At 37.6% G+C, this 59,165-nt stretch overlaps 5 protein-coding genes and 3 pseudogenes across 8 annotated transcripts; 3 read left to right on the top strand and 5 right to left on the bottom strand.

The window, feature by feature from the left end:
- Positions 1–7,732: 7,732 nt before the first annotated feature.
- On the top strand, positions 7,733–8,281 carry LOC137724398 (uncharacterized). Its single transcript, XM_068463145.1, has one exon. The coding sequence runs from the start codon at positions 7,733–7,735 to the stop codon at positions 8,279–8,281; it is 549 nt and encodes a 182-aa protein (XP_068319246.1).
- A 2,202-nt stretch (positions 8,282–10,483) lies between these two features.
- Positions 10,484–12,530, bottom strand: LOC137711585 (B3 domain-containing protein At4g01580-like). Of its 4 annotated transcripts, none has more exons than XM_068450854.1 (4): positions 12,304–12,530; positions 11,691–12,162; positions 11,407–11,453; positions 10,484–11,210 (listed from the first exon to the last, which is right to left on the bottom strand). In XM_068450854.1, the coding sequence occupies exons 1-4, from the start codon at positions 12,409–12,411 to the stop codon at positions 10,965–10,967; spliced, it is 873 nt and encodes a 290-aa protein (XP_068306955.1). In that variant the 5' UTR covers positions 12,412–12,530; the 3' UTR covers positions 10,484–10,964. The 4 variants fall into 4 exon arrangements, with proteins under 4 accessions (XP_068306955.1, XP_068306963.1, XP_068306949.1 ...); XM_068450862.1 differs by having other exon boundaries at positions 11,694–12,162; XM_068450848.1 differs by having other exon boundaries at positions 11,332–11,453; positions 11,694–12,162; positions 12,304–12,528.
- A 3,392-nt stretch (positions 12,531–15,922) lies between these two features.
- Positions 15,923–17,739, top strand: LOC137738926 (pentatricopeptide repeat-containing protein At3g49710-like; annotated as a pseudogene).
- Positions 17,740–17,854: 115 nt separating this feature from the next.
- LOC137738936 (probable pectin methylesterase CGR2) lies at positions 17,855–20,542 on the bottom strand. Its single transcript, XM_068478405.1, has 7 exons — positions 20,361–20,542; positions 20,032–20,184; positions 19,802–19,841; positions 19,563–19,601; positions 19,031–19,405; positions 18,630–18,685; positions 17,855–18,280 (listed from the first exon to the last, which is right to left on the bottom strand). The coding sequence occupies exons 2-7, from the start codon at positions 20,143–20,145 to the stop codon at positions 18,128–18,130; spliced, it is 777 nt and encodes a 258-aa protein (XP_068334506.1). The 5' UTR covers positions 20,146–20,184; positions 20,361–20,542; the 3' UTR covers positions 17,855–18,127.
- Positions 20,543–23,118: 2,576 nt separating this feature from the next.
- Positions 23,119–27,268, bottom strand: LOC137724388 (GTP-binding protein At3g49725, chloroplastic-like; annotated as a pseudogene).
- A 1,100-nt stretch (positions 27,269–28,368) lies between these two features.
- On the top strand, positions 28,369–38,631 carry LOC137724378 (probable pectinesterase 29; annotated as a pseudogene).
- Positions 38,632–38,824: 193 nt separating this feature from the next.
- LOC137724368 (uncharacterized mitochondrial protein AtMg00810-like) lies at positions 38,825–39,781 on the bottom strand. Its single transcript, XM_068463118.1, has one exon. It carries the CDS (start codon positions 39,779–39,781, stop codon positions 38,825–38,827), a length of 957 nt encoding a protein of 318 aa, XP_068319219.1.
- Positions 39,782–44,248: 4,467 nt separating this feature from the next.
- LOC137711479 (squalene epoxidase 3-like) lies at positions 44,249–50,693 on the bottom strand. The gene is made up of 8 exons (XM_068450728.1): positions 50,203–50,693; positions 48,947–49,058; positions 48,639–48,813; positions 48,322–48,490; positions 45,992–46,210; positions 45,567–45,842; positions 45,020–45,298; positions 44,249–44,644 (listed from the first exon to the last, which is right to left on the bottom strand). Exons 1-8 carry the CDS (start codon positions 50,470–50,472, stop codon positions 44,540–44,542), a joined length of 1,605 nt encoding a protein of 534 aa, XP_068306829.1. The 5' UTR covers positions 50,473–50,693; the 3' UTR covers positions 44,249–44,539.
- Between the last annotated feature and the right edge of the window lie 8,472 nt (positions 50,694–59,165).

Raw genomic sequence — 59,165 nt, 5'->3', positions numbered from 1 at the left:
AGGGTGGGAGGAGTTTTGATAGTTGATGAAGATAAATAATAAAAGTGATTTGTGGTGTATTTAGAACTTTTTATTTTTTAAAACCTAATAAGATCAAAATGGTCATTGCATAGTAGGATACATAAATCATTTAGTATTAAAATTTAATGTGGAGTTCATTCAACATTTTGTGGAGTGCTAATATAAAAAACCCATAATAAATTTTTGAAAACAAATTGGAATGTGAAATATGGATGCGCTAACATAAATACATGGTCAAAGAATTATATTCAATTTTTAATCTTGCACAAGGAATTTATCTTAACATTTCAAGGATTATAATCTAGTTTGTTGGAATTAAATTTGCACATCGCCGTGAATGGTGGAGACACAAATTTGAGTAACATGTAAAACAGAGAACAACCGTGAACAAGCCTAAGACCAGGGGTGTGTCGGCCAACGGTTCTCTGATGGTCAAGTTAGTAAGCAATTTTAGACTCAAGCAGTGGACAAGAGAATTATAGTATTGATATTGCGTAAGTAGAGGCAAATCCTAGATGAGTGTATTTATATTGTGGGGACATAGACCTTTTTAGTATATAATCCTCATTCTAAGTCAGGAGAATACTAGAGGATATCTAGAAGTAAATATTGCACCCTCTTAGGCGTTGTGATTACTTAGGTGCACGCCAATTCCTAGATTGTAGGAACTCCAAGACTTATGAGGATCTGATTGTCCTTATCCGGGTCAGATCTCGTGTCTTGCAGAACAAGTATGGTCATTCAGTGGAGTCACTCAGGCGTCGCCAATTGTCCTAGAACAAGGTGATAGTGGCGCCGCTACCCTGTCTAATCTAGCCCTGCTCGAAGCTAGTGAATCTATGACCGGATTTTTGAGGTATCGATATTCGGATCAGCCTTACTTGGACCCTAGAAGATCGTGGTCCCATATAGTTTTCTTAATATTTTTTTCATCTTAAATTTTATCTTGACATTGCATTTTTTTGGATATAGAAAAATTCATTGAAAAGTGATGCGGACTCTTCATCATATACCCCTTCATTCTATAACCTCACATTCACAATTTGACAATTTTATGGACAAAGTTCCATATACAATGAAAACTTTAACACATAAATCAGTTACCAAACAACCTTCAAATGATTTTTCAGTTTTCAATGAAAACTAAATTAGTTACCAAATAAGTCTATTTTATTTTCATTTTATTTTAAATGAAAATTCAAAACTAGAAATTGAAATAATTATCTCATAAATATTCTAGGCCCATTTCATGACTATTTCAATTTCTAATGGATAAGATGTTGGGTTTTCACATATGTATCCAATATCCTAATAAATAGGATGTTAAGTTTTCACCATTCGTCCCTTCCCCTAAATTATTTTAGTAGTTTCGAATCTCCCTCTCCTTTAATAATAATATTTTTTTATGTAAAAAGATGGGTACTTAATTAGAAGAGTAAATTGTAATAATGGTCCCTCAACTTTAATTAAATTAGAGCAATGGTCCCCTAATTAAAAATTCATTACCATTGGTCCCTACTTATCAAAACATGTAACTATGGTCATTTTCTTCAACTCTGCCAAAATGAGTTATGTTGGAAGGACCATTGCTATAATTGGGTTAAAGTTGAGGAACCAATGCTTCAATGGGTTAGTTGAGGGACCATTTCTCGAGTTGGACTAAAGTTGAGGGACTATTGATACAATTTTTCTTATTTGATTTTTCATATTTGCCCCTTGATTTACCCTCATGTGCATGGCATGTGACTCATTTTGACAGAAGTTCTAACGAAGTTGACGAAAATAATCGTAGCTGTCCGTTTTGATGAGTTGAGGGACCAATTGTAATGAATTTTTAGTTGAGGAACCATTGCTCCAATTGAGTTTAAGTTGATGGACTATTACTACAATTTATTCTAATTAAAATCATTGATGTGATGGCTGAGAGCCTTCAAGATATCCGACTTGCCTATTAGTTTCCTTTATAGCTTACCAATTTTTAAAAAGAAAAATTACAAAATAAAATGACACTCACCAACTCATCATAGTCTTAGATTCGTTTCTCAAGTGAAACTTAGGCGTAACGTATGCACTCTATCTTCCTCTTTACGTGAAAAAGTCTGTACACTCATAATACATGCGTGTTTCTTGACGGAAAGCCCTAAGTTCTAGCACATACGTGGAAGGCATGCAATCGTTCCAGTGTTACTAGAGTGACACAGAAAGCATGTGTTATCCTTGGGGAGATACAAATAGCAAATATTGACGTGGAAACTGGAAGGCATGGAAACCATGTGATTCTAGGTTGTTTCTTCGAACTTGTGTATGCTTGAGGCTTCCCTATAAATTAAGGGACCTAGTCCTGTGACCATAACCTATGCTCAAAGAATTGGCTGAGCCGAAATGGAAGATAGGCCTCCCATAGGCCAATGCAAATGGGGTGGCTGGAAGCGGCCTCATAATTTTCCTTTCATCTTCTTCATGAAAATTATGGAGGTGACATGATAGGGCTTCCCTCCCATGCCACCCATTTCTATTGTTTATGGGAGTCTCTCCCTTTTCCCTTCATGCCATCCACTCCAGATGTTGATGATCTCTCTTTCTATATGTTTGTTTTTTATTTCTTCTTCCTAAGATTGAATCACTAACTATTTTAGAAAATTTTCCTTTTCAATTTTCCTTTCTTGAGATCTTCATCAAGACTAATACAATTTTGGCAAATGCTTGTAACCTTTTCTAATTTTTTTTACAGGTGATGAGTAAGCAGCCAATTGGAGATGTTCTATGAGCTGCGCCCCAAACTGGCCCTTCGACTAGTACTGCAAAAAATTATTGTTCTATGAAAGGGATATAAGTTTTACATTCCTGAGAAAAAGTAAAAATTTGAAAGAATACAGCAGAAAACAATTAGTTTTGAGCACCTAATACCAGTTAAGCTCGACACTCCTTGCATATGCTTTGAAATTTAATTTTGGTAACTGTATACACAGCATAAATGTTTGTCCGGTGTATATTCTGGGATTTCAGTCAAGCTAAAGCACACCAGAGAACTCCTCCTTAAGCCAAATCAAAAGAATAGATAGAATTTACGGGTAAAGGACACAAAATGACTCAATATCTCTAGCTCTATCTCTGAACCGTGTTTGCAAGACCCCAATCCAAGTACGTTTATTAGAAGGGTAATGTTAGGAAGACCAATTTTTTAAACTAAATTTGCAAATCAAATGACATAGTTGTTAATAATTAAATTATTACTTAAGTTTTAATTAACGTACTTATTTTCTATTAGTGACGCATTATTTTGTTTGTAAATTTAGTTTAAAATTTTGGTCTCCCTACCATTATCCTTATTAGAAATACTTGGGAGTTTTAACCATAGATAAAAGAGTAATGCTAGAGAGAGCAAATTTTTTAAACTAAATGATATGGTTGTAGATGATTGGATTATTAATTAAGTGTCGATTAACATGTTTGTTTCTTATTGATGACACATCATTTGGTTTAAAAAATTTGGTCTTCCTAACGTTACTCTATATAAAAACATAACTTACGAACTTCATTAGTTTTAGATCATTCATGGGGAGACTAAAGCCCAAACTCCAACAAACCTAACACAAAAACAAGCAAACCAAACTTTAAATTTTAGTCCATGTCCTGAACAGACCTATTACTTAACATAGCCCATCCAACATAACTTTAACGAATTTACACCCTGCCATCAACCCAACCCTTTTATGACCATTTCAACAAGAGCACTATCAAAACTATATTTAGAATCATTTTGTATAATTTATTGTTAAAGTCCCACATCGGTGTGTTCAAAGAAACCCAATGGGTTTAAATAGGATTACCCTACTCTAACTAATATTGAGGCATTTTGTGGTAAAACCCCACATCTGACGGATTAGGCAGGTGGTAAAGTTGGGGACAATATCAGTATCGTTAGAGTGGGGTGGGCTCAGCGATCCAAAAATCCAACATGGTATCAGAGCCCACGGTTCGAGCCCCTACGAGCCAACGAGCTTGTCACCCATAAGGAAACAAGTATGAACTCTTAATATAGAGACGACTGCTGAGTTCCATTGAAAACAAATGGGCCCAACGGGAGTCGACCTTTGAGTTTCAATTACCGATGTGTATCTCCATGTGTGAACCACTAAAAATGAGGTTACACGTGAGGGGGAGTGTTAAAGTCCCACATCGGTGGGTTCAAAGAAACCCAATGGGTTTAAATAAAATTACCTTACTCTAACTAATACCGAGACCTTTTGTGTTAAAACCCCACACCTAATGGATTGGGCAAGTGATTAAGTTGGGGACAGTATCGGTGTCATTAGAGTGGGGCGGGCCCGACGATCCAAAAATCAAGCATCATATCAAAGCCAAGGTTCGTGCCCAAGGAAACAAGTCTGAACTCTTAATATAGAGACGACTATTGAGTTCCATTGAAAACAAGTGGACCCAACGTGAGCCGACCTCTGAGTTTCAATTACCAATGTGGATCTCCACGTGTGAACCACTAAATAGGGTTACACGTGAGGGGGAGTGTTAAAGTCCCACATCGATGGGTTCAAAGAAACCCAATGGGTTTAAATAGAATTACCCTACTCTAACTAATACTGAGGCCTTTTGTGGTAAAACCCCACACCTGACAAATTGGGCAGGTGGTTAAGTTAGGGACAATATCGGTGTTGTTAGAGTGGGACGGGTCTGGTGATCCAAAAATCCAACATGATATCAGAGCCAAGGTTTGGGCCTGAGGAAACAAGTTTGAACTCTTAGAGATAATTGCTGAGTTCCATTGAAAACAAGTGGGCTCAACGTGAGCCAACCTCTGAGTTTCAATTACCGATGTGGATCTCCACATGTGAACCACTAAATGGGGTTACACGTGAGGAGAAGTGTTAAAGTCTCACATCAGTGGGTTCAAGGAAACTCAATGGATTTAAATAGGATTACCCTACTCTAATTAATATCAGAGCCTTTTGTGGCAAAACTTCACACCAGATGAATTGGGTAGGTGGTAAAGTTAGGGACAGTATCGGTATCGTTAGAGTGGGACGGACCCGACGATCCAAAAATCCAACATTTATTACTATAATTAGTTTAGCTATCTGTAGAAGTAGTTTCTATACTTTCAAAGAATATACATATGTATATATGTATGTATATATATATATATATGTATATATATATATTTTTTTGGAAAATACTTTCAGAGAATTAATTTAACTTTATGTATACTTTAAAAAATAAAAAATAATCCTGTGAAAAACCGTTGAACATTGTAGCTGTTATGTAATTAGGACACTTGATATGCTGGCTTATGCTCCATGTACATGAAAAAATCTCTCCCCAACATGGATAGTCCTCCATAGTCTATCAAATGAAAATGCTTGAAATTTATTTGACCAACCCAATGGAAATTCTTCTAGCCGGAAAAATGGATAGTTGAGATTCTTAATTTTATATATCACTTGGAAAATATTCCAAAAACAAAAGATATATAGTTGGAATCTCTCTCTGACCCCGATGTCGTCGCACCATCAGTCGCCGCTTCTACATTTTCAAAAACATAATTGAAGCCCAGATTCACACTGCACCGCACTCCAACCCAATCGACCCACCATATGCACCCACATGTACTGTCTTCCCTGATCTCGTCACACTAGATTTGAACGATCCTGCACTGACTCCCACGAGTCGAATCTGTCACAACCTATCCAGATTCCACAGGTACTTCATCTTCGCCTTGAACCTGCAACATGAACCCATATCGTCACGCACCTTTACTTGAACGGTTGAACCTGTGCAATAACTACCGTTGAACTTGCTTGAACCTCTCCCTTCATCCCACTAGATAATTTAATGAAGAGTAATGATAGGTAGACCAAAATTTTAAATCAAATTTGCAAATTAAGTGATGTGGCACTAATAACAAAAAGCACAATGATCGACACTTAAATGATAATCCAATCATTAATAATCGCATCATATAGTTTACAAAATATGATTTAAATAGATGATATCTCTAGCATTACCCATGAATGAATGGTTTGGCAAGAAGTTGCGATTGACATGAAACGATGAGAATGGAGTAAATAGTGACCTAAGAGCATCCTAAGTAAGGAGCTCTATATGAGACTGAAAAAGTGGTGGATATAGCCCATTTTAGAGTTTCGAGAAATCATTGGAGCTTTATTAAAGAATCTTTCCCAATGGGGGTTATATCATTTAGGCTCTATATGGGGCTATATATAGTAATTTGATTAAGTGATGATTTTTTTTGTGTGTTAGCTTTTCTTAAGTTGATTTTTGAACATGTTATCTTAAATTTTTTTAATGAACCCTTTAACCTAAAAAGTTCAAATTGTGATAAAGTTAGATTTCATCACTTATGAATCGTTTGTTGGATTAGATTCCCTTATCACAATCTCATTCGTTAAAAGAAACAAACCTCCACTTCGCCCTCTAAAATAATTTGATTTTCACGTATAACACAACAATTTACCTAGCACCAATTGATAATTTAGTATCATACAATTTTGAAAAAAAAAAATATTTTAAAATTTCACCCATCAATGCCTATGAACGTCAAATCAATTTGAAATTTTCATTCTTATGGAATTTAAAACAATCATTAATTAGCGAAATTATAAGAAAATTTTTTAAAATTTCACCCATCAATGCCTATGAACGTCAAATCAATTTGAAATTTTCATTCTTATGGAATTTAAAACAATCATTAATTAGCGAAATTGTAAGAAAAATAAGTAAGAAAAAAGAATTAAAAAAATAATAAAAGGAGAGTATAAGTGCATTCGCAAGTGCATGGAGAGTGATAAAATTTTGCTTACATGAGTTGCTACTTTTTGTGTGGGACCCACTATTTTTTGGGGCTAAATGTAGGCCGATTTTATGCTACCGAAGAAAGGAAGTTGCTAGCCCCAATGGTGGATCCAGCCCCATTTTCGGCTCATTGGAGATGAAATTTCTTGCTAAGACTAGAAATGTGGCAGCCTCATGGAGGATAAAGCCCCCATTGGGGATGGTCTAATATTGGCTTAAATTGAGAAATTAAGGTCATATCCAACCGAAGGAGGGCTAGAGGGCTCGTTTTAGTCCTCTGGCCATCCAATAAATTAGTTTTTTAATGAACGGTGTAGGGGCATATTTCTTATTATCTCCAACCGAGAGTTAAAGGGCCATATGACTCGTTTTAGCCCTGTCACAAAAATAATCTCAAACTGAGGGCCAAATGGCCAAACATAATTTATTATTTAAATTTAACAACTACAACCACTTAAATTAAAAACTACAACAACTTAAATTTAAAAACTACAAGTTAAATTTAAAAACTATAACAACTTAAATTTATAGGAAAAAATGAGAATTTTTTTAAAAAAAATTTGGCCGAAAAAAAGAATTCAAATCCAACGGTAACTGACGTCAACTAGCCATTGGATTGAAATTTTTTGGGCTATAAATAAGGTGGATATTGGGTTATAATTCACACACCTTTGAATTCAATCTCTTTTAATTCAAACTCTTTCAATTTAATCTTTTTCAATTCAAGTTTTCAATGAATTCTAACTTTGGATCCTCTTCGAATTCCAACTGGGGGTCTGAATCCAATTCCGAATTAGAAGAAAAATGGACGCAGATGAGATGAGAAGATGAGGAGTATGATGAAGAACATGAAGCATGGTGCAATAGAAAATATGTGGCAGCCATGGCTGCGTCTATGGTATGTCAGCCAACTGAGGAACAACCTCAATGGGGTGGCTCTGTTGCTTGTCACTCTTACAAATCACGAAACACAGAGATGGCTCATGACAATCTGATGAACAACTACTTCAACCCCAACTCGATGTACACAGAAGAGGATTTCAGACGTCGCTTTCGGATGAGGCGTTATGTGTTCGAGCGTTTACTTCATGATGTCCAACATGTCAATCCATACTTTCAACAGAAGCAGGACAGAGCAGGCCGTCCTAGTTTCTCACCTCATCAGAAGGTTACTATTGCACTTCGACTGATGGCTTATGCCTACCCAGCTGATGCGATGGATGATACATACAGTATGTTTGAGTCTACATGCCTTGATACTTTTGCTGAATTCTGTGACATAATTGCTTATCTTTACAAAGAGAAGTACCTCCGTGAGCCAAATCAAGAAGATATGGATTGGCTCATTCGCAAAGCTGAAGATTGTGGCTTTATGGGCATGATAGGGTCATTAGACTGCATCCATTGGAATTGGAAGAACTGTCCCACCTAATGGCAATGAGGCTTTAGCGAAGGCTGAGAAAGCCAATTATTGTGTTAGAGGCGGTTGTCTCGTATGACACATGGATCTGGCATGATTTCTTTGGAGTCCTTGGATCCCAAAATGACATTGCAGCTCTTGGGCGTTCACCCTTCTTCAATAACCTAACGGAAGGTAAATCACCTCTTCAATAACCTAACGGAAGGTAAATCACCTCAACTTGACTACTACATTAACGGTCGTTGGTACAATATGGGGTATTACTTGGTAGACGACATCTACCCAAAGTGGGCGACACTTGTCTAAGCAATTCCAAACCCTGCAAATGATGCCGAAAAGTGTTTTACCTTACACTAAGAGGCATACTGGAAAGATGTTTAGAGAGCTTTCAGTATTATACAAACATGGTGGAAGATCATCAAGGAACCGGCAAGAAGGTGGAGTTAAGAAAATTTGGACTCCCATCATGTTGTCTTTAATCATATTACACAACATGATTGTGGAGGATGAGTGAGATGGGTATATTGATGGAGAGTTTGATGACGACCAAGAGGATCCAAATAGGTCAAGAAGGGCTCGTGCAAAAATATATGATTGGCCTAATTTGCCTTTCAATCCAAGAACTGGTAGTATCTCTTTAAATAAGTACATGAGGCGCTATGATACGTTCCCGTACTACAAACAAATACCTACAACAAGATCTTGTTGCACATCTTTAGGCCAAAAGAAGTATGGAGTAGACGTTTAAGTTTTATGTTGTTAAATGTTCTTAAAAATGTTGTTTAAGTTTCATGTTGTTAAATGTTTTTTTTTATGTTGTATAATTTTTATGTTATTTAGTGTTGTTTAATATTGTTTAATGTTGTTTCATGTTACTTCATGTTATTTAATGTTGTTTAATGGCTTAGGAAGTTATAGGAAAAAAAAAAAAGATTTTTTTTTAAATTTTGTAAAAAAAAAAAAAAAATTACAAAAAAAGGGCAAATTTTGCCAGGGTCGGCCGGTTGGTCCTTTAGCCTGGTCCTCGGTTGGAGATGATTTTCGGGCTATTTTCGACCTTCTGGCTCTCTAGACCTTTCGGTTGGAGATGGCCTAACTACTTAGACAGTTAGACTGAGAAATTATTGACATAAATCCTAGAATTTTACAGGAAAATGTCAAACCCGGCTAGAATTGTACTGGCTACTGAAATGGCTTACACTTTTTGGGGATAACTAGCAAATATGCCCGCGCTCTACTACGGGTTTTCAAATCGTAACCCACAATTTAACACACCCGTTTCTAAATTATTTAGAAATCAATCAAAGCAATTAAATTCACATGGTGAAATAAGTTTTTTAGTTTCATATATATTCTATTAGATTTACATTAAGAGTCTATATATATGTACCATACAAATCGAAATTTCTATGTCCTAACTATTACAATTTACATGATTTTTTTTTTTGTATGGATTTGAGAATACGATTGTTTAATTGTCCCTCAGGTGTAGTAGTAGTAGTAGTTGGTGATGTGACAAAAATGTACCTGCACAAAGATTCAAACTTGAATCCGGATTTCTTGTACCATAAGTAGAAAAGGAAATGGTGCAAGACAATATATAAAATAACTCTGAGAATTGCGTATTTGAGGCACAATTGAACCTGATTTAGAAGATTGACTGTGCACAAACTTGGGATTTGCTATCCTCCTGTGAACTCCACCATTGGTCATCTTAGTAATAACATCAAATTTATAAGTTAGAAAGCTGTAAAACTTGATTATCTATTTTGATATATACGACGACATCCACTAAGAACGCCATAATTTTTCATCTTCTGTATGGGTTTGTCATTGTCCTTCAGATTGACAAAATAACTGACTCCAAATCTCCGAGCCAAAACCAGAGAAATATTGTTGTTAGTATAAATGTTTTCCATTTTATCCCAGTAAACTACCTGTTAAGTCATGGTAAATCAAAATGGACAAAAATTATCAATACCTTTCTCAAACCTCTTGGGATTCAAGTCAACCCGAATCATCAGTGAAGAAGAAGAATTATCGCCAACCTTGTGCTGTATATTATTGCAAAGTACTAAAAGGATTCCAATAAATATGTAAGTTACAGTTAGGATAATCAAACATTTTCAGGCAACATATGTGCACCATCAGCATGGCAAACATTTTCATTAAACATTTCCATTCCATTTGCAGTGTTAGAAGTATATGATGTTTTTATTGTATCCCCTGAGTTTTGTTGAAAACCTTGGATTTGTTTAAAGCTGAAAGGATTTCCAGTCAAATTTCACAACCGATATCGTTCCACAACTTGCCGAGTACATCAAACAAAGGCTCGAACATGATAAATAATATTAAAAACTGGCTCAATCTGCTTCAATGGAGAACCAAGAACATGATGGATTAATAAAGGAAAGTAAACATGCACAGATTAACTAATATTTGAATAAACAGAATGATCAATCATAAAGTAGACTAGAAATTTAGGGAATGCCCAAGACAGTAGGAGACTCGACCGATCATCTTGTTGCTTCTCTTTCTAATAGAAAGAAATCAAGAACTAACTAGATACTTCTGCATAAAGAACTATATATATAATGATCTTAAACTAGGTAGTATTCATGTTGCAATATTCAACTTCAAAGACTTCATCCATCACTCTTCTCTTGCAATTATTGGAGGTGCAATTTGCAGCTTTCTACGCGGTGGGGAAGAAGATAACATTGAACAAAGGTTTGATGTTGTCAATCAACACAAAGACACACACATCACCAATCGCCAAACTATTCTCTTGCACAAATTTCTTCCAACCACTCAGCAATCTGCATCTTCCAGTCTCATATTGTTCTAGTTTGACACGCCAAGTTCTCCCATCTGAACGCCGAAGGAAGACATGATCACAAGTCTTGCTAAGATGTTTCTTGACAAACTTGGATCGCAAGCTCTGGAAAAACAAAGGGGTAATGCAGAAAGTCAATAATTTAGGCAAGACTGCTTACGATTAAATTTTCTCGGCAGGGATAGATATGTTAACCAAATTTTTGAGGGCTTTATCGCAAGCTTACCAAATAGCAATATTGGAGATATGTGGGCTGCATGGCAACCTTGAGAAAAGGGTATTCAGATGTAAAGGAACTAACCATCTGAAGAGCTTTAGCCTTTGCCCTTGCAGAGGGACCAGCTTTGCCTGTTAAAGAATATAATGAGGATATTTTAAGTTAAACAAGAATGACGCAGAAAACACAATAAGGAAAAAAATAGGGAATAAAATTAAAATTTGTAACTTCCGCTTCTGATATCTGTCATTGTGGATCTTTGTTTTTCATTGATATCTTGAGCATCATTTCACAGAATCAGAATTTCTAATTGGTATGTATAGCTATGGAACCACATTGTACAAGTTTGATATTGGTTTTTGCCTTACCACCTGAACTTGTTATATTCTCCTTGTAAGGTCGAGGACACGGAAATGGAGATCTCCCTTTTGTTTCTCTTTGGCAGGGTGAAAATTCGTCTAAGATTTGAACAGAATCATCGCCAGAATAAGCCTCATAATCATCACGAGCATCATCACTAGAATCATGATCAGAATTAGTGGAAATGGAATCTTCATCAGTTTCTTCCTCCTCAGGAGTTTGTAGTGGATAGTCAATCTCTGTGCAGCTTCTATCAAATATGCGAACCAGGAATTTTGAGTTCCCTTCGCACCCAAAAACTAGCCAGTAAGCAAAGTCTAGAGAGTAAAAATGTGAGAAGTCTGGCCAACCTTTCTCAAACCAAACCTCACCATCATATCTTCTAAGTTCCATCTCCCATTCCAAACCACTTGGAACCTTAAGAACTACTGAATTTGACAGACCATCTCCATATTTCATCACAAATTTCGTTGGAATTTTCTGCAAAACAGAGAAAGTTTCGACTTTAATTTTGAAGTGTGAAAAATTAGTTGATCTTTTGTGTCTAAGAAATGAATCATGTCAATACCATATAACCTAACTACTGCAGCAAACATGAGAGAGAAAGAGAGAGGTGCTTACAATTTTGTTGTATTTGGAAGTGTCATTTACAATGATCTTGAAGAAATGGGGAGTGGTAGGGGAATATGTGGTCGGGCAGTCATCAGTTTCCTGGGTTAAACAAGCCATTGGTGAAGAAATTGCAGTATTTTCTTGTTCTAATCTGGCGGTGAATTAGGAGAAGGTCACAATGAATGAAATTGTTAGATGAAAAATGAAATAAATGTAAAACCAACCAATCCACTCAACCTCAGCAATGATTATTATTATTTTAATAACTTATGGTCAATTAGGGTGTGTTGAGTCTATTTGTTTCCCTATATCTCCAAAGCGCTGAAATTAGCTGTGTGCATGGAAATGGCAATTGGATTAAGACCAAGGTTGGAAAAGCCATTACTCCTCAGCAAGAAAGTCAAATGCATGTGTGTAAAGTTGAATTTCTTTCTATGATAAGGGATAATAATTCATAAGAAAATTTTGTATTGAAGTAAAAAGAAGAAATTCAAAAACCATTAAAAATCATAAGTGAGAGAGTGAGTTTATCTTCCAGGAAATAATACAAGTATTATTAGGAAAAAGAGTATGACATGTGCAGTAGGTTAATCGACTTAGATAAAGAAAACAAATGTAACACAAAAACAAATAAATGGTATAAGGACTTTTCACCAAATATGCAAAAGAGATTCTTGTAACATTTGTAACTTGTAAGGGTTCGTTCACAGTTATATAAGGGTGTATATACTCACCATACACCTAATCATTTGTCATGTGTCTTTTCACCATACAACAAAGTTAAGGTGGTGATAAAAAAAATACTCCCGTTATATAATTCCATCCTAACAGTGAGAAGGATGTAGTTCCAACTTTAGTAATTAAGTTCCATGTATTGAGTTCCATATAACTTGTTTAGTTCACTATAACTTGTTATATTACACTAAGTAAGCGCCATAAAATTTGTAACATGAAATTATAGTATAGACGTGGATGCTATAGCCACATTCGCTAGATCAAATGTGCTCTACTCAAATTCAAATTATTCCCCGCCAAGTTTAAATTACGCTAAGATCGTCACTAAAATACACAAAGCGTATAACTCATCATGCAATTACGAGAAGGGTGGTATTATCCACACATCCAATTTTATCTCTCACATACCCCTCTTAATTTTCGATCGTCAGATCGAATGAATTGAAGAAGATTAATAAATAAAATTAATAAAGATGTGTAAGAGATAAAAAAATGGTGTCTAAATAGCACAAACCTTACGAGAATGGTAATTTACTTCTCCAATTGGTTAATTGATCTGGATAAACAAAACAACTTAAAGTTACCAAACTATACCCCAAGGCTAAAACATGCAATTACTTTAAGGACATAATTTTTCAAAATTTCTATTATCTTTGTTTTTTTTTTTTTTTTATTCAAATTTCCTATTATCTTTGCTCCTGAAACTTGTGAGTGTTTGTTCAAAAGTTAAATTAAGTTGGTAGGATAGTCATGCTAAAACACAGGTTAAACTTTAAAACACTCTTACACTGTATTCTTCTTCATCTAGGAGGAGCTACACTTATTCTTCGGTTGTATGAATTCTAGAACATCGTTGCGCTTGGTTTTGCACCAAGTCTTCCGTTAGCTCCAAGTACCCCATGTCATTTCTTAAGGTCTTTTTCCAAGTCTTTCTAGGTCTTCCTCTACCACTTTTGCTCTAATCCTCAGTCTCACAACCGCATTTTCTAAACAAAGCATCTATAGGTCTTCGGTTCATATATCAAAACCACCTTAATCGATTTTCTCTCATCTTATATTCAATTGCGACCACTCCTACCTTACGTCGGGTAACCTCATTCTTAATCATGTCATTTCTCATGTACCAACACATCCAACAAAGCATTCTCTTCTTTACAACACTCATTTTTTGGACGTGTTGATACCTAACCGCTCAACATTCCATGCCGTAAAACATGGCTAGCCTTATTGGTGTTCTGTGAAATTTTCTCTTGAGCTTTAGTAGCATACGAAAATTTCACAACACACCCCATGCACTCTTCCACTTCATCTATCCAGCTTTTATTATATGGTTGAGATCTTCATCTAATACTTCATTCTTTTGCAATATAGATCCAAGATAATGAAAGTGCTAACTCTTTGGTACTTCTTGATCTCCAATCTTCACCCCCTATGTCATTTGAACCCTCATTCCAACTTGCATGACATATATTCTATCTTTGACCTACTTAGGCGAAGACCTTTAGATTCCAACACTTTCCGCCAAAGGTTAAGCATCACATTTACTCCCTCATGCGTTTCATCTATCATCACTATAACATTTGTAAAAAGTATACACCTAGGGATATCTTCTTGAATATGTCTCATTAACTCATCCCTTAACAAAGCAAAAAGGTAAGACTTAAAGCTAAGTCTTGGTGTAACCCTATGGTTATGGAAAAGCTTTTAGTTGGTCCTTCATGATTTTTTGACTGATATCCTTTCTCCATCATACATATGCTACTCGTACTTCTTTTTCTCTAGAATCCTCTATATAATTTCTCTTGAGACCCTATCATACGATTTTCCAAATCTATAAAGACCATGTGCAAATCTTTTTGCATATCTCTATATCGTTTTACTGATCTTCGTAAAGGAGAGATTCCCTCCAAATTTACAAAGACTATGTGGAAATCCTTTTGCATACAAGAAATACAATCTGAATAAAATAAGTTAGAGAATAAGATAAAACTCGGGATGAACTTTGGCTGAAGTAGTCAAAACTTATTGGCCTGGGGTTGTTTTTGCAAATCATTGAAAATCTCAACATGATTCCGCATTATTTGGGAGATTTGAGTAATAAAAAACAGTGCCAGTGGATTGGCAAACAATGAACGACAACTTTAATTAAACCGCAAATAATCACGTATGATATTTCCCATTTGTTTATTTGCCTTGTGCTAGGTTTTGGTACTCAACAAGAGAAATTAGGATCTCGTCATACTGGATGGAAGAACGTAAAACATCCTCTGCAGTATATTGGTGACTGCAAACCTCAACATTTTTATACATGTCAATCCTTATCAACTTATTTCTTCCGTATATACCATATCGCCACAACTGTACTGCTTTCCGTATGAAAGGTCGGTGTCAAACCCGCTACCGACTCATACTCGGAAGACTTGGGGCTCATAGTACAAGTAACAAGGGTGAGGTTCTTCAATCTTTTCCCAGGAGTTGGCTCTCAAGGAGAAGATCAACAACTCACCCGGAACGTCCACACATCATCCTCATAACTAAAATAACCAATGAAAGCTTTGTAGTCATTTGTGGCTGATACATAGCTGAAACCACATGTTTGCAAATTTTTTTGTCCCCTACTCCCAGTAAACCTGGGTTATGTAAGTGGTGGAGGAATCCAGTTGATGGGTTCCAGATAGACAAGTTTTTCATAAGAATCTAGAGATACTAATGCCAAACCATTGCATGATCCCAGTAGACACACAAGACTATCTGGTTGATTGTACGGGGAGTTAAGCCTTCTAGCCGAAGAATTGCCTCCAAAATACATAGTTTTCGGGTTGAACTATTCGAGTTGAGTGTTGGTCTCCTATATAAGGGAGAGACTGAGCCGGCATTGAGCTTGCTCGCTGGGATGAGAAATTTGGGTCTTGACATGGATGGGTTTACCATCTCTGCTGCGATCACAGGCTGTGGCGATGATGTCGGTTTGCTTAGGCAACTGCATTCCGCGGTCGTGTCAGGTGGCTTTGATTCATATGTTTCGGTAAACAATTCTCTTGTAACGTACTACAGTAGAAATGGGTTTTAGGAAGAGGCGAAGTGGGTGTTCTTGGTGATGGGAGAGGTGAAAGATGAAGTGTCTTGGAATTCGATGATTGTGGCGTGTGGCCAGCACCGCCAAGGACTGAAAGCGCTGGGATTGTTGCAGGAAATGGTTCGGAGGGGGTTCAATGTCGACATGTTTACATTGGCAAGTGTTTTGACTGCATTTACGTGTGTGGGGGACTTGTTGGGTGGACTTCAGTTTCATGCTAAGTTGATCAAAACTGGTTTCCACCAGAATTCGCATGTTGGGAGTGGCTTGATTGATTTATATTCAAGGTGTGCTGGCGGCATGTCGGAATGCAGGAAAGTGTTTCAAGAGATCCCTTTTCCGGATTTGGTTCTTTGGAACACGATGATTTCTGGGTATTCTCAAAATGATGAGTACTCTGAAGACGCTCTTCATTGTTTCCGGCAAATGCAATGCGTTGGTCACAGCCCTGATGATTGCAGCTTCGTCTGTGTGATTAGCGCATGCTCCAATTTGTCATCCCTCTCTCAGGGAAAGCAGATTCATGCCTTACAAATCAAATCTGACGTCCCTTCAAATAAAATTTCGGTGAATAAAGCTCTTGTTGCAATGTACTTGAAGTGCAGAAATCTTCGCGATGCAAGAAGGTTATTTGATAGAATGCCAGAGCATAACACTCTCTCTTTGAATTCAATCATTGCAGGTTTTGCACAGCATGGGATTGGAAGAGAATCGCTACGGCTATTTGAACACATGCTTCAGATGGATATTGTTCCTACAAGGGTAACCTTTATCTCTGTCCCTTCTGCTTGTGCTCACACTGGAAAAGTTGAGGGTCAGAAGTATTTCAATATGATGAAGGAGAAGTTCGGGATTGAACCGGAAGCAGAACACTATTCATGCATGATTGATCTTTTAGGTCGAGCAGGCAAACTGAGTGAAGCTGAGAGACTCATCGAGATGATGCCATTCTGCCCTGGCTCCATTGGCTGGGCTACATTACTCGGCGCCTGTAGAACGCATGGAAATATTGAACTAGCAGTAAAGGCATCCAACCAGCTTCTTCAGCTGGAACCTCTAAATGCTGCTCCTAGAGCAGGCAAATGGGAAGAGGTAGCAACAATTAGAAAGCATATGCGAGATAGAGGAGTGAAGAGGAAACCAGGTTGTAGTTGGATCGAGGTGAATACGAGGGTACAAGTTTTTGTGGCTGAAGAGATTTACCACCCGATGATCAAAGAAATTCATGAATACTTGGGAGGAGATGTTGAGGAAGATGAAGCGAGCGGGCTATGTGCCTTATTTACGATGGATCTTGGTAAAGGATGATGAGTCTGCAAGAAGTGGGGGAGATAAGGTTAGGTCATCACAGCGAAAAGCTAGCGGATGCGTTTGGGTTGCTCTCGACGAGAGAGTGGGAGCCTTTACTTGTGGTGAAGAACCTGAGGATTTGTGGGGACTGCCACAATGCAATCAAATTTATCTCTGCCATTGCTGGGAGAGAAATCACAGTGCGAGATGCCCACAGGTTTCTTTGCTTTAAGGACGGACATTGCTCTTGTGCGGATTATTGGTGACAGTGTATATGAACTTCAGTTTTCTTTCTCCATAAAATGAAGTTGCAGCTTCTGCAAACACGATGTCACCGGTTTTTCATTACAATTACATTCTCATACAGCTATAGAACAAACCTTTTTTCAAGCCAGACAAACAAAATTGCTAGTGAAGAAGTGGAGCTGAAGGATTCCGAGAAAGAAAGAAAGCATGGTGTGTAAAACAAATTTCCTTGATATAACCGTTTTATATCAAACGGAATACAGATCAGTTCGAGGCCTTAATACAAATCACCCTGTATATTCAATCAAATATGTCAATCAATAGTGACTATATCGTTCACAACAAAAGTCGATGTCCTTGACGTATCATATAAAAATTAAAAATTAACCCAGTAGAGGGCTTGTTTTTATACGACAGCTAAAACAAATTTTACCTGTCATGTTACGCATACCAAAACTTGTGAATAAATGATGCTACGATAGTGTATTAGTGATATGAGTTAAGGTGAAACACTTGGCAGCTTGGCTGGTATGATTCCTTTGATGTGGCCTGCTCGAACTTCTTGTTGGCAGCTTCGTTTTCTTCTAAGCTGGTCTGGACAAAATAACGTATCCACCAAGAGGAGCTCCGCATTTTGGCCTAACAGAAAACAAAGATAATATCAGTCATAAGGTCAACCGGCAATACAAACTGATGACTAAACAACCAAAAACGGAGCATAAGTGATCACAAATGCTACATCGCTAGCATATCTTTTACTTATTTCAAGTTAAAAGAAGGATTAGGGTTTATATAGCCCCTTCATTTTACCAACTAATGCACTTGGATCGAAACATGCTTATCATTTTAAACTCAAGCAAACGATAAGCATCAGGAGTAATGACCGTCAACTTTACAGAATGTAGGAAACCCCACATAGGTAAGAGTAGTAATCCAACAGTTACAAAGTAGCATGATGACATCATAAAGGCAGCATATGATCACTTACTGGACGTCCGAATTTGGATAGCTCAGAAACCTTAGCTTTCTGTTGGCCAGGGAAACCTAAACATAAAAGTAAAATGGCAGTGAAATTAGAAATGATTGTTACCAAAATCAAAAGATTAAAAAAAAAACAAATTACTTTCTACTGGAATAGAAAACGGTTAACGAACATCGAGTCAGAAACACTTGTATCAATGTATTTCTGGCTGAACTAAAACGGCCACACATCTCCAAATTCATGGTATGCCGAGGCATTAATCAAAAGAGAAGTACTAGAGTGCAATATATCATTGTCAATCTTTTGACAAAGTGCAATTTATCTCATGAACTCCTACTAACAAACTATATGAAGGCTTTATAACGTTAACACTGCACAAGCTATATGAACATTATAGAACAATATACCTGAAAAAATAACAAGGCCATCAGAAGACACCCTTGCCAATTCTGGAAGAGTCCTGTTCAGATACTTCGGAGAGAGGTAATCTAAAGCATCCGAGACAATCACAAGAGAAAAGGACTTCGCTTTATAGGGTAGATGGAACTTTATATCAGCCACCCGCACAATGCCTTTGCGCACAAGACTCCTGCAAGTCCTATCAGCATCCTCTATCTCATATGGTTCTACACCCCATGCTTCAATTTCCTCATCTTTCAACAATGCAGATACAACTGAACAAGTATCGGGGCCAATATGCAAAACTTTGTGCATGCTGCCACTATACGCTTTCTTTAGGAAAGGTATTGCTCTCTGAACTTCTAGCGTGCATGAGAAGTCTCCTGATTATAGAAGCAAATGACAAAAATGCTATTATTATACAAAAATCATCAACCCAAACAAGCGCACTTCACACAAACGAAAAAAGTCCAGCATCAGGAATGATAAATTGTACAACACGAACGTAACAATACAAGCAGAAAAAGACCACAAACTCACCTTCAACTCTGCTAACTACTTTGGCACCCCCGAGGACACCTGAATTTTCAAGAACAAACATTTCAATCAGCACATTCATGTGTAAGTATCAAAATCTTAATATAGGAAGCAATTAAATTCCGAGAACCAAAGACATCTGAATATAATGATTGCAGCGCTAGCAGATCGAATTAACAAATTGACACCATTAAATGCGAATCGGATTTGCTAATGCAGATTGCATTCAATTTAACACAAACCTGATCCCTTATAAACATAGCCGATTAGAAGAATGGCTCCCTGAAATTTCAACCAAAAACCAAAAGAAAACACAGTTACAACGCGAAACTCATAATCTTTCCCATTCGTCGTCATAATTTAAAAGCGACTTTCTAAACAATGTAGGAGCTACCCACTGAACACTGAACAGAAACTACATTACAATGAATTGGCATACAAGAAATCGAAAAATCGAATCGAAAAAATTTACCACGACTACAAGGCCAATGGGTAACAAAGGCGACGACTTCGATTTAGAGTTGAAGGCTCCGGAAAACGGAAAGCTCCCATTGCGGCGCGTGGATCCCACCGCCCTCCTCGACATGACTGCTGCTTCTTTAATAGGAGACGAGTCCGAAAATTACTGTACACAGAGAGCATTAATTACAGATTATGGATTAGATCCATATCTACTGTTATGAATGTGAATCGAAGCTTCGAAGTCCAATTCGATTTGGATCTTCTCAAATTTTCCCGCGAAACAAACAGAAAGTCGAATTTTGCAAATAACGGAGAAATTGGATCGAATTTTGGAGATACCTCAGATTCAGATCGACGAACGGGAGCAGCACAATAGGGATTTGATCAGCAGCAATGGCTTTGCTTCTTAGATCTGTGGATTTTTTTTTCAGAAAACAAAATCGTTTTGCTTTTAGCAGTAGAGAGAGAGTTGAGGAAGTGGGAATGCATGTTTATATTTGTATGGGTGTATAGCACGCGGCATTGGCATTGTGTGTCGGCGGGATCTTGTTTTTGTTCCTGCAAATAATTGAAGGATGCTTTGGACATTCTGTTATAAAAAGATAGAATAATACTAGAGTGGTCAAAATTTTTAAATTAAATTACAAATCAAATGATGTATCACCAATAAAAAATAAGCATGTTAATCGATATTTAATTAATAATCCAATCATCTACAACCACATCATTTAATTTACAAATTTGGTTTAAAGAAATTAATCTCCGTAGCATTACTCAAAAAGATAACAATAAGGCTTTCCCCCTTAATTCAAGTGATATTTTAATTCAATTTAGATTATAAAATGAAGAATTTGAACTTAGCTCAATTTTCGTCAAAAGCGAATTTGAACCACATTATTGCTAGTTCATTGTGAGGGTTAGCCATCTCTTCCACTCCTATAATGTAGATAATATTGTTCGTTAAAAATAAATAAAGTGTATTGAAGGGAGCACAATGTTTTCCATATAAGATATTCAACTCTCTATGGAACTTGTTCTTTAATGTAACCGATAACAAACTAAACTTAGTAAATCGACAATAACTAAAAACACGCAAGATATATACTGGTTTGGCTAAACTTCTGCCTACGTCCAATTCTCATTTATGTTTCTTTGAATTAATAATAGTGTATGGTGCTTTTATAAACCCTATAACTAATCCCTCTAACTCAATTGTCTCTGTTTTCTTCTCTCACTTTTTCTAAACCCCCTACCCTATTTTGTAAGTAGTGTGTAGTTTGCATGCCTTTTTCATATTAAGTTTCCTACTCTATGAGAGTACACTTACATTCCTATTTTGTTTCTATTTTTGGGGTTCCTAATCTAATTGTACAAGAAAACTTAATTCTTTCCTAATCCTTGCAGGACAAGAATATGTGCACCTTTAGCTTTCCAAATACAACTCAAAACAAAATAAGACACTAATATTGACAAGCCAATTCTTATTAATCTCCACCTTGGTGAGTCAAACCAAGTATTGATTGTTGCACTCCAGAGTATCTTTGAACCTTTATGAAACGGCTCTGGAAATCTTCAAGAACATTCACCTTGGCAGACTTCTTCTTGTCTCATTGCACCTCAAGTGAAAAAGTGCTCCATCCCTTACTCAATCAACTAGATTGATTAGGTTCAACCAATGCTTGAATTTTTTTACTGGCACTATCTTGGTAAGAAATATGCGGCATTGTCATCCGTGTAAACCTTTTCAACCAAATCTCCTTAGCCATCTTGCAATACCTCACTTTAATGTGCTTTGATCTTCCATGAAAAACTAGATTCTTTGCCAAGTGAATGGCACTTTAACTATCACATTTCAGCTTCACGAAATCCTGAGTGATTCCCATTTGGCTTACCAAGCCATTAAACCAAATTGCCTCATTTCTAACTTCGCCCAGAGCAATAAACTTTGCTTATGTGGTTGACAAAGTTGTAATTGGTTGTATAGTGCCCTCCAACTAATCGGTCCACCTGTGCAAAATATAACTTAAAGTAAACCTTCTCTTGTCCAAATCCCCTACATAGTTGGCATCAACGTACCCCAACACCCATGAATTTGCCTTCTGCTTTTCCAACAAGATCCCTTGTCGCCAAGACTTTTAAGTGACACAGAATCTACTTAATTGTATCCCAATGTTGCCTTATTGGATTTACCATGTACTTGGAAATGACATTGATTGCTTGACCTAGGTAAGGTTGTGTGCACACCATTGCATACATTAGGTTGCTCACAATATTAGCATATGGCACTTCTTCATCACTTGTTTCTCTTTCTTACACTTAAGACATCGTTGGTCACTAAATCTGAAGTGAGCTACCAAATGAGTCGAAACTACCTATACTTCTAGCATGTTGAACTTCTCAAGCACCTTCTGGATATACTTGGCTTGTGATATTTTACCACTGATCCTGCCCACCTCTCTGAATTTGCATGCCAATCTTTTGTTCATGTAATCCTTCCTTTTTCCTAAACACCCACTTGGATCCAACTACCTTATGTCTTTGGGCTTAGGAACTAACTCCCAAACAAAGTTCTTGTAAAGTGACTCCATTTCTTTTGTGATGCACTTATCCAACTATCTCGCTCATCACAAAAATTGACATAGTAGTGGGGGTGGTGGCTACGATAACGGTGGGTGGTGGGGGGGTGGTGGGGGGGGGGGGGAGGGGAGAGTGTATGGTGGCGTGTAGTGGTTGGGGTGCGGAGGTTACAATGGTAGTAGAGGCAATGGCAACAACAGTGGTGGTTGTGGTGGCACTAGCGATGGTTGTGCTGGCAATGGCGGTGGTTGGTGATGGTGAAGACAAAAATGGTGGTGGTAATGGTAGTTGTGGTTGTGGTTGTGATGACAGCAATGATGATGACTGTAATGACCGTGTTAATGTAAGGTTAGTGGTTGTAGTGATAGGTGGTGACAGTCAACTTGTACTCCAAGAGAAAAAATATATGTAGAAGGATAAATAATTTTAGTATAAAAATTAACAAGGTTATTATAAAAATTAAAAATGTCCATTAAAGGTTCAACTCTCTTTATATAAAAGTAGTTTTTCAAAGCACTCTTCAAACTTCTTTTAAAAGCTGTTGTCTGGAAGCTATTATTTTAAAACAATACCAAACGGCCCCTAGAATCTTCTCATTTTCTTCTACCATCAAAAGCAATATTTGCTTTGCTTCATGTGGAATATGAGAAATTCCTCTAAAGTTGTCAACTACCCATGTAAATGTACCCCTTTCCACAACATTTTCCTTTGGAAGCTTTTACAGCTTCTCATCTATAAGCACCAACAACTCTTGCGACCCAACTCTTATTAAGGCATTTTTTCTAACATGTGGACTGGACTGGACTGGTGATTGCCATTGCTTTTCTGCTCCCGAGTCCTTGGGATATTTGCTTTGTTGGTCATCCGTAGTTTTCAAGGCTGTACAGAACCCACTTCCCCCCCCCCCCAAGGATCTTTGACATCTGATGACGACAACCACTCATCAGAGTAATCACCTTCTTGGTCATACATAACTTCAAGATTCTCCTGTGATGGAACATTTTCTGCTCCTAAGAGCTCACATTCCATACCTTCTTCTCTTGAGAAATTGCTAGCCTCCCCATCTTCACCGCCAACAAGACATTCATCAAAATCTACGTTGTCATCCTCATATTCAATCTGAGGAATCCCAAAGGATACAGATAACTGCATCAATGTTCTTTTCAACTTTTAGTTCCATTTTGGTAAGTTTACAAGTGGAGAGACTAACAATACCTTATTCCAAACTTCTATCATGTTTTCAAGCTTTTCCTGGGATTTGCCAATTTGCTCAAGAATTTGTAATACAGTTGATCGATGCTCATCAAGATTAGGAGCCGTACAATCCAACACATGTTGCAATCATACATAAACATTTATTAGATGTGACATGTTGTGAACCACTCTGCGTATTAGTTAGACCAAACCAGAAATATTAATCTCTTTGCTAATGTGTTTTATCTCTCTGTCATATCATCAGATAATGTAGGATACCAAACGGAAGCTTAGAGACATATCAATAGCAGGACGTTGATCGCATTGTATTAATTTGTATCATAAAATGGACAAGTAATTAGTCATACCATGAGCAAATTAGCTTCCACAACTTCTTCTAAAGTTGCATGAAATGCTTCCACTAGCTACAAAAGTAGTTTCTATGAGCAATGACCAGGAATGATGATAAGACACTAAATGAGTGAAGTAGTTTGGACATGCTTTCTATGTACCTGCACTGGCAAATCTGATATAAATCCGACCGTGTCACTCACGAGCACTTTCTTCATGAAGATTAGATACTCAGAATAAGAGCAAAAGATGTTCTAGAAATCATCGAAGAAACAACTCGTTATCACAATTCCAAAATACAAAGAACGAGAAATATAGTTATCATTGAGGGTCATATACCCTGAAGTTAGAACACTTCTCAATTTAGGATCAACTATATAGCAAACAATCTGCAAACACACCACATCTTCGTCAAGATATTAAAAACCAACATTATGGCTTAAAATACATATGGTTTATACATGAAATGGCATTTTGTGTGAATGGAATATAGTACCCAGAATCACTGTACATATCACTATTTGAGATGGCACTAACTAATGTAGATTTCGCCTATCACAAGAAGTGAGAATCAAATGTTTGGATAATTTGTGCAAAATCAAAGTAAATACAATGGATTAGACCACATACAACATTTGTATACCCAACAACAGCAACAGTAGGTAAACCTTGATCATAAGATCCTCCATGATTCTTGCTACCAGGGCGTTGCACAGCTTGAGTACGATGAACATCTTAAATTTGTGATAACAGACTATTCCTCCTTTCTGAAATTCTGGGATTATAGTTTGATTAAGTGGAAGCACATATGCATTAATACTATAATAGTCATCTAGACTCCAGTCCTAGGTCAATAGCTCTATTTTTTTATATATAAGAAAAGACAAGTATCCATAAAACTCTGAGCTTTAATCTAGAAAAGAAAAGAGGTAATAAAATGAAACAAGCAAAAAAGAAACAAAGGAACAAGTAAAATGAAGAAAATTGTATTAGTTGGAATCTAGTGGTTGACATAGGCATAAGACTGTTTGGAAATAAATTGGCTGAAATATCACATCACACAATATTTTGGTAAGAGTAACATGTAAAACCAATGCAATTATGAAAAAATAGTGCTTTTTCTTCATAAGCTCAATGAAATAGCCACTTTTTGTGGAAGTCCCATAAAACTAGAGCATCCAGAAATAAAGATTAACATAAGATATTAGAGTCAAGGAATGAACCTTCATCATTGGAGCTGAGGTTCAGTTTCTCTTGTACCACTAATGAAGCCACGTCCCCCACTTCTTCTTCTGCAATCAAAATCCATCTAGTAAAAATCTTCTCTAAGTATGGATGTACCGAACAACTAAATAAATTCTCTGATCTACTTAAATTTTTCAAACTTAGACAATACATTACCTTAGGGCACTAACAACTTCAGCTTCTCTATCCATTCCAAAAGTAAAGCGTCCAGCTTCGCCATGCAGTCGCACAAGTCTTGTTTTCTTATACATTAGCACTGCCAACTCAACTTGTAAAATTTAAAAAAAGCACCACAGAAAGATCCTTCAAAGCTCTTCACTGAAATACTAACTCCTTAACCAAGATAGCACTAATACCTGTAGCTTTCCCTCATTTGTGCAAGCACGAGCATTGAATATCTCTATTATAAAACCCACGCGGTCCAACACCGCCTTTCCCAAAATTTTCTCCCATTCGAAACAACAATATTAAAATCAATACCATTTTTTAATTTTCTTCATACACTTTGATGTGGGACAATATAAGATCCAATTTTTCTTGGGCACCAAGAAAAAAATGAATATGCATAATTTACTTGCCTCCAAATTCCTCTACCGAATCCCAAACATAATTGTATTTATAAATACAGCATCTACTTCACCCTGTTAAGATTACACAAACTTTGAAATGCATATTAAAATTCTATTCGAGTGATAGTGTATACTAAATAAATCTAAACTATGAGAGCGATAAATAATCTTCCCCAACATTCAACACATACAATGTGATCAAAACTAATAAAAAAAACAAAGTAAAACAAAACAAAAAGAAAAAGAAAGCATCTTTCCTTTTGCTCCATAGCATTCCGATGGCATTTAACAACATCCAAAGTCCCTTTCCCAAAATATGTATCTGTAAGATTCATAATTTGATCAAATGGGGTTAAAATTTGAGTAAATTGTAGCAATGGTCCTTTAACTTTAATCAAATTGGAGCAATGGTCTCTCAACTAAAAATCCATTACCATTGGTCCCCAAACTCATCAAAATGTGTAGCTATGGTCATTTTATCAACTTCGTCAAAATTTTGTAAAAAGGAGTTATATTGGAAAGGCTATTGCTACAAGTAGGATTCCTCAACTCATCAAAACATGTAGCTATGGTCTTTTTCGTCAACTTCGTCAGAATTTTGTGAAAACGAGTTATGTTGGAAGGACCATTGCTTCAGTTGGGTTAAAGTTGAGGGACCATTGCTCGAATTAGGTTAAAGTTGAGGGACCATTTCTCTAGTTGGATTAAAGTTAAGAGACCAAAGGTAATGGATTTTTAGTTGAGGGACATAGCTGCACGTTTTGATGAGTTGAGGGACCAATGATAATGGAATTTTAGTTGAGAAACCATTTCTCCAATAGAGTTAAAGTTAAGGGACCAGTGCTACAATTTACTCTTAAAATTTACTTCAAAAATTGAAAAAAAAATACAAAAAATAAAAATAAAATTAAGGATAGACCTGTGCGGGTTTGGCGTCTAACAATAGGACGTGTGGAGGAATTTCCTTATAAAAAAAATTGATATCGAAAACCCATCTCATTGCTCTTTAAGAGAATTGGCGAGGCAGAGAGCTTCATTAAGCTTGGCTTGCAAGAAGGTTTCAGGGCGAAGGCAAGGCTGGATGACGAAAAGCTTATAAGGGACTGTTGGGTCTTTATTGAAAATCGAAACGACCTCATTTTTGTCCTCCTTGTCTTACTTCGACGACGACAATGATGAGCCGAAAGAGTGGGAAGTCGGAATCGAATATGGTGATGGGGTTTGGTTGGGGGTGGAAGTTGAAGATAGAGGGGTCAGGGTTCTAGAAAATGACCTGAGAGGAGTCAATGAAAGGGAGATGGTTCTTAGCATTTGAACAGCTTGTGTGAATTTCCTTGCTGTTGCTTCTTTGATTGCAAGAAACTGGTTGCTTTGATATGCAACATGCACAAGTAAGCTCAATGACGAAGACAGTGAGTTGGGCCTATCAAATGTAAAGCTTCATTTGGGCCAAGAGAATCCAAATACGATCGTTGGGCCACTCAATGTTAAGTTTTGCTTCTCATGGTCATATATCAAACCGAACTGTTCAATTCGAGTCGCGTTCGGTTAATTCAAGTTTGAATGTATATGTGTGAGTATTACAAAAGTATGAAGCAAATGATATACCGTAGTGGTAGAAAATATTTATGTTTATGCATTATGATGCAGGATAGATTCTCACTGATTATTTTCTAAACTTTTAGCTCAATATGACGGTTTTACACTTGACATCGTGAATGGACCGAATCCAATGTTATTTGTGGCATTCTCTATAAATTTAACCCGATTGTTATTATTATTTTTGCTTCTACAATCAAACCTTAATGGTCTCGATCTATTGAATTAATTAAAGTGACCAACAAACCATTAATCTGACATGACATCCAAAATTATTGGCCTGAAGCCCACTTTTTGGCAATTAACGATTCAATAAATTGTATCTTTTTTTTGAACCGTTGACTCACTTTCGTAGTCTCGAAGCACTTACACTTGAGTTCTTGAAGCAACCAAATCATTACTCATGATCTTCATTCGAATACTTATGCCCAAAGCATTACTCATAGAAATACCTCCCGAATCAGGATTCCATGGCTATTTATCTCGCTTATACGGACTGTTTAATCATGAAAGACATTGCTTGAAGCACACCATAATTACGTCCATGAATGAGTACAATTCTGAAGTTTATAAATCCGATCGAATTTTGACTGGAGAATACTTTTCTCGTTCTTCCATGTTTCTAACTTACTCCTGAAGCAGCAGTGTAGAAAGTAAAAGTTTACCAAATTCTCAGATCTGATTGCTACCACAAACATCAGAGAAAGATAAAGACCCAGCTTTGGTTGGAGTGTACTGAATGATATAAACCCAGTTCGGTTGGAGTCTATCGAATAACTCAGCCCAGTTTGGTCAAAGCCTACCGAATAGTGATGCCCAACTTCGGCAGGGACGTGCCGAAAAAGTATGCTCTACTTCGACATAGGTGCATTGAACGGTACTACTTTGTTTTGGCAGAGGCTTACCGAACAGACCCTTCCAGCTTTGGCTGGAATCTACCGAACCCAATTCTGGGTCTGTCTCTCTCACGATCCAATTTCGAGTTTGTTTTTACAACATATGGTAGAGTCAGAGCCTGCCAATGTGTGACATTATGCCCGAAGCATCCTTAGCACCTAAGACCTAAAACTTCAAGAATAAGGGATAATATTTGCAAACCTTAACCCTGCAGAATCTACTTCCGTCTTGATGGAATAAATCATTGGTTATATATGCACATGTTTGTGCTCATACCAATGTCGTTGACGAGTACTATTCTAGTAGTCAATATGTGAGATTGATTTTGCTCCATCGAACACCGTTGGAAGAGCATAATTTTGACATGGATGGCCTTATTGGTCGAATCCATCAGTAAACCATTTACTTTGTGAACATTTTTCTATGTTATTGGATTCACATTTGGTGTTTGTTTTAGTTGTGGATAATCTTATTGATATTGTCCTTGAATATGAGTTAATTGAATCATGTTTCTTGTATACATGTAATCGAATTCAATTAAACACGTGATTAGGTACGAATGTGGGAAAGTTAGTTGTCTAGATGAATGCGATACTATGCACACTAACTTTATACCTAAATCACATATCTAGCAATGACTTCAGGTTTATCCAACCTGATTGACAGCAACGACACGCTTCTCGTTGTATAAATGGTACTACATTACCATTTAAGAGACCTTATATTCTCCCCGTTCTGGAAGAATGTCATTGAGTATTGAGGATATTCGAGAGAACAATGATCATGAATGAATCCACTGAACAAAATAGAGTGAAATATATTTGCACCACATCCAAAAAAGAGCCTGAAGCTTTGATTTAGGGCCAATGGGCTATGTTTCAACTGGGGAACAAGCCACATGTGGCTGGCCTGGAACCAGAAGATTCAAGTAGTTTACTTGTTTTGGCATAACCTTTTGGGACATTTTGGTCAAACAATGACGCTACGACGCATCTCTTTACCCGAAGTAAGGATCTTGTGCCTATAAGCACACTTGGCTAGGCCTGCTCGTTGGGAAATTGATTTTCTAAATCATCCCTAGCAAAGATATAAAACAACCATCTTTTCACAGTGGATAAGGGAATATATGTGGACTAATCTAACCAAAATGCGAACCATATAAATACTTATGGTTTTGATTGATGAATCGACAAACTGGTCACATGTTTGTCTACACACATTGTTGCTAAACCTCCTGGCCGATTTTAAGGGTTCACCACCCTACTTATCCTATAAAGTCTAGAAGACTAGATAATGCTAAAGAGTTTATATCGATGGTTTTCGATAAGTATTGCATGTCCTTTGAGTTTATAATTGAACATCGAATTCCCATGATCACCCTAAATAGCCTTGCATAGTGATCATAAAGCATAATTTAAATGATCGCCCAGACCCTTGGTGAACGTACCAAGTTTTCGGTTTCTGCCTAAGGCTATGCAATCTTGTACGCAGTTATGCTGGTCCGCCTTGAGGCCCATTGCCACCCAACTTATTCGACATTACAGTTGGTTACTGGGTAAGAACCTAACGTTTCATACTCACGTATTTGGTTGTACATTCCATGTGTCAAGTTGCGTTGCCGCAACATACCAATATGGGTCCTCATATAAGGATGTGAATCATTGTCGATTACGATTCTCCTCCACATTAGCTCCCTTAGAGCCCTTGCAAGCGATCTCTTTACTACTCATTTACAGATTGTCACTTCAATAAGACAGTTTTCCTGCTGTTAAGGGGAAATAAAAACGTTAACGTTCGCGAATTTGCGTAGACGTTGCCCACTATGGCTCATCTCAATCCTCGTACGACACAAGTGTGATAAGCAAGTACGATGAAATTCTATCATTTAGAATGTTGCTCCAAACCCATTCCTCTGATTTAGCTAAAGTGACGACACCATATACCAGCTGTAAACATGCCTGCAAGGATAGACGTACTTAACGGATGTCGAGTCAACATCCCCAAAGGGTGTGGCACCCCTATTGGATGGTTTGGCTGCCTCTATGAAACGGTCCAGTACACCGACGAATAACCAATCAATCTGTCTTGGCCTGAAGCACGACAGATCACTCGGTTAATAGGATTCAGTTCCCTAGAAGAGGAAGGTCACGACACAACAATGAATCCATACTCGATTGTTGTCTCAAATCATTTCCATCTTATGAGATTAATCCGGATTACTCTCGAAACTTGAAGTTCTTGGTCTAGTATACTAGTTTGGATGAGATAATGGAATTGGAATGAGATTATCATCGATGATGTTTTCACTTATATGGTAGCTACCAACATAAATGAAAGCGATGATATCGAACTGTGTTCCATTGATTAGTGATAACGTAGAACTGATTGGACAACCGAAATTACAATCGAGGTTAAATTTCTTACCAAAGTGTGTGTAGACCTATTGTTCCTATACTGCCCAAGGTAACCCTATTGTGTTATAAGTAGGAAATGAAGTGTGATGAGATGAATGAAATAATGCGATTTAATGCACGTCTTACGACTCATGGTTTCTCTCAAATGCCATGTGATTGACTGGAGCATTATGAAATGTGTTTAGTGTTTCTCCATGGGGATATTGATACAGAGATTTACATGTAAGTTCTTGAAGAATTACATGGACTGGTTCAAATAGTTCTAAACTACAGACCATGCTTTGAGGTGTTCGCTTACGGATTGAAGCAATTTGGCAGATGAAGTATACCTGTCTAAGTGATTATTTGATCAGTTAGGGATATGAATGAATACCCTTACGTGTTAAACTATGAAGTCTTATTCTGAATTGCTAGAGTTGCAGTTTATGTCGTTCACATGAATCTCACTAAGACTCTAGAAGAGCTTGAGAAAGCTGTCTCGCACTTGAAGAAAAAATTTGAGATGAAGGATCTTAGGAAAACTCGTTTATGCCTTGGCCTAAAGTTGAAGCATTGTTTTGATGTTACTTTGGTCTACCAGTCGAACTACACCCTAAAGGTGTTACCTTTGAGTATATCTATGATTTTCCATACGCTATATGCAAATGAGACCCTTGAAGAGGTTATGGAATCCGAAATTCCATATCTAAGTTCAATTTTGCGCTTTGTTGTACTTAGCTCATTGCATTAGATATGACATCTCTTTCGTTGTTGATTTATTGGTAAAGATGTAGCATTATGCCTACACGTAACCACCGAATTGGTATTAAAGACATTTTTCCGCTACCTTGAAAGGCACTATGGATTTGGGCTAATCCCAATGCATCTCAAGTGGATCCGACCCTCTTGATCCTCGAAATGATGTTTGCCTTATTTGTTATACTGATGTAGGTTACTTATCAAACCAGCACAAGGCACATCCCCGAATGGTTATGTCTTTACCGTTAGGGATATCGCAATATCTTGGAGGTCCACAATATGACCTTAGTTGTGAAACCTTAGAATCATTCCAAGACTTACCTCACTTCACTACGCCACACGTGAGACATGGTTAGGAGTTCTTGTTGAGCATATTCGAAGTACTTGCTATTTTCATCCATCGTTGAGTCCCAATGAAGATCCATGAAGGCTATGCTGCATGTATCCACCCGACCAAGACATGATACATCAACGAAGTTAATGCCAAGACATATTGCGTCTATATCTATGTCAACAAAGCATTAAGAGATCGAAATTATGCAAGCCGATCCCAGACAAACTTGCCGACCTCTACATGATGTCAGTGCCGAAGTCAACCTTCCAGAAGCTTGTCAAAGGAATTGGTATGCCTAACTATTCATATGCAATGCTTATAATTCTCATTTGGAAGTTCTGTCAAACTCGGGGGAAGTATCCAGAAGTATACTCATTTGATCTTAATGTACTCTTTTTCCTTACGATTAGGAGCATTTTTCCCACTAGGTTTTTGCTGCATAACTAGGTTTTGATGAGGCACCCATCCTGGGCTGATCATACCTTTGTGAGCTCTTCCACTTGCATCCCGAAGACGTATAGTTTTGACTTAATGCAACTTCTCACTTTTCTCCTTAGTCTATGAGTTTTTCTTTCACCTTGAGTTTTACCATAGTGACGTTTTGTGAGTTTTACGTTTTATGCATTCTTCAGTTGATCTGAGACTTGCATTCACTCATTGTGCCTACAACTTCATCATTGTACTTACTTCATCTCTGAAGACTTCATGTGCCATTTATTTGAGTATTTATACACTCAAAGGGGAGTGCTACAGTCCTATTAGATTAGGAATATGATTGCGTAAATCCTAGTGTATCTAGGAATATCTTGTATATTCCCTTTAGCAGTTTGATTCCTATTAGAGTTGTAATCCTAATAGGGTAAGGATTTAACCTTCCTACTACTATAATTAAAGGCACAATGGGGTGGAATAGAACACACCTTAGAATTACATATCTCTCTTATCTCTCTGTTGCCGCCAACCCCTCTCTCTCTCTGTTCTTTATATGATTTAGTAAATTAGGCCTAAAACAAATATTGATTTATTGTGTATAAATTAGATTATAATCTAATTAAAATCCAAAATCCTAGCCACATTCATCTTCTTACCCCGTAGAAGAAAGAACCCAGAAATTCGAAGAAATTCGTTTGCTCATGCTTATTTCTTTCTCAGGTTTTGGTGTTATGGAATCAATTGATGGATTTTGGGTGAAGTGATTCGACAGTCATATCAGATAGTGGGGGTGAGGCGATTTGACAAATTTGGATTGCAAATGTTTGTGGCCTGGGCATGGTATTGGTTATGCAGTAGTGATGAAGAAGGGAGATGGAAAGGGAGAATGGTCGGGAATGAGATGGATGGTGAAGGACATGATGGGCATTATTGGAATAATAAAAACCAAGTGAGGGCATAATTGATAAAAGAAGTCGATTCCGGATTCTCCACCAATCTAGGAAGTCAATTACCTCCCTTATCTAGGGAGTCCAATTCCTCCAAAATGAGAGTTGGATTTAAACAAAGATGTAAAAAAAGATATAGCCCGTAATCAGAATCCAATTTCGTAAATTGATTCCGATTATGGGTACGTAAACGTGCCCTTAAGGTAGACTTTAATAAGTTCGAGAGGTAGTTGGTCTCCTTTCCCAGAAGACTTTAACTTCAAGTCGAAGGTTAGACTGTAAAGAAAATCAGGAAACAACTTTCTACTTGTCTACTCAACTTGAGATTTCTACACCTCATACCCTTTCCTGCACAGCACAACAAGTGTCGGGGTATTTGTGGAGCCATAAATAATTCAAAAAATTCTGGAGCTGACATGTGGAATATTACAGCAAAAATAAGAATGCCCTTATTAAAATGGGGTGGCCTACATTTAATCCACGTGCAATCCAATTTTCTTGGAAGTCTAAGCAGTTGCCTATGATCTCATCAATCTCCCATGCCCATGACAAGGAGAAAAATTGAAGATATTAAAGATAAGATTAATTACTAAATCCTATCATTATACTTTCCTAAATGAAGATCAAATCCAATCAGGAATTCCACAAGATAATCCAAGATATTATTTATTAAATAATATCTTGGGATAATTCTTTCCTCATCCATCATACAGATGACACACCTTGGTCAATTGAATGCTGATGCATGGCACGACAAAACCCTACACATGTGGTCGACCCTAGATTAATAAATACCCTATCTCCACCGATTTCTGATAAGTTTTTGCATGGAATTAAGCCTTAAACTCTCTTTCTTTTAAGAGAAACTGACTTAGACATATGAGATCCATTGGCTAACCCCTTCTTCCTCCTCCTTCCCTCGCCTCACAGGCGCGTGTGGCTTTGGCCGTTGATCAAAGGTGTTTATTTATTTTGTAGGTACAATACTGTCAAGACTGCAGACATCGGAATTTTGCTATCACATGCAGCAATAGAGGAATGAAAGAATATGGCTCAAATAAATTGTAGATATGTTTTCCTTGTACCAATGCTTTTATTTACAATAAATCATAAGAAGAGAGATACTTGCTCTCCAAGTACTACAAAACATAATATAATAGTACAACTAGATTATAGAAAACCTAAACAAAATCAACCACCGATTTACACAATCACACAATGTTAAATATTAAATACAACAAATTTCAGATTTTTTGAAAGGATAAAAAAAAAATCAAAAGATACTTGCTCTCCAAGTTGTTTAATAAATTTCAAGCTATGATAGTATGCTATTGATCGAAAACGAAAAGAAAAGAAAAAGCTCTGATATGCTTTTTTTGCATGCAGTGAAAAAGTCATGATTCCAAGGGAGAAACCATATATTATTTTTGAAGGAAACCCTTGACATCTTCCCACTATTGAATTTGGGGATTCTGGCAGTAGCGCTACCAGTTTTACGTTTGAGCTATTTGCAGAAAATTTCGTGGCGCGGAATATTGTATTCAAGGTTAAGCATCTATCCTAAATCTTATAATGTCCTAGCACACAAATGAATTGAAAATTTGTCAATGATAAAAGTTATGCCTTTTTCTTTTTATGGATAGTACTTGCATTCGTTTAAGTGAGAAATGCACGTATTCTTTCATATGCAAATAACGTATTTTGATCGATAAAAATTAACGATTAGAATCGTTCAATTTCTTAATTTTCATTTAAAGATTACCGTTATAAAGATTTATTGCAGTTGGAGTTCATTTAGTTATCTAATTGTATAGAACAAATCGACAATGTAAGTAGTAATATTAATAGAACGATCTCCAAATGAAGATTAATAAAATAAATGGTTCCGGTTGTTGATTTTATTTGATCACATAACGTTATTCGCAAATAGGAGATATGTGCATCCCCACACGAGGGATGCAAGTATTGTCCCTTTTTATAAAAGTGTTGTATTGGACACTTAAAAAATTACTAGCCTCTTGTCACACGCTTGCACGTAAACTTGTAAACGGGTCGAATTTATTGGGTTTGGGTCGGTTTCACCCGATCAGTTAAGTTAATGGGTCACCCAAACTCAATTCGTTAAGCTAACGAGTCACCCAAACCCAACCCATTAAGATCATTGGTCACCTGTTTCATCTGTTTCACTCGTCAAAACCCATGAACAATTTTTATTGTTTTTTTGTTTAATTTTGCATTCCAATTCAAATTACGCATTTTAATGTACAAAGAGATCTCACATTCAGATTTCATTTACAATAGTTGGCAGTGCATTCAGTAGTGAAACGTAAAGGCACAACAAGAAGCCTGATCTGAAAATAAATAATGGGACTAGTAAAGTCACAGAAAGCTGAACACAGAAAAACTACTTCAAAAATCCAACACGCAATACCAATATGCAAAACCAATGGAATCAATCCATTTTGAAAGAAATCTCCATTGTCCATCCTTTTCACCGTTTAATAGAGGCCTGCCATGACCTTCTTCTTCAAGTATAAGACAAAGAAGCACTTGAAGGAAGGATCCCGATCCGGCAAGCCAGAGGACTAGTTGCCGCTGATGGAGGAGAGAAGCTTAACTCGCTCTCGAGAAAGCAGCTGGGACCAAGTGTCAGAGCCACCGGAGGAGGAGGAAGAGTCGTCTGTTGCCATTTTGAGCTGGGAATGTAGTCCTAGAGCATATCGGCGACCTCCTTGAAGTCACAGAGATAGACTTTGAGTTTGAGGGCTTCATATTATAACTATTGAAATCACACAAAAGTCCTCAATAACGGGTGTTAACGGGTTTTATGGGTTAACCCAAATTGACCCGTTATTTAATGCGTGATTAACGAGTTGATCAGTTAACAACCTGACCGGTTAAATAGTCATCCGAATACTAATTTTAATGGGTGGGTCGGGTCGAGTTTAAAATGCCAAGTCTACTTGCACGTGTGGCAATTGGCCTTTTTTTTTTTTACTGTTGTTTATAACTTTATTTATTTTAGATATTATTGTTTTTTTATTATGAAATATGTTTGAAAAAATAATGAATGTAACCACCTTCAATCCCACCATACAAGGTTTTATTGTGTAATTATTATTATTATTTTTTGAAATTATAATAAGAGAATAGTAGTCACTTAGTATTACGATCAAGTGGTATTCATCTTCATTTGTAAGTAAGATATCTTAAGTTCGATTATCGTTAAGGGCAAAGTTGAACCACATTATTATGACAAACTCATTGTAAGGCTTAGCCCACTCTCCTATCGCCTTAGGATAAATACTATCATTTGTTAAAAAAAAAAAAAAAAAAGAAGAAGAGGAATTTGGGTATTATGAAAGCTGTACCATTTTTACCTTCTTCGTTTATATATATATATATATATATATATATATATATATATATATATATATATATCGTCAATAACAAATTTGAACCGTATTACTATTAGCTCATTGTGAGGTTAAGATCATTCCTCTCCCCCTACCCTTGCTGTATATAATATTGTTTATTATATATAAAAAAAATTTGATCATTCATTTTTTTTTTTTTTTTTTGATCAAGATCATTCATCATTATTAAATTACTAATTTTGTAGCGTTACGTGCTTGTTACGGAAGTGTATTTTTTTCAAGTCACTCTCATTAATTTATCCTTGAATTCACAATTTTGGTTTCTCACAGAATATACATGACCGTCTTATCGATCCGGATGCCTCAAAGAGAACTACCTGGGCACCTACAACTTTAATTTAAGCAGACAAAACAAGTTTTTATAAGGGAAGTTTAATAAAAAAACTTCTGGTATTGTTCACTTTAACAAAAAGCCATATTTTTACACTAAAAAGTGAATCTTGGTACTATTCACTTTACCCTTTATTTTGTACTTATCGTTAAAACTCAAAAATTTCAAACCATTTTCATTAATTTTCCCTTTTTATAATTGTTCTTTCATCAGCTTGCAAGATAGGTTGACTAATTTCAAAGGTCGCCACTACTTTATAACTGCACTATTCAAGGGGCTATGGACTTTATTTGGGGTAATGTTCTAAAAATCGGCTTAGGCGCCTTGATGGTGGGCAATGGCCAGCCGTTCCAATTAAGGTCAAATCGTTTGATAAGTCAAAAAACCCATTCGGTGGCACCTAAGTGAGGATCTAGGCGGAGCAGGCGGGGCTGGGTGGCTGGGAGATCTACCTAGGCGATTGAGTTTGTCTAAAAAAGAATTGCATCCAGAACTAAAAGTGTGAAGTCTGGTGGCCACCGACAAGAAGATGCATTAGCAGGAGCAGAGGGTGACAAGATGAAGACGATGAATAGTTTAAATGGCCTATATTATATGTCGTCGTTTGCTATAGCCTATTTAAGTGGATCCGCAACTTTTCGTTTTCCAAAGCTAAATGGACTTTAAAATTTAATGGCCTTCTTGACCGAACCCAAAACGTCCAAAACAACAATAAAACAAAAGAAAGTTAATGGGCTTTTTCATTTCTAGTTTTTAATTAGACTTAGTGAATCTACATTAAGTTTTTAATATTTGAAAATTTCAAGTATAAGTACGTAATTATTCATATGTTTTATGGTAACTTTAATAAAAATAAAGAAATATTATATGTAATGTCATCCAATACTAGTATAGGTTTTTTACTCAGTAAAAATAGACATTATTTATATGAGATATAATAATTTACTCAAAGCCACCTAGCCCGCCTAAGCACCCGCCTAATTCCCGTCTAGCCTCGTAGGCTCTAGGCCCCAACTCACCACCCGACTAGCGCCTAACTTCTTTTAAAACCTTGATTTGGGGCAATGGCTAGTCAATTTATGAGGTTAAATATCTAATCCTTTTCATGTTTACTCATATATCTTAATTTTATTTTTTGTCAAATGATAGATTTGTTAGATTAAAGAGTCAACGGGGTTCGAATCTACGTCATCATGCAAGCACAACACTCTTCTCCATCACCGTGATAAAAGCCACTTGCACTCATATTCATTTATTTGATTTCACATTATACTAGGGTTTGTATATAAGTCGATTAAGAGCAATTTAGAAAAACATGTATGCATTTACTAATTTACTCTCTATCAAATCATTTTGTAGAAATGCCAGATACACACAATGTCAGACAAAATAGGTGGTGGTGGTTATATTATAGCTCAAGGTTGTGACAACCCTAGCGATAGTACATGTTTTGTATTCAAAGATTGCCATATATTTGGCACAAGTCCTATACTTTTTGTAAAACTTAAGAACACAAAGGTTTCAGTTCAGTTGCATACCCATTAATGCATGGGATGCCTGTATTTATAATTATTGACAGATTACAATCAAAGTTTGAACTATCCCTATTTACATGGAAATTCAAAATTCAAAAGATACAATTGAAATCCACAGAGATTACAACTAGTTTTAGTTAGAAGAATAATTCAAAAGGAAGTCCTATAAACAAGGAGATAAGACTCATAAGCACAGCACGTCTTCAGGAACTGTTGGTCACCACCAAAGGTTGACTTCGTCTAACAGGCCCCCGAAAGCTGATTGGAGGTGGAACAACAGGAAGCTTGGATACCAGCAACTTGAAACGCGATGAGGACAGTCCTTTGGTAAACAAATCAGTTAACTGATCTTGAGAACAAATGTAATTCACTAATAATTCAGCACTAACAACATTTTCCCGTATGTAATGATAATCAACCTCGAGATGTTTTGCGCGCGAATGGAAGACAGGATTGGATGCAAGTGCAATTGAGGAGACATTGTCACACCAAATTGTTGGTTGACAAAGATGCAAATGCAGATCTTTAAAGAGAGATTGAAGCCATGATAACTCAGCTGCAGTATAGCTCAACTGTCTGTACTCAGCCTCCGCACTAGACCGGGACACCGTCTTTTGTTTCTTTGAACTCCATGAGACAAGATTGGGTCCCAAATAAATACAATAACCACATGTGGAATGTCTAGTATCTGGATTACCAGCATAATCAGCATAAAAAAACGCAAACAATCTAGCATTTCTGGGTTTGTAGAGAAGTCCATGATTATGCGTGGCTTTTAAGTATCGTAGAATACGTTTCACAGCCTTCCAGTGAGAAAGTTTGGGTGCATGCATAAACTGGCATACTTGATTGACCGAGTATGATAAATCAGGTTGAGTTATAGTGATGTACTGCAATGCTCTGACCACACTACTATAATGTGCTGGATTTTCATATGCCTCACCATCATACGCACTAAGTTTTTGTCCACAGGAAACCGGAGTTGATATAAGCTTAGCCTCAGTGAACTTTATGTGAGTGAGTAGGTCCAAAGCATATTTAAACTGACTAAGATGCATGCAATTCCCAATATACTTAACTTCAACACCCAAAAAATAGTGGAGAGGTCCCAAATCTTTCATGGAAAACAAAGTATGTAGCTTGGTAATCAAATGTGCCATCTGTCGTGGATTATTCCCAGTAAGTAGAATATCATCTACATAGATCAACAAGATGAGATACACATCTTTCTGATTAAACACAAAGAGACTGTAATCATATGTGGATTCTTGAAATCCGAGTTGAAGCAAAAATTCAGAAGAGCGTTGAAACCAAACCCTAGGCGCTTGTTTTAAACCATAAATGGACCGCTGCAGTTTACAAACATGGTGGGGAAATTGCTTGTCAACAAACTCCGCAAGCTGTCTCATATATACTTCTTCACGTATATAGCCACGCAGAAATGCATTATGCACATCAAGCTGTCGAACATGCCAATTTTTTGAGACTGCAAGATTAAGAACCAGTCTTATGGTATTATGCTTGACGACAGGACTGAAGGTTTCTTTGTAATCCACACCAGCCTATTGATGAAAACCATTTGCAACTAAACGTGCTTTATTTCTTTCAATTGTACCATCGACATTCCTCTTTATTTTGAAGACCCACTTGTTAGGCAAAACATTCATGTTGGAACGATATGGAACCAAGTTCCACATCCCACGACGCTACAAAGCATTAAATTCTTAGACCATGGCATTTCTTTATTCTAGATATTTGATTGCCTGAGTAAAACACATAGGCTCAACAGGAACATCATTAATAGCAATATGTACATGCATAGCATATTTAGGGTTTGGTTTATGTATTCCCGACTTGGAACATGCGGTCATGTCGTGTGGTGGTTCAATAGGAGCCTCGTTAGGCACTAGCATAGGTCCATGACTTACTGTGGCTTGCTCATTTAACACGGGAGAGGAACCTAGGAGACTAGGCTATGAAGTCACATCGGGGTTGTCAGTTTGTATAGGTGAAGAAGTAGGAGCAGGGTGGGTGACCATGTGGTATGGGTTGACAGATGAAGTTTGTGGTGGAAATGGATTGAATGTTTGAATGGAAGTAGGTGGCACAGTCAAAATAGGTGGAATAGGATGGGTGATAGTTGGGCTTGGATTGTCAGAGGTGATTTGTGATGAAGCGTGATTTAGGGTGGGTACGGTAGTATGGTTCTCAATCAAAGTAGGAGGTGTGCTGACAGGAAAATTAAATAAGAAATCTGGCAAAGAAGGGGCACCTTGTGTTTGAACGCTCTCAGAGGAAGATGTGAGTCCTTGAAAAGGATAAAAGTTCTCATTTAATAGAACATGGCGAGACAAAAAAACTCGTCTCATGGACAAATCTATACATTTGTAGCCTTGATGATTCAAAGAATAACCTAAGAACACACATGATTTTGATTTTGGTTGAAGTTTATTTGCTGTGTATGGCACCAACCATGGAAAACATTGACAACCAAAAATTTTTAAGGTAGCATAGTTTGGTGGTTTATGAAATAACTTCTCACAAGGTGATGTGTTAGCCAACACATGGGTGGGCAACATAGTGATCAGATATATTGCTGTGCTCCAGGCATCAAACCAAAACTTAGTAGGCATGTGTGATTAAGAAAGCATCACAAATTCCAGTTTCAACAATGTGTCGATGTTTATGCTCCGCAATTCCATTTTGTTCTGGATGTTTAGGACACGAAAATCTTTGAGAAATTCCATGAAGTGCTAAATTTTTTTGAAAGGCAATGCTTTTGTATTCACCACCTTCATCACATTGAAGGGCTTTAATTTTTAAATTGAACAAATTTTCAACTTTGGCCTTAAACTGAATAAATATTTCAAAGACCTGAGATTTATTTTTCATGGGAAAAATCCAAGAATATCTTGAGTAATCATCAACAAACAACACATAATAATGAAAACCTTCATTGGAAATAATTGGAGAACACCAAACATCAGAATGTAAAAGCTGCAAAGGATAATGGGAAATAAAATCGGACACTTTGAAAGACAACTTGGTACTTTTTCCTAAAGGACAAGACTGACAAAACTTTACATTGGTGGTACCATCTACTGGAACCAATTTATTTGCAATTAAAAACTTTATTGTAGACTTGACAGGATGTCCAAGACGTGCATGCCATTTTTGAACAGAAACTCGAACACCTACGAAAGCTGTAAATGGATATGAAATTTGTCCACCGCCACTTGAAAACGGGTATAAGTCGTTCTCACATCTCCCTCGAAAAAACGTCTTTCGGGTCTTGAGGTCCTTGACAAGAAAGAAATGTGGAAATATTAATAAACAACAGCCATTGTCTAATGTGAATTTATGGGCAAAAATTATACTAGTTGAGGCTTTACGGCAGTGTAGGATGTCTTGTAACTTAAATGAGCAAGCGTCAGTATGAAGTTTATTAGAACCATAATGTGAGATCAAAATACCAGAATCATTACCTACACCACCAACACCATCATTACCATTATATTCCTTCGAGTTTACCATTTTTTGCAAATCTGGAGTGATATGCGCATTAGCTCCTATGTCTAATAACCAATTGCCATTTTGTTGTTTGTTGAGAGTAATAAGGGACGACACCATTGCAGAAAGATGTTTGGTAGGGATGTGGCCTTCAAACGCAGCATTCATCCATTGATAATAGTCAAGAGCCGGATGGCCAGGTTTGCCACATATTTGGCAAATAATTAGCTCACCATTGGAAGCACAACGATCACTATTCCCAGAAGCAAGTCGCAGATTATTATTTGAACAAGGATTGAAGCCTCGTTGAAAAGAACCTGCACCACAGTTTGATAGAGAAGAGTCGCGACCAACACCACGACCGCGACATCCACCTCAACCTCTTGCAGCAACAAAAGCATTAATAGGATTCTGTTCCACCACAGGGGCAGCGTGCTCCAACATTCTTCTTTCAGTGGTCAGCAATAGCGCCTCAGGAGTCAGATATGTGATAGGTGTATCACGAACCTGAGCAGCACTAACTGTCATCTCAAAAGCTGGACCAAGATTGTTCAACATAATCTGTCCTAACTCATCATCACTCACAGGTTGCCTGGCGAGGGCAACGTTGTTGGCAATCACATTCATGTGATCCAAGTAGTCTGCCACAGAGAGATCACCTTTCTTTGTTTGAGCAATTCATTCCGGAGAAACAAAATTCTATTCTGTGAAGAAGAAGCATACCTCTGCTCAAGAGCTTCACAAGTCACTCGAGCACTTAGCTTGCTAGCCACGACAGATAAAATTGACGCAGTAAGAGAGCCATTGATCCAACTTAGGATCATTTGATCCTGTTGCATCCAGGAGGTATATGCAGGATTAACAGTTGCCACACCAGGCAAGTGCTTAGGGGTACACACGACAGTGCCATCAACATACCCCATTAAATCTCGACTTTTGAGAATATGAAGGATTTAGGCCAACCACAGTGGATAGTTGGTCCTGTCTAGCTTGATGTTGACCACAGTAGTCATGGAGGAAAAGGGATAGGTGGGATTGTTTGAGGGGACGGGAGTGGAAGGTTGAGAGGAAGTACCATTGTTGTCAGCCATTGGAAGTGAGTAAAAAAAAATGATCGTTTGTCGTTAGACAATAGGGCTCAATACCATGTAAAACTTAATAACACAAAGGTTTTAGTTCAGTTGCATACCCATCAATGCATGGGATGCCTGTATTTATAATTATTGACAAATTACAATCAGAGTTTGAACTATCCCTATTTACATGGAAATTCAAAATTCAAAAGATACAATTGAAATCCACAGAGATTACAACCAGTTTTAGTTAGAAGAATAATTCAAAAGGAATTCCTATAAACAAGGAGGTAAGACTCCTAAGCACAGGACGTCTTTAGGAACCGTTGGTCACCACCAAAGGTTGACTTCGTCTAACACTTTTAGGGAGAGCCTACGGAGCATATGCAAGAGTGTCGTTTGCCTCAACCTACATGGAAAATGTTATTAACCCAGAGGGTTGGTCAGTATGGCATCATTCTGGTTCTGGGTAAGTTTTCTCACTCTAATAGTCACCTCCTGAGGAAGTGGCATATTGAACAAATACAACTTCTTTCATTGACCAAGATGGATGGTTGGAAATACAACCACACTAAGCAAGGTTTAAGTAAAACTAAAACGCAGCTAGCTAGCTCCACACAAGTGGTTATTATGGTCACGAGATGTATTTGTTGTAATACGTCTTGTAAATGGAGTGAATAGAACATTTCCATCGTGTTTATTTATGACATGTCACCAAATATTAGGTCAGAAACAGCTAATGTGAGAGAATTAATGAATAGAACTCGAGTGAATAAGATTTCTGGATTGAGTTGGATTAAGTCATAGAAATGTGTAAATGGGAAATCAAGCCTCCTTATGCCATTCTACAGAACTAATCATAGTTTGAAGGACTACTGCCATTGATGAAGTTAATACTTCCGTGATCAACGATTAAGATGTAGCAGTAAAAGGGTGAGCTGAAGCGGCAACTCTCTCCGTCGTCTCATCGTCCAATGTTTATCTATGAATAGGCCAATAAAACTGCACATAATGTAAGACTAATTTCTAACATATTTTTTCCTTTATTTTCGATGCAAACATCTAACATATACTCTTACATTTCTTTCGTCTGGCCATACCACCATAAGATATACATATTTCAAGTTCCTACATCAATGGTTCATGCATTGAGAAAACAGTCCTAAGCCCACAGAAACAATGTTTCAATGACTTTAGGGAAAATACAATTGGATTTCCTCTTATCTATCATTAACAAGAAATAATTTGCAGGTACCAACTGGTTTGTCTCGACTCTTGACAGCAACAAATTTGAAGCATGACATTGCCTTGCTCTCCCACATCATTTTCTGTAACTCACTTAGCAGGAGGAGCTCTATGATAAGCTGGAATAGTAGCAGGAAAGAAGGTTTGTCTTACTCCTTCCGCCTTGATGATGGGGAATATAATACCCAATGCACTCTGGCAAAAGGAAAACGCTATTTGTTAAGAATCAGAGAAACTAATTGAAATCATGTATACTGTATACAATGACGGCCATAAGATCTACTCAGTTAGAAAATTAGGTATCTAGCTCATATGAAGGTTCATATATAAAGCTTCACCTTGAGATGCAAGGTACTTGTAAGAACAAACCAAACGGCTTCACATTGTATACAATTTTTGTTCAAATAATGAAATTTTTTTCTTTGATTAGACGTTATGGCAATTCACAATATCAAATGCGATTCTATTCAATACTATTGTTCTTACTATGCTCTAAAAGTATGAACCACACAAAACATGATTCAATATTCAATGACCATCAAGGAAATTAAGGGGAAAAGAAAAACCTACCAAAAGTAATCTAGCTCCAAGCCACATGCGTTTTAGTGAAGGAAATGGTAGTAGCAAACGACCAACACCATATACCGCCACAGAAAAAAAGTGAAGGACTAAACTTAACGGACGAGGGTTTAGACCAGAAAGCAAAGCCACTGGTCCCGTTGAACAGACACCTCCAAGGCTGAGATAGTCAAAACATGCTTGGCGCATCTCTGTCCTTGCTTCATCAAGGGAGGCAGAGAACACCTTGTATAGGGCACCTGCTAAGGTATTTATTGTAGATGCAACCGGCTGTAAAAACAACATCAAATGTCAGTAGGATGAATAAGTAGTGTGATAATGATCTCTATTACAAGCAATGCAACTATGAAATCAATTGTTATGAAGCCTAACAGGATACAGAACTGAAACAGTTCGATTTCACGTGTTCAGAATTATTCTTTTCCAGAGGAATCATGTTTAAAGTAATCATTCTTACTGTAACCTTCGCAAGGTATAAAAAGATTCTAGGTATTTGCACAGTGATATTAAGCAGTAACACATGAGCAACAGAGCTTACCTTTCGCAAGGTATAAAACGATTCTAGGTATGTGCACAATGAAGCTGCATCATGTAGGTCATGCAATGGCTTAAGAAGATCCCTGAGCACGACAATATCTGACAGTGCCACAGTCATTCCTCCGCCAGTTAAAGGATGACGCATATTGAAAGCATCGCCCAGCAAAAGAGCTCCTGGAGTTGGAAGTGGACTGGCAGGCATGCTTCTGTTTGGCATTGTTCTAATATTTCCTTTATCAATTGCAGCAATGAAGGCATCATAAAGTTCAGGTGGAACCTAAAACAGATATTTTCTTCATTAATTCATAGAAGCAAGAAGCCAACTCAGGCCAAAAAGGAACAAAGAACCTACTGTTAACAAAATAAGACCAACCAAAATGTTTCAATGTTGAAATTAAGAATTCTAGTTTTGAAATTGAAAGTTACCTGTGGAGCCACCACATTCTTCAAATAATTGGCCAACACACCATTGGCAATTGGAGGTACCCTTTGCCCGGGTACATCAACCAAACAACGGACTTCTGTACTGCTGATTTGATAAAACAGGATCGGAGAGGGATCTCCTAGAATAACATGCCCATGATTTGCAAATGGGAGTTTGCAATTTTGCAAGATTAGTCCTACAAAGCAAGAGAGTACTTCTACCTGTGAAAAAAGAAGATTGACATTATCTGTCAATGTAGAAAGTGTAAAGCGAAAAAGTCAATATTAATTCAAGACTGATAAGAGCATATTTATGAGACTTAGTTAGCTTGCTTTCTTGCATTTGCATAGTTAACTTCTATTTATTATAGTGACTTAAGCTATTTTCGTATGTTTGTAGGTCTAAATGGCAAAGTTGGCAAGAAATGGCATTTTGGAGCATTTTAGAGTAGTTTTGGGCTTGGAATGGATAGCATAAGTATGGAGCAAGGTGGATAGATGAATTTGAAGATCAAGAGAGGCTAGGAATGTGCTTAATATCTGGAGAAACAAATTTGGAAGCATTGAAGATGAGGAATCAGCTACAAAGAAAGAACATTATCCAAATTACCTTATCTTATCCAAACCTTATCCAACCTTATCCAACCTTATCTAACCTTATCTTATCTTATCCTAATCCTATCTTACCATATCTCCAGTTGCAAGGGGGATTCCTTATCACATTAAACCACTTCCCATCTGATTTAAGGAGTCCTAAAATCATGCAAACAAGTAACCCTTTCCTCCTAGGAATCTGCCACACCTTTCTCTCCTTTTCCTCTTTGGTTTCTGCCATATAGCTGACCTTTTCCTTATGGATTTGAAGTGTTAAAATCCTTTTCCTAAGCTACTTTTGTGCCGCACCTAAGCCTATAAATATATGTCTATGCTGCATAATTCAATCACCACTATCTACCATCAGATAACCACATCATCCACCATACCTCAAGAGCCTAAATTCAGAAAATCCCATTTGCGCTGCAGCAAAGAAGGAAGAAGGAGCCACCTGGAGCCGTGCTTGCCATTCAAGACGTTGGATTGTTGGAGCGTTTCTAGGTGTATTCTATCTTTGTTTTCAATGTTTAAATTTAATTATCTTTGTTTAATTGCGAACATGAGGAGCTAAACTCGTTTTAGCTAGAGGAGACTTTGAAACCATGATTATATTTGCAACATGAATTGATTACCTCCAGTTGTGATTTCATAAATTGTGAATGCAATTTACTTAACTGTTTGATGAAGAACTTATTCTTGTACGTTGATTAAGGAGGCCTACTTAGTTTGCATGCATGAATTTGATGCTAGAATATAAGGGAGTTTCACCTAATCGTTAGGAACTTATATTCGTAAGTAGTGGAGGTTGCTAGTCACAATCGTGTTAAGTAAATTCCTAGCAGAAGTATCATGATGTTCATAGTTACGAATGCCTTGTCAATGCTTATGATTTTCACAAAGCTTAATGATCTTTGATTGTATCTCTATTATGCTGTTCATGTAGGGAGCTTTTGAAGAATAATTTGGTTGCCGATGCGTATCCCATCCAATTCAATGACTTAAGGAAAATCTGAGGGTTAATTAGTGATGTTCACGATTAATTTGGGGTATTGTCATTCATGGTTTAAACAAAGAATAATTGGAAATCGATTTGTGTTGCATATGTGTCATGTGTGGAGAAGGACCCTCTAGCTAGCTTATCACCCATCCATTCACCCCAATTTCGTGCAACTTAGTTTAATTTACAAACTGTTTGTTTTTACCTTAATTTCGTCCAAAATCCAATCCCCCTTTAATTTAGTGTGTTAGATTAGTTAGAAACGTGTTTAAATCTGTCCAATTTAGTGTTTTGAGTCTTACTAGTCTAAAATTCGTCCAAATAACTCCTTAGAGTCTGTTTTGAGTCTATTTGCTAGTATTGTGATGTTTAGAGTCTGTTTAGTGGGTTTTGAGTTTTTAGTGTCTAGTTGAGTGTTTCTAATTCTAATTTTCTATTATTGAGTCTAGTTTAGTGATTTAGAGTTTAAATTGAGTAGATTAGCATTCCTTCTAATACCTGGTCTAAAACGATCTCTACTTTCATATACTACAATCATAGGGTTTTAATTTGAGTGTTAGAATATTTCACATCAAAGACGATTGGATATAGTTCAATCATAAATCTCGTCAGTACTAATTCAAGACAATCGGATATAATTCAACCATTAATCTTCGTCGCTAGGAGTTGAAAGAATAACTGTATCGGCAGCCTAATTAGACCAAGTAATAGTTCAATTAAGGATTTGAGGAAGCAACTTTACCTGAGGCTTGCAAAGAGTGCGGCGCAGATTTGAGAAGCAACCATCACAAACAATTGTAAGAGGAGCGTAAACTTTAAGTTCTTGACCATCCTTAAGTTTGTATTGAACCCCTTTAATTGTTCCATTTTCTTCAAGCAGGGATGTGACGGTACCTTGCTCCAGTTGTACACTGAAAAGAAAACAAAACACACGAGGATGCATTAGAAAAAGAGGAAGCTTCATTGAAAAAATGCGGATTATTTAACATAAAGTCATGTGTCAAGGAAACGAGCAGGATAACAAAATAAGCATTCAAATGAGAAGGCAAGAAACCTTACTTGGGAAGCTTGGCAACTTTTTCTCTCATCCTCTGTATGAATCGGCCATTGTGGAAACTTCTCCCCGCCACATCGGAGTGGAACTGTTCCAGAGGATAAGTCAGCCGAGTGTTCTTCCCATCCTTAAAAAGAGCGTATCCAACCACTCGCTGAGCATCAATTTCCTCCACACAATCTGAAACCAGTGCTCATTTATGTTGATGTCATGGTAAGATTTCACAACCCAAACCATTGCTAAGAAAAAGCAGAACATTCAACATTCAACATTAAAACCAAAACCAATACTAAGAAATAGTAACTTTGGTTACCTTCAAGTCCCAACTCAATCAATTTCAGGTACCCTCCCGGCTGGAGAAGCTCACCGACAATTCGATCCGGCTCCGTTAGGTCTCTTTCAATCACATGAACACGTCTTCCCTCCTGGGATCAGCAGCAAACGAGGTAAGTTTCTACATTTCTACATAAACACCTTTACAGCTACGGCAATTGAATGGTCGTTAAAGGGCAAAGTAACGATCCTCTTTGTGAGGATGTTGGGATCCTCCGATCGTGTTAGTTCATCGTATATCTTGTGGTCAAAACTCATTGTACATCGTGCAATTGGAAATCATCATAAATTCGGATCATCGTACAACGTGCGACAAAAAATCATCGTAAATTTAGAGAGGATCCTCATTGCAAAGTAACATGTATATAATTTTCAAAATTTGTGAAAAAACAATGATGAAAAAGAGCGGTCCATCCCACGTGTTAGCCGTTGTAATTAAAAAATAATAATGCATTTTTATCTTACAATTTTTATAATAAAAAAAATTAATTTCTTTATTTTATATTGAAAAATATATGTATTCATAATGAACTGTCGATTTGCTCCACACATTTGGGCATGCAAGTATTATTTACTGTACTAAATTATAGAAAGGTGTTGATTTGTTATTTATTTGCAAAATCGATAAAAGAAAAATTAGAAAATGAAAACAAAATACAGGTGCGTCGTCAACTTTTGTGAGTGCATGCCAAGATCGTGACTTTTCAATCTGTTAGTTAAAAGCAATGATATTCATACCATATCTTTGTACCATATTTTTATACTATTTTAGATGATATTTGATGTGGATAGTCACATCATTTGAATTAATCAGATTTTTAAATTTAATTCATTATTTAATAAAATAATAATTAAGAAAAACTAGTTAATTAAATGATGATTGTGGTAACAAGGAGTCTTTCTTATTCATTTTCTTGGGTTTTGCAAATTTTTCAAATGATGTGGCTGTCTACATCAAATGTTATTTAAGATGGTATAAAAATAGAGATAATATAAAAATAGGATATTAATAGCATTACTTGTTAGTTAATAGTAGTATTCGTAACACAAAAACGACCAAAGAAAACTTAATAAGCAAACACCTTCTTGCAAACCAAAAGCAAGTTTTCTCAATCTGACACGTTACTCTACCCACATTCACAAATAGACAAACAAAGCTGAATTTCCAATAAATAAATAAAACAATAAAAATTCAAATTTTGCTTTCTCGTTTTTTTTTTCTTTTCTTTTGTTTACCTTAGCGAGGGTAAGGGCGAGAGCACCGCCAGCAACGCCCGCACCGACAACGATGACGTCGGTGCCAGAGCCATGAACTGGCGAGACTTCTCCGTCATCGAAGCAGTTGATACTTTTTTCTGGAACGTTCGTCGTATTATTGTTGTTTTGAGCCTTGCTCTTGGCTTTGCTGTAATTACGGCGTCGGAGAACAGACAGAACGAGGAAACCTAAGAGGGAGGCGAAGAAGGTCAAGAGAACGTACGGATCAACAGCCACCATTCCCGCCATTTTAGAAGAAAACCCAGGTGACGAAAAGGAACGCCCAGATGAGAAAGAAGAAGGCCCAGATGGAGAAAAAGAAGAAGAAGAAGAAGAAGACAAGCCAGATGAACAAATGCAGGAGTGGGGTGCAACTAGTAGTTTTGGGTGTTCTTGTGGTGGGTGTGGTGGTTGGTTTAGAATTATGGGAGGAGAGAGAGAATGGAGGGGGATGAGAGTTGTGGTTATCGAGGTGAAAGGTGAGAATGGTTCTGTTGCTGCTTCTGTGAATTCGAAATAATTGTTGTGGCTGAGGATGGAGAAGGGATGTGGGCGTGGGGGGAGGTGTTTGTTGGACCATTTTTGGGTTGGTTGGGGAATTGAAGGCTCATTTGTTTCGTATGTGATTATTGATAGTGTCGTACTCATTTGGATTTGATTATGATACTTCCAATTAGACATTTAACTTCATAAAGTGTTGCCAGCTTCTACGACTCTAGACTACATAGGAGGAAGACTTGTATGGAACGAATTCACAATTTAGTTAAATAATGCATTATTATACTTCGATTTTTTTCACATAGCAATGTACTAGTGAAATGCTATAATAACTCTATTTACGTAAGTTACTCTCTTAAATGAATGAAGTTTTTAGACTTCTATTACTTACCTTTCGGGAAAACCTTAGAAGAGAAAGACTTGTCCATTAAGAAAAATGAAATATTAGTTGTAGAAGTTCGTAGTACATACCAATTTTTGCTCAATGGAATATGGATAAAAAAAAAATGAAATATTAGTTGTAGAAGTTCGTAGTACTAATTTGTTGTGTAGATGACGCTTTACTGCGGTGGTTATTAGCAATTATGTTTATATATTATGTTCCGGATTCGATCTTTATTGATTTTCTCTTCCTCTAACAACTAATATCTAACTCACTAATGTGGATGCAAATTTCTTCCTCATTGTTCTTGGACAAAATTGCACTTACAAAACAAATAACACCTTAGGTCAAGGCCAAGAGCCTCACACGCCCACGATGAATGGGGGAGGGGGGGTTTGGCTGAAGAACCTCCGATGCCAAAGTTAGAATTTTGATGGAAAAGTGTTTGGAGAATTTAGAGAATTTAGCAAGAGAATTGGAATTGAGTTTTGGAGAGAATGAGAGTGTTTATATAGCAGTGTGGCCGGCCACCTTGGGAGGAGATGGACCGGCCACTTGGATGGATTTGTGGGTCAAGTTCATGATTTGTGTTTAATTAGCAAATTAATTGAATAATTAATCAATTAATTAGCTAATTAATATAATAAAAAAGGAATGATTTAGGGGTTACCTTGTGGAGAAGATATAATGAGGGATGGATGAAATAGGTTATAAATAAATACCTATTTGGGCACTTTTGACTTGATTGAGGGATGATCGTCCACTGGTCTTGCGTAGGAATTCCGATGTGCCTCGAAGGTCATTTTGACCTTTTAACATCCACGTGTCGCCTCTTGATTATTTTTGGCTCCACAAATGCCCCCACTCTTGTTAGGCTGATTGTAGAAAAGGACAATAGGTGCAGAGATTTCCTTGTTTTGAGAAACATAGGATTTTTTCCTATTTTGATGTAGATTCCCTCTTTAATAGGAAAGTAGATCCTTCTAGGAAAGGGAAATAAATTTCTCTCAAAACCTATTTAAGTCCACCTTAAGTGGATTATTAAATCAGCTTTGTGGAGCGATTTATTCTACTCTACAAGAGAGAAAAAGCTTAGAGGTTATTTGTTCCCCATCCTTTAGCAATCTTCTACATCTTGCTCGTGCAAAGGATCATCTTTCATTGTGTGCTTCATCTTCACACCACTCCTAGGTAAGAAAAATATAATTTTCTTGTCTTCTTAAATTTTTGGGAGCCTCGGGGCTTGAAACTTGGCTCAACTAGGGTCAAGGAGGTGTGAGAGGCTGACTTGGGAAGCCACGACAAGGTGGTGTCGTGTGTGGCTTTGACTGGTTTGGGCATTGGGTTCCTACGCCTTGGGCCTTCATCATCATATATTTGTTTTTTAGGCTTGAGCCCATGTCCGAGTGAGGGGAAAGAGAGAGGCTGAGAGCTCTCTTGGGCCTTGGGGCCTGTTATGCTATGCCCCTTTTTTATTTCTTTCTTTTTTTTTTTTTTTTTTTTTTTTTTGGGCAGCCCTCTAACGAATCCCTCTTGTATCTTTGTAGAATTTTTTCAAGCATGTCTTCCTCGAACCACAAGGATGACGATGGTGTGCCACAATTGTACCATCAAGGCAGGTTTTTGAGCAAGGTTGGTTACTTCAAGGCTGCTCACTTCAAGATTAGCTTCGATGACTTGTTTACAGACTTCCTCGAGGCATATTGGCACGCCATTCCGTTGGGAGTGCGTGTGAAGTATGTTAAGGATGGTAGCAGCCGTGACCCATGTGATGGGGCTTAGAGAGCCATCAAGTTCCACCCCTACTCTTTTATGTTGGGGTTTACTTTTCCTATACCGCCTTTTTTTCAAGAAGTGCTTTGTTCCATGAGATGCGTCCCTACCCATTGTTCTCCGAATGCGATCCGTGTGATGGTGGGATTCCACAATCTAAGCCAATTCTTTGACTTAGATCTAACCGTCAACGAATTTTGGTACTTCTTTGACATAGGTCACATTGAGGGAGTTGGGCAGCTACGATTTGGCCATAGGCTTTTTGATAACTCGAGCTAGGGAGATCATGACTGGGCCAAGGAGACTTTGGAGATAAGTAGAGAATGGGAGTCTGATTCTTCCCCTGAGCTGCATGTTCTAACGGTCTTCATATCCTGTAAGTAAGCTGCTTTATCTCTCGACTACTTTGTATTTATGCTAAGCTGCTCTTTAATTTTCTGATTGTCTTCCACTGCTTTTGTAGATTCGAAATTCAGCTCCACTCCTAAGATTTCTATAGATATGAAGAAAGTGCATGTTGCTTTGGGTATTCCCTCCGAGTACCGTGAGTGGCGTTGGCTGCTAAGCCCTCTCCGTTAGGAAAAATGTGGACTGCCCCCGATAGAGGAGATAAAATGAATCAAGGCTAAGGCATTGGCTCGTCCTATCACTGTGGTGGAGCCTGCTATACATGAAGGTGGAAAAAAAGGTATTCCCCATGTGCTCAAGAAACACTTGCTGAGGAAAAGTCGAAGACTTCTTTCGTTGCTCGCGGGGGTTCACTGGCCGCTCAAGAGGCACATGCTGAGAAGAAGCTCAAGATTTCTTTCGCTGCTCGCTAGGATTCATTGGTTGCTCCTAAACTTGTGATTGACGTGACTTCCTCAAAGGGCGAAAAAGAGAAGGTTGTTAGATCTGTGCTGGTGGTGCCTATCGTTCTGAAGGCTACTAGTTTGATTGATGATAGGATTGCCCAGTGTAGAAGTTCCTCCGTGCCTTCAGTGCCGAAGTTTATGCCAAAGCGTCTACTTGGAGCTAAGTCTGGTTCACCTTTAGAGAGGCTTGCTACTATAAATAGTGAAAAGGTGCCCCTACCTGCTAAAGTAGGGCCAAAATCTGTTCCTTCTGCTGCTGAGACCGACTCGTCTGCTGAGAAGAAAAAAACCGCTCGTGTAGGTAGTCTTAAGAAATCCACCAAGTTTGTTTTTGGGGGAGCTGCTATGATTTGTGCGCTTTTGAAACCATATCTACTCGAAGACATTGATGTATGTGCCGAGTTCGTGGATGATGTCAACTGAGTTGTTGGCCCAAGTTCCTTTGCAAAGCATACGACCGAGTATAGGAGGACAACTCTGCTAGCCTTGATACAGAGAATGACGATTCTGGTAGCCGAGTCTATGCTTCTTAATCAAGAGGATACCAAGGCTGCTAAGGAGGTGGCAAGAACTATGGCTGCCGAAGCTTACTCTTTGGCCGAGAAGGTCAAGAAATTGGAATCTGAGCTTGCTGCTTTAAAGGGGTCTAATATCTCTGCCCCCACTTCTCTGCAGCTTGAGACCTCTCGCCAAGAGATCGTACATTTGAAGACCAAGCTTGACGCGATCCACATAAAGTATGAAAGTGCAGAGAAAGAGATTGAGTGTTACATACCTCATATTCAAGATCTTGAACGTGTCATTTCTGAATTCCACTTCGCTGCTTATGCGTAGGATGAAGAACTGATCGCTGCTTACAACCAAGTGATCCACTTCAAGAAGCTTGTTGATAGGCTTGAGCCTCAAGTGTTGGAACTCCAAGTTGCTTTGAGGATCAACAACAATCTGAAGAGAGAAATGGAGAAGTTGCAGCGGGTTCTTTATTGTCTGCTCGAGGAAAATGAGTAGTTAAAGGGTGAGAAGGCTGGGTTCAAGACTGCGCTTACTTAGAGTCAAGCTGACTTCTACAAGTTAGGTTATGTAGATTATCTCTTTGGGCGGCCATCTGACTTTGAGTTTTCTGGTAAAGACTTCGAGACCTTTTCTATCTTTCCAGAATACTTGCTTGCCTTTACTTTTGAGTCTTCTATTGGTGAGGTAGCCAGATACTACAGCTGCTAAGGGCGTCACCGCTATTGAAGGTGTGGTGACTGAGTAGTTATAGGAAGTCCAAGCTGCTGAAGAGTAGTTATCTAGGTAGCCCTTAAGATTTTCTTTGTTTCCCTTGTTGCTTTTGCTTTGTTTGAATTCATTTGGTCTCTGCCAGTTGTTTATTAATTTTAGTAGAAATTTTAATAAACTTGTGTCCTTATCTTTTCTCCATATTCGCTTCTTTTGTTCATGCCCTAACCTATAGACTTTATAGACCAATGGTAGGCGTGCTGCTTTTCTATAAGTATATATGCCTGCATAGTCTATGCAGCCATCAGTGTTGGTGTAAAACTTTGCAATGTTGTTAGCCATAGGGTTGGCAGTCGGATACCTTACTTACAGAAGCAGACAAGTCTGCGTAACCACTAGGTTGTTAACCTTGGCTTTCTTCAATTCAGTACGTTGTGTAGCAAGTACCACAACACTTTTAGAACTTGGTGTAGGTTGTTCCGCACTTAGCAGTGGTGAAGCTTATCGACTACGTAGCATGTCGGCAGTGGATAAGGCTTCGTATATGCACGCTAGCTTGTTTAACCTTTCATAAGAATGTGCAGTTGTATAAGTCTAGCGCGGCTTTACTGCTCAAAGGGCAAGCCATAGGCAGCTTCCGAAAATCAAAGGCTACCTGATAGGGATTTTTACCACCTTCAAAAGTAGGGATAAAAACACACTTAAAAATACTTGCAAGAGAACAAGGTAGTTGTAGTATAAACGGCTCAAGCAAGGTCGTTTTCCGTAGGGATTGAATGAATAATTTATGCAAAACCAAATTCTTAGCTAATTATTTGAAAACAAAGATTGGAAAAAAGTTGATTTTATGACCTAGAATATTAAAAACAAATTTTAAATTAAAACAAATATATAACTTGACAAAGTAAAGAAAAACAAAAGAAAATAGTTTTGAAAACCAATTTGTAAAAACCTAGGGTTCCGTCGTCCCCTTAACAATCCTATGTAGATTTACCAATTACTTATGAATTACACATGCAACTTTGAAGGTTAGGTTTTCCTTATGCATATTATACTTGTGGCATTCAAGCTAGAATGTATATCAAACATGCAATCCATATGTGGCATTCAGATCAAATATAAATATGCATGACCATTACGCTTTGTGAAAACCCTTTGAAAAACCATGCAACCCCTAAGACGTGACATTCACCTAGGTGAAATTACAACTATCAATCACAAGAAGCAATACTCAATTCCCCAGTGGCATTCCGACCGAATTGCATCCAATTACTTATCTAAACATCATAATGGTAGCTAAGCATTAAGATATAAAGACAGTCTAAAGCACATTGATTAATAATTCAAAGTATGCATGCATAATATCATAAGTAATTAAATAAAGACTACATATTCATGCTAAGGCTCAAGGCATCGCCCTAGCAAACGAAAATTAGCTACTAGCAACCATAAAACAAAAGGAATTTATTGAAATAGAAAAAGGATAGAAAACACCTTGAAAATACAAAGCATCAAAGCCTAGCTAAATTCTCCACGTACGTTCCCCCCAATGTTGTGTAAAAAACCCTAATGGCTAACAAGCCTTATTTATACTACTAGAAAATAAAACCCTACCTTGAAAAGGTCTTAGAATAAAACTAGGAAACATAATTAAATCATAAAACAGAAAATGAAAGGTTTCCTATTTGAACTAGAATTCGGAGTTCTCAGAAAATCACACTTTTGACTGACCAAATCAACTCCGATTTGGTCCCAAAAGGTCTATTTTGAAAGCTGAAGACGTCCCCTACAAATCCTTAGAAGGAATCTTCCTCAAAATATGCCATCTTGACCACCAAAATACCTAAAACGTCCAAAAATGTCAATCTAGGAAAGCTGCGCACTGGGCCTTAATTTCATCGCCACAGTCAAACGGCCTGGTAGAAAAATCTGAAATTTTGATACAAACATTTTGAAAGGCACACAAACATCCTCCAATTCGAATCACTCCAAAATTCATCCGTTTGGTCACTTTTTTCTTCAGAGGAAGTCGAATGTCCTACATTGAAAATATAATCCAAAGTATCAAAATTCTACTAAAATAACCAATAAATTAGTACTAAGATTAGGGTAAAATATATAATATAATATGGACTCATCACTACCTTAATGCACTTGGTAGAACCTTTAGGTTTCCAGGGCAGCCGTTCATGGGGCGTACTGCATAATATGCCCCCTCCATCTCTAAGGCCCAATTCTTCGCGGATTAGGCCAAGAGACCCAAAATCCTTCAGTTAGCTAAGCTTTGAAAAAGACCATTGTGGTTATTTCTAGGAATCCCAGCACAAGCCATTGTGTATCAAGTTATACTAGGGCAGCCAGGCTCATCCACATCTGGATATTCGAAGTGTATAATTTATATTCCCGCTTTATAGAGCAGACCTATGTGGGTGTCAAGGAATTAGTTTACCCTATCGCACTGGAGAGCATGGTTGGTCCATTCGGAGGGTGCAATTCCTACGGTGAGTCCCTAAGAAGAGCGCGATCTTCTTTTGAAGTGCAAGAGAGATAAGTTGTTATAGCCATGTAGTCGAGCCAAGTTGTAAATTATTTCTGAATTCCTCATTGAAAAACAAGTGAAATAAACGAATAACTTAGCTGTAAAATACTGCACAACAACTAGATAATCATCGGCTTGCGAGGTGGTGCCCGTTGAGCTGCTTGAGTCTTTGAGTCTTGATATGGTGGGAGGTCACACATGGTACTTCCTCAAGTTGTAGGCGTTCCATTGATTCTCGATCCTTTTTTCCTTCATGGTGGCGAGGGTGTAATTACCTTTACCGCCTACTCTATTGATCTTGTAAAGATCTTCCCAGATGGGATTCATCTTTTTAGAGCATTCTCTGCAGGCAGTGATGAAGGCTTTTCTTAGGACTAGATATTTGGGTTGGAATTGCCAGACCTTGGCCATTTTATTATAGCTGGAGAGAAGCTGCTGCTGTTAGGCTACAATGCAGGTGATGGTCTGCTCGCGTTTCTCCTCTACCAGATCTAAGCTTATGGCCATCTCTTTTCTATTCTGCTTAATGTTTGGCAGTAAAGTGTTGATGCTTGGCATGACGATGTTGGGAGGAATGATTGCTTCCTAACCAAATGCCAAAGAGAAAGGAGTCTCATCGGTTGTTCGTCTTTTGGTGGTGTAATATGCCTATAGACATCTAGAGAGTTCATCTAGCCATTTTCCCTTATTGTTGGTGAGGGATTTCTTGAGGCAATCGATGATCATTTTGTTGGCTGCTTCAGCCTGCCCATTGCCTTGAGGATATCTCAGCGTGGACATGTGCTTCTTGATGCCATATTTTTGGAAGAACTTCGTCAAATCTTTGCCCACGAATTGCGGGCCGTTGTCGATGATGATGGACTGAGGGATGCCAAATCGACAAATGATGTTCCTTCATATGAAGTGCATTATGTCTATCTGAGTCATGGTTGTCATGGGCTCTGCTTTTACCCATTTGGTGAAGTAATCGGTTGCCACGATCATCATGCCTCTGCCCTCAGTTGCAAGTGACATAAGTCCTACCAGGTCGATTACCCACTGCGTAAACCGCCAACGACTTGTTTGTGGGTGTAGTTCGCTGACAGGCAGTGCTGGTACCGGCTTGTAGCGTTGGCAGCGGTCACATTTTTATACTAACTCTTTAGCATCTTTGTGCATGGTAGGCCAGTAGTAGCCTGCGTTAAGAGTCTTTTGTGCTAAAGATCGGCCTCCGAAGTGATTTCCATAAACACCTTCATGGATTAGAACCTTCAAGTCATCGAAAGGCGTTAAGCAGCGAAAATGTGGTCCAGTGTAGGATCTTCGGATGAAAATGCCATTCCACATGTAGTAGCGTGCTACCTTTATTTAGAGCTTTCTAGACTCTAACTTTTCTGAGGATGTTGATAGCTTTCATTAGGTTGCGGATGTAGTCTGACCGCTGCTTGCCCTTTACCATGATGTCGTCGACATAGACCTCCATGGTTACCCAAATTTGCTTTTTGAACATCATGTTTACTAACCTTTGGTAAGTGGCTTCTGCATTCTTGAGGCCAAAAGGCATGACCTTGTAGTAGTAGGTGCCTTGCTCGATCACGAATGAGATTTTCTCCTTTTCGAGCTTGTACATGGCTATTTGGTTGTAGCCAGAGTATGCATCCAAGAAGATGAGCAGCTGGTTCCCAGAAGTTGAATC

The sequence above is a fragment of the Pyrus communis genome, chromosome 1 (assembly GCF_963583255.1).
Source record: "Pyrus communis chromosome 1, drPyrComm1.1, whole genome shotgun sequence".
Taxonomy (NCBI): domain Eukaryota; kingdom Viridiplantae; phylum Streptophyta; class Magnoliopsida; order Rosales; family Rosaceae; genus Pyrus; species Pyrus communis.
This window is presented reverse-complemented; position numbering and strand designations above follow the sequence as displayed.

What these genes read in the sequence shown, in the direction of transcription:
- LOC137711479 (XM_068450728.1), bottom strand. Translation starts at nt 50,472, where the DNA reads ATGGCGGGAATGGTGGCTGTTGATCCGTACGTTCTCTTGACCTTCTTC. An exon ending in AAAGTTGCCAAGCTTCCCAA is followed by an intron (nt 48,491 to 48,638) that starts GTAAGGTTTCTT and finishes TTTTCTTTTCAG; the next exon opens with TGTACAACTGGAGCAAGGTA. An exon ending in GCACTCTTTGCAAGCCTCAG is followed by an intron (nt 46,211 to 48,321) that starts GTAAAGTTGCTT and finishes CTTTTTTCACAG; the next exon opens with GTAGAAGTACTCTCTTGCTT.
- LOC137724368 (XM_068463118.1), bottom strand. Translation starts at nt 39,781, where the DNA reads ATGGCACATTTGATTACCAAGCTACATACTTTGTTTTCCATGAAAGAT.
- LOC137724398 (XM_068463145.1), top strand. Translation starts at nt 7,733, where the DNA reads ATGGCTGCGTCTATGGTATGTCAGCCAACTGAGGAACAACCTCAATGG.
- LOC137738936 (XM_068478405.1), bottom strand. Translation starts at nt 20,145, where the DNA reads ATGTCGAGGAGGGCGGTGGGATCCACGCGCCGCAATGGGAGCTTTCCG. An exon ending in CTATGTTTATAAGGGATCAG is followed by an intron (nt 19,602 to 19,801) that starts GTTTGTGTTAAA and finishes TTGAAAATTCAG; the next exon opens with GTGTCCTCGGGGGTGCCAAA. An exon ending in AGTAGTTAGCAGAGTTGAAG is followed by an intron (nt 19,406 to 19,562) that starts GTGAGTTTGTGG and finishes TTCTATAATCAG; the next exon opens with GAGACTTCTCATGCACGCTA.
- LOC137711585 (XM_068450840.1), bottom strand. Translation starts at nt 12,411, where the DNA reads ATGGCTTGTTTAACCCAGGAAACTGATGACTGCCCGACCACATATTCC. An exon ending in CTTCCAAATACAACAAAATT is followed by an intron (nt 12,163 to 12,303) that starts GTAAGCACCTCT and finishes TCTGTTTTGCAG; the next exon opens with AAAATTCCAACGAAATTTGT. An exon ending in ATCTCCAATATTGCTATTTG is followed by an intron (nt 11,211 to 11,331) that starts GTAAGCTTGCGA and finishes TTGTTTTTCCAG; the next exon opens with AGCTTGCGATCCAAGTTTGT.